Source organism: Vulpes lagopus, chromosome 17 (genome assembly GCF_018345385.1).
Source record: "Vulpes lagopus strain Blue_001 chromosome 17, ASM1834538v1, whole genome shotgun sequence".
Classification (NCBI taxonomy): Eukaryota; Metazoa; Chordata; class Mammalia; order Carnivora; family Canidae; genus Vulpes; species Vulpes lagopus.
In genome coordinates this window covers 22800177-22872265 of record NC_054840.1, presented here as the reverse complement: position 1 = coordinate 22872265, position 72089 = coordinate 22800177, and the positions used below count along the sequence as shown (strand labels likewise).

Genomic DNA, 72089 nt, shown 5'->3' with positions numbered 1-72089 from the left:
TCTTCATAATATAAGATTTGTGTTCATGAGTCATCTATACATACTTATGATCATAAATTATTACATGAGGTGTTATAACGCATGAGATGCTTTTCTTCCCCTCAAGGAACAACTAAGTAGAGATTGTGTTGGCTCAGATGCAATAATAAAGGATTTTATTTTATTGTAATTGCAATTTTCATCAGCAATATGATGCCTTCACACACACAAAAAAATTGATCATAGGGCACTATAAAACAGACAGATTTTCTCAGTGGTTTGTGATAGTCCTGCTTCTATCTAAATAAATCCAGTTATATTTGGAACACAGCATGGTGTTCCATTCCTTGGACCACTCTGTAAGAAGGAAAAGAAGTCAAATAGGGTTTCTTTCAAAGAATGTGGCCAAGATAGGCAGGGCACCTTGAAACCATCTGAAACATACCTGGTGGGAAATGTTGATTGACACAATGTGTTATAGCACAATTGGGTAAAATGAGTCAAAAGGCTTTTTCCTCCTTATTTACTTATACTAACAACTTTATTACGATATAATTTACACATCATAAAATTCACCCTTTAAGGTATATTCACAGAGTTGTGCCACTATCACTACGATCTAATATTAAAATATTTTCATCATCCCATAAAGAAACCCCATATCCATTAGCAACTGTTTCCTTTACCCCTTACCCAAGCCCCTGGAGATTGCTTGGCTACTTGTTATCTCTATGACTTAGTCTTTTTCTGAACATTTTGTATAATGGAATCATGTTGCGTATGACCTTTTGTGTCTGCTTTTTCTGCTTAACATAATGTTTTCAAGGTTTATCTGTGTTGTAGCATGTATCAGCACTTCATCCCTTTTAATGGCCAAATAACATTTCATTGCATGGATGCACCATGTACTGTTTATTCATTCATTAGTCTATGGATATTTGGGTTGCTTCCCCATTTGAGCTGTTATAAGTAATGGTGCTATGAGCATTTGTATACAAGTTTTCACGCATACTATGTTTTGTTTCTCCTGAGTATGTAGTTTGAAGTGGGATTGCTGGGTCACACTTTATGTTTCACCTTTTGACTAACTGCTGAACTGTTTTCCAAGGTGACTGCACCAGTTTCACAATCCCATCTGCAATGTAATGAGGGATTCAATTTCTCCATATATTTGCTCATACTAATCATTACCTGTCTTTTTTATTGTAGCTATCTTACTGAGTATGAAGTGATATCTTATTTTGGTTGTTACTTGCATTTTCCTCATGGCTAATAATATTAAGCATCTTTTAATGTACTTATTGGCCATTATTATATATATGTTCCTTGGACACTTCCCCAATTTAAAATTGGATTCTTTATTTTCTTACTGATGAATTATAAGAGTTTTTTACATATTCTAGATACAATCCCTTTATCACATACATGATTTCAAATATTTTCACTCATTCTCTGGGTTGTCTATTCATTTTTTTAAAGATTTTATTTATTTATTCACAAGAGACACAGAGAGAGGCAGAGACATAGGCAGAGGGAGAAGCAGGTTCCCTGCGGGGAGCCCAACGTCGGACTTGATCCCAGGACCCCGGGATCATGCCTGAGCCAAAGGCACTCAACCACTGAGACACCCAGGTGTCCTGGTTTTCTTTACTTTTCTTTTCTTTTTTTTTTTTTCTTTTGTGTGTGTGTGTGTGTGTGTGTGTGTGTGTGTGTGTGTGTGTGTCCTGGTTTTCTTGATGATATTCTTTGAAGTGCAAAAGTTTTTAATTTCCATGGAGTCCTATTTATTTATTTTTTTGTCATTGAACGTTCTTTTGGAGTCATCTTTAAGAAATCATTGCCTGATCCAAGATCACTAAAATTTATTCCTATGCATTTTTCAAAAATTCTTGTAGTTTTAGTTCTGATGTATAGGTTTGTGACCCATATTAAGTTAATTTTTGTCTATTACGTGAGGTAGGTGATTCAACTTCATTCTTTTGCATGCGAAAGTCCATTTGTCCTAGAATTTTTGTTGAATAGACAATCATTTCCTCCCATTTAAGTGTCTTGGCATACTTCTTGAAAATCACTTGGCCATCAATGTCAAGGTTTATTTCTGCACTCTCAATTTTATTCTATGGATCTATATAGCAATCCTTATACCAGTGCCTCACTATCTTGAATACGATAGCTTTGTAGCGAATTTTGAAATTGGGAAGTGTGAGTCCTCCTATTTTGTTCTTCTTATTCAAGATTACTTGGGTATTCCAGATCCCTTGCATTTTCATATAAATTTTAGGATCTGCTTGTCATTTTCTATTTTAAAAAGGCATTAGAAATGTGATAAGAATTGCCCTGAATCTGTAGACCAATATAGGACATACTGTCATCTTAACAATATTAAGTCTTTCAAGCCGTGAATATGGATTGTCCTTACTTTTGTTTAGGACCCATTTGATTTCCGTCAACAGTGTTTTATAGTTTTCAATGTTTGATACTCACTTATTTGTATATCTAAATATTTTATTCTCGTTGATGCTAACATAATGTACTTGTTTCTTTAATTTTGTTTTTGAATTGTTTACTGCAAGTAAATAGAAATACAATTGATTTGGGTATACTGACCTTGTATTCTGTAACCTTGCTGGATTCATTTAGTAGTTTAATAGTGATGTAGTAGATTCGTTAGGATTTTCTACATGCAAGATCATGTCATTTGCACTTAGAGATAGCTTTACTTCTTTCTTTCCAATGTGCATGCTTTTTAATTCTTTTTCTTACCTAATTTCTCTGGCTAGAACTTCCAGTACAAGTCAGACAGAAATGGGAAGAGTAGACATTCTTATCTTATTCCTGTGGAAAGTATTCAGTATTTTATCATTGAATATGATGTTAACTCTAGTTTTTTCATGCATGCTCCCTATTAAATTGAAAAAGTTCTATTCCTAACTTCTAAATATTTTTTCCTAATAAAAAAAAGCAGTATTAGAGTTTATTAAATGTTTTTTTCTGAGTTAATGAGATAATCATGAGGTTTTTTTTCTCCTTTAATCTATCATTATTGTATGTAACAATGACTATTGTATGTTAAAACAATTTTACACTCAAGGGATGAATTCCAATTGATCATGATCTTTAATCCTTTTTATGTTTTGCTAAATACAGTTTGCAAGTAATTTTTTTACAAGATTTTCCACTTATAAGCATAAGAGTATTAATCTCTAGTTTCCTTGGATTGTCTCTGCCTGATTTTCATGGGTTTAACATTAGCCTCACAGAACGAGTTGGGAAAAACTCCATCTTCTATTTTATTTTGAAAGAGTTTGTTAAGGATTGGTGTTCAGTCTTCTTTAAATGTTTGGTAGAATTCACCAGTGGGCCTGAGCATTTCTTTGTGAGAAGTTTGGGGCTTTTTTTCTTTACTATTATTAATAATTCAACCTCTTTACTTGTTAGAGGTCTATTCAGATTTTCTATTTCTTCTTGAGTAACTTTTGGTAGTTTGTGTCTTCCTAGGAATCTGTGTATTTCATCCAAGTTAACCTAATTTCTCAGCACATAGGAAGAAAATGTTCATAGTATTCCCTTATTTCTCAAAGATTGGAAGTAATGTTCCCTCTTTAATTCCAGAGTTAGTAATATGAGTTATTTTTCTTGGTCAGTCTACCTGAAGTTTTATCAATTTTGTTGATCTTTTCAAATAATCAACCTTCAGTTTTATTTTTCTGGGTTTTTTAAATCATCTAGTTCATTTATTTTCTCTCTGTTCTTTATTATGGCCTTCTTTTTGATTGCTTTGGGATGAGTTCTTTTTTTCCCCTAGGTTATGTAAACAATTTGCTATCCTTTTTTTTTTCTTTTAAAGGTTTTATTTATTTGAGAGAGAGTGTGTGTGAGTGAGAGAGAGCACAAGCAGGGGGAGGGGAAGGAGGAGAAGGAGAAGCAGACTCCCCACTGCAGGGAGCCCCAATTTGGAGCTCGATCCCAGAATCCTGGGATCACTACCTGAGCCAAAAGCAGATGCTTAACTGACTGAGTCACCTAGGTGCCCCCCCCCTCTTTTTCTCCTTTAACAATAGTATTTACATCTACAGATTTCCTTCTAAGCAATGTTTTAGCTGCATCTCATAAGTTGTGCATGTTTTGTTTTGGTTTCCATTCATCTCAAAATATTTTCTAATTTTCTTTGTGATTTTTTTCTTTGACCAATTGGTTATATAGGCATATGTCATCTAATATTTGCATCTAATATTCCCCATTTTTTTCCCTTATCCATTTCTAATTTCATTCTATTGTGATTGGACAATATGTTCCATATTATCTCAATTCTTTTAAATTTATTGAAGTTTGTTTTATAATTTAACATAATGTTCTATGCACACTTGAGAAGATTGTGTATTCTACTGTCTTTAGGTGAAGTGTTCTGTAATGATTCATTTATAGTGTTAAGTCTTGTATTTCCTTGATGTTCTGCATAGTCGTTCTAACCATTACTGAAAGTGAGGCTTCCATCTATTATTGTTGACTTGTCTTTATTTTCCTCAAATTCTGTCAGTTTTGCTTATGTTCTTTGGGGCTCTGTTGTTAAGTACATATATATTTATAGTTGTTGTGTCTTCCTAATAAATTGAACTTTTTATCATTATAAAGTGTTTTCCTTGTTTCTACTAACAATTTTGTCTTAAAGACAACTTTGTTTCATATCTGTTTCATTGCAGCTCTCTTTTGGTTATGTGTATATAAATGTATATATAAATATATAATATTTTTACTTTTAGCCTCTGTGTGTCTTTGGATCTAAAGTGTGTGTCTCAAAAACCTTGTATAATTAGTCAAGTGAATTTTCTCAAGGAATAATTGGGAAAACATTTTCATCCTATTCTGTAGGATCACTCCTCACTTCTCAATAACATCTTGGGCAGATCCATAGCTTTCTGGTCATTTTCAATAATAAGCTCAACTTCACTTAGGTAATTAAGATTCACTTGCAGGTCTGAAAAAATTATACTCAATCAATTCTGAAACAACACTTCTATCTTATATCCAATGCAAAGCTTTTCTTTCTCTCTGTAGCTTCAGCCTGACTCAGAGCTTAGGACCTGCTGTGAGAAAGGAAGTCAAGGTCTATTCTTTCATTTTTTTTCTCCCCCTTCTGTAATTTTTTGTTTAATTCTGGCTCTTCCAAGTTCCAAGAAGAATGAGAGAGGGGAAGAGTGAACAGTACAAAGTCTTTTTTATATAACTGCAGTTGTAGTTTTCTCTTGGTCTACACTAGCCCTCCATAAGACAGGTTCCAGTACTGGTTCTCTAGAGTAATACCGGTGTGGATTCATCCAGAGATCCTTTCCTGGCAGTATGATGTATTCTCTAGTTGACTCCTTGGAGCCACTCCTCCTCAGATTCAGCCCTCACAGATTTTTACTATCATATGCCCCTTGTCTGGAAGATTGTCCCTTCAGTAGATACTTTCAAAAAAGACCTACCAATGGCATTTGCTTCTCCCATGGAATTCACACATTTTTACTCTTCCAAACTGTTGAAACAGTCTTCCCTTTCCTGCCCTTTCTCCTTACCCTACCATAGTAGGCTGCTTTAGCCAAGATCCTGTTTTCAGAATGCTCTGAAAGAAAAGCTAATATCAATCTTCATAGCCCATATGTCCTCACACTTCACATGTTAAGCATGAACACAAACTCCCTCTTTGTGGTTCACTCTAGATTCATCAGGAACTAGAGTAGCTCAGCAAATCCTACTCAGATAGGAGTAGACAGGCTCTACTTGGTACAGGTAACTGCAGTGTCTCCAGAAGGTTCTCTTAAAGAGTGTCTCCTGTATGATTTGGTGATGAATTGGAGAAGGAAAGAGGCTAAAGCACAATTCTCCAAGGACTTTCTACATTAATGAATTTTCCCATCCTAAGGAATTTCTAACCTTCTCTTTCTATGGTCTGGACATGGGTGGTCAAGTAATATTCAGGCAATCCATTTAGACACATTTTAGTAAATTCCATGTGAATATTCTTAAGAGTTCTTCTTTAGAAATTGAGGAAACATTTTATTACAACATTCTATTTGTACTTGAATATACGTATACTCTATGACTCTAAAATTCCTCTTCTAGGAATTTACTCTGAGAAAGTAACTAAGAACTTATTAAATAATGCAGAGGAATATTAGCTAATGATTATAAAGAAGATCACAGAAAACTATTTAATGCCATTAAAGGATTTTCACAATATATTATTAAGTGACAAGAGAGAGTTATAAAATAATATATGTAACAACCCTATTTATCTAGAAGAAAAATATATATGCATAGGAAAAAGGGTTACAGGAAAAGAAATCAAATCATTGTGGGAAACAGGTATCTTTCATGCAGTTACAGGTCTTTTTGTTTATTCATATTCTAAATAAGTATTTCTTTTTGTTTTATTTCTTTTTGTTTATTCATATTCTAAATAAGTATTTATTATATTTATATTAAGAAAAAAATTACTTTATGTCTAAATAAAGAGATATTGATGGAGCTGAGAAGGATTTTGTCTAAGGAAACACAGGTGGAATATACATAAAAGGCACTACTATGTGAGAGATGAGAACAGGTTTTCAAAATGACCCAAGGATAGAAGTAAGGCCAAGAGGTAGATGTTCTGTAGAGACAGATTTCTGCTCAATACAAAGAATTTTCTAACGGTTTGTCCTCAAGAAATCCTGGGTTTAGAAACACCTGGGTGGCTCAGTCGGTTAAGCATCTTACTCTTGATCTCAGCTCAGATCTTGATCTCAGGGTCATGAGTCGAAGCCTCTCATGCTTAGTATGGAGCCTACTTTTTACAAAAAGGAAAGGGGGGCGGTGCCTGAGTGGCTGAGCTGGTTAAGCACCCAACTCTTGATCTCAGCTCAGGTCTTGATTTCATAGTCATCAGTGGAGCCTACTTAAAAAAAATAAAATAAATTTTAAAAATAATTCCTGAGTTTCACATCATTGGAGGATATTTAGCCTAGTTTGGGTGATTATTTGGTAAAAATGATCTAGAGAGAATTGACTCAGAGCCTGCCCATAACATGGTAAGAACATAAAAATGTCGATTGGCTGTGTGTCTACAAAAGCAGAAAGCAAGTTGATTTCTATATATAATCATTGATAATCATTAATACTCACAGGACACTGTGTTTTCTCTTTCTTTAGCCTGTTGGTATTTGCAAAGGTTCTCTGGGTCAAAGAGGATTAGAAAAGTTTGTCTCCGTGACTTGTCACTTCTTTGAACCACAGGTATTTTTCAATCTAATTGTTTGTCTTCTTGTGAAGAAGAGAACACATAAGCTAAATTCTAACTGCCCCCACCCCACCCTCTCCTTTTTATTTCCTAAAATCCATGATCATCACTTTATTCAGCCTGGCCCAAGGTCATACCCACATCATGGCAGGTTAAAGACCAGTCAGTCATACTTTGTTTACTATGAGGCAGAGAACTATAGTTGAGAGGGTGATTGAGACAGGCCACCCTGTCCCAGTGTGACTCTGGGAACATTCTTCCCTCTCTGAGTCTTGGTTGCCTTGTCTGTAGAATGGGATTGCAACATCCACCTGGTTCAGATCCCTGTGGGAAACAAAGAGAGGAACTGGATGAAGGGCCCTGTATTGGGCCTGGCAATGAATAAGCAATCAATAAAAGTAGCTGTGGCTGCACTACTGCAAACAGGGTGACAGTTCCCCGGGGGACTTGAAAGAAGCCATTTAACCTCTCCAAACCACTGTTCAGCTCTGAATTTGTAAGACTTGCAGTCAAGCTTCTGTTGTCTGGTTTTGCTTCTTAACCCTTTAACCAGAGGTTCATCCCTCTAGTTGGTCTCCCTTTGAAACATTCCTTCGGAAAGTCCCAGAACAGCTTAGCTTGGTAGTTGCCATGGCAGGCAGAAGTTTTTCCTGGGAATGTTCCCTTATTTGAAAATGTTCATATTTCAGGTTCCTGCACCTGGAGAGGAAAATGCTTCTGCTAGCCGGGGACCTGTGGACCTCCCTGGGGTGGGAGAGTCCCAGCAGAAAAACACAGCTCCTACCAACTCACCCTCCAAAGCTGTGCCTAAGGGATCTGTCCAATATCTCCCTGACTTGGATGATGAGAAGAAGCCTGAGGGTGCTCAGGAAAACAGCCCTGTCGAGGCCTTCCCTGTGAAGCTAGATCTCACCACAGATCCTCAGGGAGAAAGCCTGGATGTTTCCTTCCTTTTCCTGGGACCTATGGAGCAGAAGCTGGTTGTCCTGCCTTTCCCCAACAAAGAACAACGCTCTGCTGAGTGCCCAGGACCAGCGCAGCAGGGCAACCTTCTTATTCTCCCACCATGAGAACCACATAGAGGATTCCATGGGGGTACGGTGCCTTGTGGGAGAAGGGAGGTGCTGGAGAATGGGGACAGGGAGACAGAGAACTCAAATGTAGAAAGTGACTAATAATAAAGTGTATCATTTGACTCTTTGTGGTCTCATCATGTTATCTGGAAGTGTAAATAATGAGAGTACACCGTCAACTTATACACACGGCTGCATCTCTTCTGAACCATCCAAGGCCTCACACACCATGGACAGATGTCTCTCTGCCTCTCCTGTCTTCAGCCTCTCCCTCTGTAATCTTACTGCCTGTTAGCTAAGTCTCTGACATAGGGCCTGCCATATTCAGAAATGTCCTCTTCTTTCTGGGCAAAAGCACATTGTGAGTCTTTTGATCAAAATGAGATGAAAATGGAAGGATATCAAGAAACTGGGGAGACACCTGGGTGGTTCAGCGGTTGAGCGTCTGCCTTTGGCTCAGGGCATTATCCTGGATTCCTGGGTTCAAGTCCCACATTAGGTTCCTTACATGGAACCTGCTTCTCCTTCTCTCTGTGTCTCTGCTTCTCTTTCTCTGTCTCTCATGAATAAACAAAATCTTAAAAAAAAAAAGAAAGAAACTAGGATTCATTGGAGTGTCATTCTATGTATATTCCATAATTATTTCAACAGCAAGTATTGGTCAAATATTATTTGCACAGCCTTCAACCTAAAGGTGGAATTTTGTTTTTTTTATGACCTGTATGAATAGTCTCCGAGCCCCAGAACTTGATAAACTCATCTGTCAATAGGAGTAGTTGGAAGCGACAGGTGCCTGTGGCCTGCGATTGAGCCTGGGGAGAACCAAACAATGCTCCAAGTTGGAGAGCTTTTTGACACCTATAATAGTTTTGTTTAGAATAGAAATTAAGGTTCTGGTGACATTCATTCCCAATGTTTTCACTTAATAATATATATGTATACAATACAGTTATATTATGTGTGTATATATTTATCCAAATATACATATATACACATATCTTTGGAAATCTGACAAGTGTTAGGGGTTGAATTGTTTCCCCAAAATTCATATACTGAAGTCCTAACCCCCAGTACCTCAGAATCTGGTTGCATTTGCATATAGGTCTTTAAAAATGTAATTAAGTTAGAATGAGATCATTAGCGTGGGCCCTAATCCAACATGACTGGCATCCTTATAGGAAGAGATCAGGACACAGATTAGCACAGAAGCAAGGCCATGTGGGGACACAGAGAAAAGGTAGCCAAGGAAAGAGGCCTCAGAAGAAACTCACCTGCCAACACCTTAATCTTGGACTTCTAGCCACCAGGATTGTAGGCAATCACTTTCTGCCATTTCAACCACTCAGTTTATGGTACTTTTTTATGGCAGCCCTAACAAGCTAATAGTACAACAGGGAAATCACAGGTATAACAATTGTCCTCCAACCTAGTAGCTGTTTCTTAAAAGAAGCACATAGGCCTTGATAGCATTTGTTTAAAAGCAGTAAACAATAGCCATGCTAACTCTTAGCTGCTTCCTTTAGGAAGGAAAAATGATGAAGTAGGGGCATCATGCAGAGTCTTGGGGCCTGTCGCAATCCAGGTCTAGCAAGAAACACAATGCATCCCTAGGACTGTATTGGCCTTGAGGGTTCAGTGAAGGAAGGAGAGGAGAATGCATGAGCACATCCAAATCTCAGCCAAACTGTAGGAAAAGGTTATCCTCATCCTGGGAGCCTTTCCATCCCCTGCCTTTCCCTCCACCAGCCTTTAGCTCCCTCAAAGACACTCTGTATTGGGTGTGGCCAGTAGAGCAAGAATAGAAGGCATAATTAAGGAGCTCAGCTCATCAAAACATAGTAAGTTTTCATGTTCATCTATAGCTTTCTCCCTGCCTCACCTCAGGTTAGAGCCCATTAGTGACATCTTGGCCAGATTCATACATACTACTCCTGTCATTCTAAATTTCATTGAAGAGGTCCAGTTTCGTTAAGCAAAAGCTAGTGTCATTAACACTACAGGTTCAATATCGAGCATAATTCAAAACATGTGTCTTCCATGTTTAGCACTTGCTAAGCCAGCCTGTGACTCTGGGAAGTGGGGCCTGCTTTTCATATACCCTCCCCTTTCCCTCTCTCTTCCGACAATGTCCCTCCCTTCAGGGTCTGTTTAGAGTCCAGTGGTTCTCAACTATGAATGTACATTGGAATCACCTGTAGGTTTTCAAAGTACCAAGACCTAGGTCCACCCTCAGAGATCCTTATTGCTCTGGGGAGAGGCCTAGACAAGGATTTTTAGAAGTTCCTCAGGTGATTCTAGAATGAGAACCACTCAGACACTCACTGCAGAGAGAACAGGAAGTGGGGATCTGCTATTTAAGGGACCTGTCAGGGTCCCAGGAGGGAACCTGGGCATATTCCTTCAGGAAAAATACAGGCAGATAGGTTGTTTCTCTAGAAGGGTGGGGGTGGGGTATCAGCCTAATGCCAGGCCTGCCACCCAGGTATAGTGTTCCTAACCCCTTCTCTGGGATGGGCATCAAATTGTTTGATTCCTACCCTCACCACCATTCTCGTCCATATAAACCAGTTCTCTTTAGTACGCTTTAGGGGCCACAGAGAACCAGATAAGAGGTGCCAACTTCTTCTCAGAAACATTAGTGATAATAATGATAACAAAAATACATCGCATCATTTACTCAATACCCGAATCTGTGCCAAGAATTATACTAGTTACTTTATATGTCTCCAATTTAAGTATCACACAATCCTACCAAGAGGTATGAATCTCCATTTTATAAATGAGAAAATTAAGAATCAGAGAAGTTTAATGGCTTACCCGGCATCACACTGTAAGAGAACAGGGCAGGTTTGAAATTCGGATCTGACTCCCAAGTAACAGCTTTTTAATCCTTCTCTTTAACTCAGAACTCAGTTCCTTTTATGGTGTTAACCATTTAACGTGTTACCTTCCTTAAATAATGCAATTACTTTTCTTTTTTGTTCTTTGTTCTTTGTTGTTGTTTCTTTTGTTCTTTTTTTTTTTTTAAGATTTTATTTATTTATTCATGAGACACACAGAGAGAGGCAGAGACACAGGCAGAGGGAGAAGCAGGCTCCCCACGGGGAACCAGATGTGGGATTCAGTCCCAGGACCCCGGGATCACACCCCGAGCCGAAGGCAGACGCTCAACCACTGAGCCTCCCAGGCGTCCCTGTAGTGCAGCTACCTTCTGCTGAGGATGTTGAGTGCCATAATCCAGAGCAGGGAGTGATGGTAGAGCTTTCTGGCAGAAACAGGGAGGCAGATGGAGGGAAACTGCTTCACTTCTAACCCCACCCCACACACCAATATGGGCAGTGCTTGTGGTCAAAAACATACACTGGATCTGCTACTACTAGAAAAATCCAGATTTTGTGCAGATCACGGGTCTACCACTCACCAGCGGCATGCCTTGACTTTCTGTCCCCAGGACCCACTAATCATTTACAGCATGTTGATAGATATTTTAACCAGGGGTCAAGGTGACTCTCCCCGGTTACACAACAGAAATGTATAAAGACTGTGTTTAATCAATTATGCATGTGTGTATGTGTGTGTGTGTGTGTGTGTGTGTGTGTGTTTTAGAAAGTCTTTATAAAATTCCCTGGTGTGATGTACTATAGCAAGGGTTGGTTTTCCCATTTTCACAAAATGAGAGCCTTCCCTGCAGCACTGCTTCTCCTCCCTTTAGTCGCGCTGCTGAGCTCCTGTGCTGTGATTCCCACAGACTGCGATGCTACTGAATCCTTTGCTGAGAAAGCCCTAGACCTGATCAATAAGGGACGGCGGCATGGTTACCTTTTCCAGTTGCTGCGGGTCGCTGATGCGCATGTGGACGAATCGGTGAGGAATCAGCAGCGCTAGAGCTGAGCTGGGCAATGTGGTTCCGGCCTGTAGGCTTACTGCTTTGCACGATGCAATGGCTTAGGCTAGGGTTTCCAGTTTAGATTCTGCTGCAGCTCTACACTGTTCTTTTTTCCTTTAGACTAACATTTGCTATTCAGAGCGCTTAATTATGAATCAATCTCTAAGTACTTATAAGCGTGTATGCTGAGCCAAGTCCAATAGTGAGCACTGTCAGAGAAGAATTAGAATCAGCCGTAGGCAGGGACCTCAAGGAAATAATCATTGGCTCACATACAGGCACAGGCACACTGTGTAAGCTGGGACACATTCTTGGAGCCAAGTGAGCAGTATAGACGCTGAAGCAACCCCAGGAAAGGGAATCTATTAAAATTGGATGGGAGAAGGATGTGAGTAGGGAATCAGGAAGGAGGGTATCAAGGAGTAATTTAACATAAGCAGAGGGGTGGGGGTGGGGGTTCCAGAAGTTTTATGTGGGCTTTGGAGCAGCTATCAGGTTGGAAGAGAAACTGTAGGCTTATCTTGAAGCAGGGAGAGCCTACCGCTTTCATTTAATGATAAGATTATATGCTTGTTTGGCGTGGATTTGAGGGCTTGATAGAGATTATGGAAGGAAGCCTCCCTCCTCGCCCCACTCCCCAAATAACCTACCCTTTGGTGGAACCGCTGAAATCAAGGAGGCCAGACCATGGAGCACCACAGAAGACAAACAGAGAAATTCCTACTTGTTACAAGTATTAGAGACAGAGGCACTGCAGGTTGCAGAAAGCAAGAGGGATTGCAGGAATTTGGGATTCGGCCAGCAATTTAGTGATCGTTAGTGTCATTCCTGGCTGTTGGCCACATGTGTAGGGCACAGTGCTACCTCTGAGTGGTGACAAGAGAGTATGTGGGTGGGTGAGGCAGGGGCACAGGGTGTCTGGGGAGATGGAGGCAGGTGAGGTGAACTAGGAAGCTATTTCCTGCATTCAAGAGGGAGGAAATGAGGACCAGCCCCAGGCAGTGGGGATTAGAGCAGGGAGGATGAGGAACAGACACGAGACATTTCAAAGGAAGACCATGGCAAGCCTGGCTTCTGGATAGTAAAAGCAAAGGAAAGAAACCACAGTTGACCTTCTGATTCTAAGCCGGAGACTAAGACAACAAATAATTAATGATGCCTCCCACAAAAGACAAGGGAGGTTGAGAGAGAGCTGGTTTGTAAGAGAAGAAAGCGGTTTCAGCTTTGGGCCAGTTGAAATCAAGGCAAGCAATCCAAGTTCAGGAATAGAGCTGGATGAGAGGACACAACTGCACGTACAGATTGGAGGCTGTCATCACTCATAATTCTGGGCTTGCACCTCCGACACCTCCGCCCAAACCCGCGCTGCTATTCAATGCTTGCTTTTTAAAGCTTGTGGGCGGAAGCAACATCATGACCGGTTAAAAAGAACATTTGGAAGTAACTCTTTGAAGCTATTTATTCAAAATAAGTAGATCAAATGACACAAAGGTAGGACATCTGTGATGCTTTGGAGAGGAGCAGGAATTCTGTTTCAGAAATAAAGAGCCTGCTTTTACTGAAAAAGCACTAGGCTCCCACAAGCTATTCACCTGTTGCTCTTTTGGCATTCCTCAGGAGTCTGCGGCTGTCTATTATTTAGTCTTGGATGTGAAAGAATCGGACTGTTCAGTCCTATCCAGGAAACACTGGAATGACTGCAAGCCAGCTCTTTCTGCACGTTTATCCGATATAGTAAGTAAGCAGGGTACCATCCTCTTCCTTTTATCGGCCTTGACCTCTGTTTACTCTGCATACTCAGGGTGGCTGCCTGCCTGTGCTCATGCAGTGAAAAAGGAAGAGCAGATTTTGCCTCTTGATTCCTGAAGACTATGTGGACCTTGAGTAATAGTCTCTTGAGAGCCATACCTGGGATCCCAGTTCAAGATGAGTCCATGGGGATTGCAGTCCCATGGGATAACATGCCCAGCTGTGAGACCTTGGGCAAATTACCTAAGTTGCTAGACTTTTCCTCCTCAACTGTAAAATAACAGAAGGGGTTTGGGGTAGCTGGACTCTAAGATCCACTCAGGCCCTGACAGTCTATGGGCCTAAGAACCTATGAATTTGTGACTGTGTCCTACAAAGACTGGCCCCATTGGCAGGAATAGCCAAAGGGATTAATGCAGTTACCTTGAGAACTAGGGTCTTGTTCTACATTGCATGTGGGCACTCAGATGGCAGACCCTCCACCACAGGAAAAGAACACAAAGGTCAATAAGCACATATATAAGATTTCAGTTCTAGAGAATAAGACATTTACATACCTAGGAGTCTTAGCACTTTTTTCCCTCAAAAATGTTTGGGATATGGTCATGATCTGTTTAAACCATTTCTCCCCGGCTCTCATGAGGCTTTTGGATGCCTATAGTACCCAGCTCACGGGAACAGACTAAGAAAATACAGGTTTTGAGAGAGGACTGGGTGAGAAAAAACAAAAATGAATTCTCAATGGATAGTAGGAGTATGTGACATCACTTTTTGTCCCCTCCCCACATTCAACCCGAGGAAAGCAGTATGCAATGACATGAACCCTTTTCTCTTACAGGTGATCGGACAGTGTAAGGTAATAGCTACAAAGTGTTTGAATGAATCTCAGTATCTTAGAGTGAATGACTTTAACTGCACCACAAGTTCTGGTAAGGTCATCTGTTAAAATGCTAATTAATTCTAGATTAATGTAGAATTCAGTCATACTCTGGTATCCATCATTTGATGCTAAGATATACATATCAGAAATGGTCCCTGCCTTCATGGATTCAATTATTTGATCTCTTCAGAAGAAAAGGGGGAGATTTTCCTTCTGTTACAGATATACCTTCCTTTAAAGGAATTCAAGATACAAGAATAGAAATCTATGAGAGGCAGTGCAGCATAATTGTAGAGAATGTAGGCTCGGAGGTCAGATAAGTGATGAATTACAACTTCATCACTTATTAGTTGTATAGTCTTGAGGGCAACTTACTTAACCTCTTTAAACTTTCCTCCTTTGTAAAAGAAGGATAATCATAGTATTAGCCTTCTGGATCCTTCTTAGAATTAAGACGCTCTATGTAGCACACTTTGCAGAGTGTACTACTCAGCCCTCAATTATTGATTTCAACATCTAACTGTTAGCTATAACTGTATAGTTCACAAAGCGGTTACACAGATGTTATCCCATTTCATCTTACAAGACTACGTGAGGTAAAGATTATGATACTTTCTATTTTAGAGATAAATAACTGAAGCTCAAAGAGGTTCAATGACTTGGCCTTGGGAACACAGCCAAAATGTAATAAAGACATGATCCTATCACACCAGTGTTGACTCTAAATGCCATGCTCTTTTTATTTCTTTTTTCAAAAAGAATTACCAAAAAATTCCTTTTAAAAATGTCCATTTCAACATGATTCAATATATAAAAATTCAGCAACCAAGCAACTCCTTCAAGAAGTCACCTTGAAAAAAGGTTGACCTGTATCTTCTCTCTCTGGGCAAAACTGTATTAATGATGCCTCTCCCTCCTTGGAGAGACAGGAGGAGTTTAGTGAAATAGTAACACTTTGTGAGTGACAGGAGGAGGGGTGTCTAAATGGGGTTATAGCAGAAACATAAGCATTGGAAGGATCTGGGTTTAAGTTTAGCTCTGCTGCTGACTGGCTGATTTGATCTCAGACAAATTATTTAACTCCTCCAACCCTCAATTTGAAAAATGGAAGCTATCATTACTCTTGCCACCATGCTTATGTATATTAAGTCCCAACAAGGACAATGCTGTTTCCAACCTGGTACTACAAAGATGCCATCTTCTTTCTCCAGTCTCTTCAGCACTGGCCAATACTAAAGACAGTCCCATCCTATTTGACTTCTTCGAAGATACTCAGCCTTACAGAACACAAGCTGACAAAGCCCTTGAGAAGTACAAACAGGAGAATGGAGATTTTGCCTCTTTCAAAGTGGACCGGTTGGAGAGAGTTGTCAGAGCGGTGAGTCACTACTCACATCAGCTAGTGTCTGAGGGCCCAGCTCCAACCTGGCAGGTGCAGAACCCATGGCACTGGCCCTCTCCACTGGCCTCACACGTCCAGCTCCTTTCAAACTGAGGGCCCTATTGCAGCCTCAATAGAATAAGGCTGCTTTACTGCAGTTTTCTAATTTTTGGAGTTGTGGGGAGTATAAATATCCACTGAAGAAGAGGGAAAACCCAAAAAGAAAAGAGGGAAAGACAGAAGAGCATATTAGGGTTATGTGAGTCATTAAAAATCATCTAGTCCTAATCTCCTTGTATTATGATAGGAAACAGAGGCACCAGAGAAACCGTCTTGGCACACCCAGTCTTGTGGCTGAGGCCTGACAGTGCCCCTGCCTTCCAATCCAGGGGCCCAAGTGCCTCCCCTGCTGGAGTAGTCTTGCGAAGCAGCTCTTGGATGTCTGTCTTGCATTTTGCAAATGCCAAGTTAAATAAATTATGGTGTGTACAACTCATGGAATGAACATAGCAAAATCACTAAAGAGAATGTTTTGGGAGAGATTCCTAGGGGGAAAAGCAGGTTAGTAAACAATACTTAGACTCTGAGCCCATTTATGTTAATTATATATACGTGTATATGGGCAATATATTTAGGAAAAGGCCAGGAGAAACAATCAAATAGGTGGTAGTGATACATCTGGGACAAAGAGATTGGGTGCAGGAAGGGTGATTTTTCACACTGTGCTGGCTTAGGTCTATATTATTTGACATTTTCAGTGAAATAGTATTTACCTTATCGCTTATGTGATAAATTTTTAAAAGGCAGTGGCCATAAGAAAAAGGGCACATATTGGTGATTTTGAATCCCTGTGTTGCTTTACAGCATATTGGATAGTAGGTATCTACTGCCATTTTTTTTTTTTACTCTTTATGTTCCTGAAACTGCTTTGATCCAATTTGTTCTAGAGAGGAGGGGAAAGAACCAATTACTATGTGGACTTCTCTGTAAGGAACTGCTCCGTCACCCACCATTTTCACAGGCACCATAATGTGAGTATAATAAACATCTATGAAGAACTAGGCAACATTTAGAGATCACCCACCATGTGTCAGGCACCCTTCCAAGTGCTTTACCATATGTTATTAACCCCACCACCTACAAGGTAGATATTATTATTCTCTCTCTTATGGATGGAGAAACTGAGGCACAGAGATGTTAAATGAATCATAAGAGTACGATTTTAGAATAAGCACAGTAACTACCTAAACTTAAGCCTGAGGTCTTTTCTAACCCACTAGGATTAAAGACTTAGCTAAAACTAATAACTGGCTTGTGTTAAGAGCCTTCGTTCACTTCATCTCATTTACTCCTCACAGTGACCCTGTGTGACAATAACAGAGGATCCGTAAAGTAAGGACCTAGCCCAATGCTCATAACCAAGCTGAGATTAGAATCCAATTCTCTTGATGCTCAGTCCCGTGGGATTTGCCCCCTAATCATTTATAAGTGGATACTCATGTACCTGCAGAAAGATTGTATTAACAATATTCAACATTTGTAGGGTGACTTACAGTAACAAAACACCTCCATGTGTATTATTGCCTCATTGTATCCCTCTGACAACTGTGCTGAGAAGCAAATGTCTGCCCCATTTCCCTGAGACAGAAGGGCCTGGAAGAAGTTTAACCAGTTGCCTAAGGGCAGTTAGCTAGAAAGTGTTAAGGCATAGGATCTTCACAGTGGCCTTCTGATTTCAAGTCCAGGATAATGGTGAGGTTTAACAATACATTCTCCAGGGCCAGAAGAAAGGAAGCATTCATTAGTTCCTTTTCTGGCTGGTCAGTGTTCCCACCTGAAGCAGTTCTACAATCCTGCTTAGTGGCCGCTAGAAGAGATATCTCCCTCTCCTACTCCCTTCTTCAACAAATCCTTCACCACCTTGGTGTGGGTAATGCAAACCCAGTGTAGAAACATGGCAGCTGGAGAATAGGGGTCTCAGTGCTAAGTGTTTTTGTAGCATTATCTCATTTGATTAAGCCCTCCTGTGACCTGAAGGTCGTTAGGAATTTTATGTAACTTGCCTAAACTCACACAACCAGTAAATGGTGAAGCCAGAATTCACATACTTCTGTCTGACTCCAAAACTGATCTCAGAACCTCAGTGCTTAACTGTCTCTTTTAGGAAAGCATTTTCTTCTTGTCCTAGTCTAACTTTGACTGCCAGGTTTAGGAGCCTTTGGGACATCGGAATGCCAGCCAGTAGTAGCCTCTGTACTTAGGGTAGGGCCAGCAGATGGTCACTTTCACAGGGTCCAACAAATCCATCTTCATACTGGTTCCCTCCTTTCCAACACTTTCCTTCAAGAAACTGAGTAAAACACCATTTGCTTCAACGTGGACGGAACTGGAGGGTATTGTGCTGAGTGAAATAAGTCAATCAGAGGACAGGCATTGTATGGTCTCATTCATTTGGGGAATATGAAAAATAGTGAAAGGGAATAAAGGGGAAAAGAGAGAAAATGAGTGGGAAATATCAGAAAGGGAGACAGCACATGAGAGACTCCTAACTCTGGGAAACGAACAAGGGGTGGTGGAAAGCGAGGTGGGTGGGGGGTGGGGGTGACTGGGTGGCGGGCACTAAGGGGAACACTTGATGGGATGAGCACTGGGTGTTATGCTATATGCTGGCAAATTGAACTCCAATAAAAAAAAGAAAAAATTTCATTTAAAATTATAAAAAATAAAAGGGGGGGCTGGGTAAAGTTGTACAAATCCCACTGCTACACCACTCTTCATTCTCACTAGGCACAGGGAACTTGGGTCTTCATTGCAGAAGGCTTGGCCTAAAGACAAGGCATCAATGACGTGGTGCTCCTCACGACTTCCAGTGGGGAAGCCCAGTGCTAGTGAGCACTCATGGAAGGGAAGCACAGCAACTTAGGGTGAACTACTTTGGAACTTGCACTTTCTCCAAGTATTGACTAGGAAAGATTGCTAAATAACTAGCGGAGATATTTGATAATATCACCCTGGTTTTTCTAAAGCTCATCTTCTTTCCCAAATGTCTAAAAGTTTACAAGTCTAGCTGTGCACCTTCATACCACCTGCACACACACACACAAATACATGCATACACACACTAATGGGCTTTTCTTTCTTTATAGGCCTTTGGATTCTGCAGAGCAGATTTGTCCTATGATATAGAAGTCTCTGACTTAGAAAGTCCAAAAGACATTGCCATAAACTGTGAAGTCTTCAACTTTGCGGTGGGTTGCTTAAGTAGTCTTTGTGATGAGCAGTGCCAGACTAAGAAATATTTTCACACACATTGTGTGTTTTGTTCCTATGGCTCTGGGGGGTGGTGGGAGACAGAGGCAGAGAGATGAGAAGGGACTGAGAAGAAATACAGAGAGAATAGGCCCCTGGAGAAAGGGGTGCAATTGCTGATATGACACAAAAAGCATAAAAAAATTCCAATTGGGAAAATATCCAAATTGGGTAAGATTTGTAAAGTAAAATCATAACCGATTCAATCAACCTTTAATGAATTTGAAAATGGCCCTTGTGGGAATCCCTGGGTGGCTCAGCGGTTTAGCACCTGCCTTCGGCCCAGGGCACAATCCTGGGGTCCCGGGATCGAGTCCCACATCGGGCTCCCAGCATGGGACTTCTCCCTCCTCCTGTGTCTTTGCCTCTCTCTCTCTCTATGTCTATCATAAATAAGTAAATAAATAAATCTTAAAAAAAAAAAAGGAAAAGAAAATGGCCCTTGTAGTGAAGGTTCCAGTGCCGAGACTCAGTTCCTAGCTTTTATTATTAAGCAGCTTTTATTATTAAGTTCTAACCTAAGGTGAATGAATTAACCTCAAACATATTATATAAAGGTACATAAAATAAGGCACAAAGCAATATTTCACATCTGTATCAGAAAGCTTTTCTGTACCAAGACATTCGTCACAGTATTTTTCACATCAGCAAAAACTGAAAATAATCCAAATGTCCATGTGCCAAACTATAAAACAAAGTGGGGAGGGGCAAGGCAGGTTTGTCACCATGAACCTGGCTCCACAGATTTTTTTTTCAACTAAAATCCGAACAAGAAGGAGGGTGAAGAGGTAAAATGTTTATCCTTTAAAGAGATGCTTATACCATAAGGCCTCAGAACTCTGTTAAAGATGTACATTATAAGGCACTAGTTTTCCAAATGTTGGTCTACAGAAAAGCACCATTCTTTAATATAATTTCACCATTTTATGTTGAAATGGGAAAAATAAGAGTAATATGTATTTCATAATACAACATTTGTTCCATATAAAGAACCACCCTTTACTCTAAGGCATTTTTCTGACTCTTGTGTTATCAAAATATTATTCCAATTATGAAATAATGATGGTGGTAGATGCTAGTTTTTGTTTGTATTTTTTAAAGATTTACTTATTTATTTTAAAGAGAGAGGGCTCAAGTGGGGGGAGAGGCAGAGGGAGAGAAAGAATCCTAAGCAGATTCCATGCTGAATGCAGAACCTAACGCAGGGCTTGATCTCACAATCCTGAGATTACAACCTGAGCTGAAACCAAGACTCAGACACTTAGCTGGCTGAGCCACCCAGATGCCCCATTGTTTGCATTTTAAATGTCCATTTGTCTGGGTAAGAGTTTGAGAACACGTTTTTGCTATCCCATTTTTATAATTGATTTGTGAAATCCAAAAGTCTGGGAGCCATTGATCTAAATTGAGTTGCACACCTAACTTCTCCTTTTGTGTAATGGAATAATCACTTTTCTGTATCCTTTACCAGGAACATAGAAATTTCAGTGGTAAACACCACCATTTTGGCCATCCCCATGGACCTCCTCCTCATGGACCTCCTCCTCATGGACCTCCTCCTCATGGGCATCATCCCCATGGACCCTGTCCCCATGGACCCCCTCCCTTTGGGCCCCCTCCCCATGGACACCCTCCCCATGGACACCATCCCCATGGACACCCTCCTCATGGGCACCATCCCCATGGACACCCTCCCCATAAACACCATCCCCATGGACACCCTCCTCATGGACCCCCTCCCCATGGACCCCCTCCCCATGAACACCATCCCCATGGACACCCTCCTCATGGACCCCCTCCCCATGGACCCCCTCCCCATGAACACCATCCCCATGGACACCATCCCCATAAGCATCATCCCCATCACCACGATTTCCTTGACCATGGGCCTTGTGACCTACCACCCCATAGCCAGAGTCCCCAAGATCACCATCGCCAGGGCCAGGGCCCACCACCTCAGCACTCAGAAGAAAGAGGTCCAGGTAAAAGGCACTTTCCCTTCCACCGGAGACAAATCGGATATGTTTACCGACTCCCTCCACTAAAGAAAGATGAAGTTCTTCCTCTTCCTGAAGCCAATTTTCCCAGCTTCTCATTGCCAGACCACAGCCATCCTCTAAAGCCAGAGATCCAGCCCTTTCCTGAATCAGTTTCTGAATCATGTCCAGGGATATTTAAGAATGACTTTTCAAACATCTCGAAATTTTTTGCATACTCACTTCCAAAATAAAATTTGATTTTCTCGATGGGGAAAAATTAATGTTCTGACTTAGAGCCATAAATAAAATACAACCAATAATGAATCCAAAATTCAAGTATTTTTACCTTATTTTTATATTCAGAGTAAGGAAAACGTGGGTGGGGGAGGAGATGGCATGAGAAGAGAGAGACGAATGGAGAGGAAATATGTCAGTGCTGCAAGTCAGTGATGGATCACTAAATCCTTGCCGCAGATCTCTGACCCTCTTTCTTTCATGGATTTAACTCTAATTCTAGAGTCTTTCCTCACTGAGTACTTTCATTGTAGCTGGGCATACCAAGAAGGCATGTTTTAGCAGTCAAAGGACTATTCTTCTAACACAAAATTCAAATTCTCGGGATCCCTGGGTGGCTCAGTGGTTGAGTGCCTGCCTTTGGCTCAGGGTGTGATCCTAGAGTCCCCGGATCAAGTCCCACGTTGGGCTCCCTGCATGGAGCCTGCTTCTCCCTCTGCCTGTGTCTCTGTCTCTGTCTCTCTCTGTCTCTCATGAATAAATAAATAAATAAAATCTTTTAAAAAAATATTCAAATTCTCTCTTATTATTTCTAGGTCTCTAAATTTCCTTTTGAAAAAAAATAAGTTCCAAATTCAATTATGAGGCAATAAAGGCTTGGGCTATGAATTGCAAAGAATACCACAGGTATGAATCGTGACCATAATTTCAGGTGCACAATAAATATCACTCTATTTTCAGAAAAAAATTAGTTTCCATTTCAGGTTGCCATACTAGTAGGTTAATAGGAGACTTAACCTCAGTCCTTGGAGCTCCCTCACCTGCTACTCCCCGTGCAAAGTTGTGCCACCATTCTAGAATTTCATGTCATGCCAAGTGTTTGGGTGGTGGGCATGAAGGGGAGGTCTGACTCTTCATCACTGGTCCACTAGCTCTCTCCTGCTGGGAGATGCTTACAACCCCATGCACATCCTTCTTTGGGTCTAGCTTATCAGCTACTCCTGAGTCATAGTGAAGCTATCAGAGTCTCTGCAAGGCCACTAATGAACATGTTTGCCCTGGGCTATTCACTCCGTGAGATCTTGCTGCCTTCCTGGCTACTGGCCAGAAAGCAGGGTAGAGGTGTTCTCTGCTTGAGACCTCCCAGAGACCTCTGCTCTTCTCAGATCTTCCCTCCAGGCTAAGGGCACTCTAGTCTCCGGTAACTTCTCTTTATTCAGTTTTTGTGCCAAATGACTTTTTCCACCATTAAATGCTCTTTCTTTCCCTTTTTCTTTTTTTATTTATTTATGATAGTCACACAGAGAGAGAGAGAGAGAGGCAGAGACACAGGCAGAGGGAGAAGCAGGCTCCATGCACCGGGAGCCCGACGTGGGATTCGATCCCGGGTCTCCAGGATCGCGCCCTGGGCCAAAGGCAGGCACCAAACTGCTGCGCCACCCAGGGATCCCTCTTTTCCCTTTTTCCCAAATCAGGGCTCAAGCATTTAGACAAGGGCTAATAAGACTTTGGGCTCACTACCTGACTTACCGAAGCAGTTGCAGGTACATAGTGATGGCAGAAAGTAGAAGTGTGTGTTTTTGTGTGTGTGTGTGTGTGTGTGTGTGTTTGTGTGTGTGTGTATCCGGGCCAGGGGATGGGGGCAGTAGATAGGGGAAAAAAACAAAGGCCAAGAGAGATATGGGTAAATTGTTAGGCTGGGGGAAAAGAGGGGCCCCCAAAGAGACAGAAGCTAAAGCTGGGAGAGAAGGAAATGTGTAGCAGTGTGCAGTACAGGAGGAGCTAGAATCAGAACTTGGGTTTTATCAGAAAGGCTCCTTAGGCTTGGTGAGTAGACACCCAAATCCATCACATCAGAAACAAGAAGCAAGGATGGGGGACACTGGGCTTCACTCAAATCATCTCTTCTTATGCTTCTCTCTCCCTGGGGAGCATTTTCTTTTCTAAAATCAATACAATTGAGTGGAGAGAGGCTGACTTGACCAGAGACCAGATAGGATGCCCATATTTTAACTTGAGTTGCACCAGTGTCCTGGTGTGGGACTCCTACCATGCACCATGTCCCTGTGCGTGGGCTCCACAGGCATGCCATGCAATTGGTAGCAGCCCGTTTTTTCTGCAGCTAGATATCTTGCAAAGAAATGATTGAAAGGTATCTGTACGTTGTACTCATCGTTGTCCCATGTAGTGACCTTCATAAAGGGCTTTGGGAAAGTCACTTGGGAAAGGGAATAACAGGTGATTGCTGGTTTTTCCTCCTCCTTTATTAGTTTCTGTTCTGATTTGTTATACAGCATTGTGCAATCACCTGGAAATGTGCCCTGTGCTCCCACGTGCTTCTTGAATGCAAACAAGCAGGTCAACAACCTTGGTGTTGTAATGTCTCCACCTGAAATCTGCTTGGATAACCCAACAGAGCCTTTGGAAATAGGGCAAATAGTGTATGGCAGCAGGAACCCACCAGGATCCGGAGCGCTGAGGCAGAGAGACAAGAGTACAGAGGAGATAAAGGGCTGGAAATTGCTAAAATCAGCATCCAAGTTGGCACCAGATTCTTGGTGAAACCCTTCCTCAGCTCCTGGAAGGAGACCGCTAAACCATGAAACTACTTGCTATGCTTTTTCTTTGCTCCAGGCTGCTACCAAGTTTAACCCAGGAGTCCCTCTCAGAAGAAATCGACTGCAATGATGAGGATCTATTTAAGGCTGTGGACACTGCACTAAAGAAATATAACAGTAGAAACCAAAGTGGCAACCAGTTTGTGTTGTACCGTGTAACAGAAGGCACCAGGACGGTGAGTGAGCTGTGTTTTACCCTGAGACCATTTGAGATACGTGCTGTCACGCGGAGCCCAGTCCCCCTCACCCCCTTCAGCAATCACCAAAGAACTGAGAGGCAAAGGTAGAAGCTTATAGCGCATAGAAAAGATCAACACCACTCTTTGCCCCCGGGGTGCCGGGCAGGGTATGATTAGACCTTGGGCAACCAAGCTCGGCTTCCTGGGTGATCAGAAAAGCAGGGTACGGTGAAACAAAGGTAGATGGGGTCATTTGAAAGAAATTATGCAGAGTAGGAGAATCAAGGAACTCAACTGGACCGCAGCAAAAGGACTTACTGGGTGACCAGCGGTAGACCACAATATGAAGACCTCTAGACTTCAGGGGGGAGGGGCTGCTCACGTTGAAGAAAAACTATATGATCATGTTTATATATGGAATCTAAAAAAGCCTAACTCACCCAAGCAGAAAGTAGAATGGTGGTTGCCACGGGCTCAGGCTGGGGGAAATGGAGGACGCTGGTCAAAGTATACAAACTTCTAGTTATAAGATGAGTAGGTCCTGGGGATCTAATTTATGGCATGGTGACTAGAGTTAATTATACTGTCTGTGTGGCTGAATGCATCAAGAGTAACAGCGATGTTCTAGATGGCTTTTAATATTTTTTATAACTAATTGATGCACTCACGTTGGAGACAAATCCTGACAGTGTGTGTGATTTCAAAAAATACAAATCTTACAGTAGTTTAAATGAATTTCACTCTAAAATTCTGTGCCTATGATAGTTGGTAGCTGTTACTTTGGCAGAGGAGAAATGTCCAGTCATTTGATATGATCAGGGTAAAGGAAAAAGCCCAGTGAACATAATTTTTTTTCCTGAAAGTAAAATTGAGCCATTCTGTTTCACAAACTAGCGCAATGATGTAGACATTTGGTCCTGGTCCTTTCAAGTAATAGTTGATTGATGGCCTCTTCATTGGCTGACATCCATGACAAATGTAGTTTTTTGTTCTAAAACATCCATAGAATTACGCTTTACCTTTGCTTTGCCATACGGGCACCATCTATACCTCCACTGTCTAGTTCTTGAACAAAATCTGAGACCTGGAAGAAACGTGGGAGATTATCTTGATGGTCATCCCAGATATAAATAATGTGATGCAAGTAGGCTCTGAGAGTCAGGAGACTTGGGATACGGGGTCAGCTCTGCCTTTCCAAAATGCGGGGGCTGCCTCAGCCCTGCCCATCTACTCGGGGCCTCCTTTCTCTCACCTACAAAGTGAAGGAAGGGCTAGACATCTTCACCTCTCTCGTCCCTTGCTGTTTGACATGTCAGGATTTTACATCTGGAAGGCTCACCTAACTTACCACCTTTGCACTTTTTTTTTTTTTTTTTTTGGAAAAAAGTATAGTTGTAGTTGACACAGAGTATTACAGGTTATAGTTCAGGTATACAACACAGAAATTTGACAAGTCTATATATTATGCTGTGCTCACAAGTGTAGCTACCATCTGTCACCATACAACACTACTACAGTTATCATTGACTCTATTCCCTGTGCTATGCCTCTCAATCCCATGACTTGCTCATTCCATACCTGGAGGCCTGTATCTCCCAAGCCCCTTCACCCATTTTACTCATCCCCCCACCCTCCTCTGTGCTGGCAACTGTAGTTTTTTCTCTGTATTTAGGAGTCTGTTTCTGCTTTTTGTTTGTTTATTTATCTCATTTTTTTAGATTCCACATATAAGTGAAATGATATTGTATTTGTCTTTCCCTGTATGGTTTATTTTCCTTAGCATAATACCCTCTAAGTCCATCCATGTTGTCATAAATGGCAAGATCCCATTCTTTTGTATGGCTAAATAATATCCCATTATACATACCATATGTGTGTGTGTGTGTGTGTGTGTGTGTATAGATAGATATAGATATAGATAGATATAGATATAGATATAGATATAGATATAGATATAGATATGTGTGTGTGTGTGTGGATATATATATGTGTATGTGTGTATGGATATATATATATGTGTGTGTGGATATATATATATATGTGTGTGTGTGTGTGTAGATATATATATGTGTGTGTGTGTGTGTGTGTGTGTGTGTATATATGTATAACCCTGGCTATATCAAACTGCACAAGATCCGGGCAGCCCAGAACATCTCTAAGACAATCGCTACATCGCAGAACTGTATCTATCTCACTGCTGACAACCTCATCTTGAACCTACAGGATGAAAGTTATATATACATACATATAAATGTACACACACACACATATATAATATATATATCTTCTTTATCCATCCATCTATTGATGGATGTTGGAGTTGCTTCCATATCTTGGCTATTGTAAATAATGCTGCAATAGACATATGGATGCATATATCTTTTCACATTACGTTTTTGTTCTCTTTGGGCAAATACCCAATAGTAGATTGCTGGATCATATGGTATTTCTATTTTTAATTTTTAAAAGATTTTATCTATTTACTCCACAGAGAGAGAGAGAGGGCACAAGCAGGGGAAGCTCCAGAGGGAGAGGGAGAAGCAGGCTCTCCATTGAGCAAGGAGCCCCGACATGGGGCTCAATCCCAGGATCCCTGGACCATGATCCAAGCCATCGGCAGACACTTAACCTACTGAGCCACCCAGGCACCCCTATTTTTAATTTTTTAAGGAAACTTCATACTGGTTTTTTATGGTGGCTGAACCAATTTATACTCCCACTCACAGAGCAAGAGGGTTCCTTTTCCTCCATGTCCTCACCAACATTTCTTATTTCTTGTCTTTTTGATTCTAGTCATTCTGATAGGTGTTAGGTGGTATCTCATTGTAGTCTTTAATTGCATTTCCCTGATTATTAGTGATATTGAGCATCTTTTCAAGTGTCTATTGGCCATCTATATGTCATCTTTAGAAAAATGTCTATTCGGGTCCTCTGCTTATTTTTTAATTGGATTGTTTGTTTTATTTGACATTGAGTTATATACGTTCTTTATATATTTTGGATGCTAACCCTTTATCAGATATATAATTTGCAAGTATCTTCTCCAATTCAGTAGGTTGCCTTTTCATTTTATTGATGGTTTTCTTTGCTGTGCAAAAGCTTTTTATTTTAGTGTGGTCCTAATAATTTATTTTTGCTTTTGTTCCCCTTGCCTGAGACTACATATCTTGAAAGATGTTGCCAAGGTCAATGTCAGAGAAATTACTATGTTTTCTCCTAGGAGTTTTATATTTTCATATCTCACAAGTCTTTAAAGTGCCTTTGCACTTTAAAAGTTTTATTTATTATCTCATTCATGCTAGAAAAAATAGAAAAACTAAGGCAAATAAAAATACTAAAGTTACCAAAAATTGATCCACCATCCAGAGATAAATGCTAACATTTTTTAATGAAAAGTGGCCTCCTGTGTTTTCTTACTGTAAAAGAAATATATTTTATTTTTTAAAAAGACAACTCACAAACATTTGTTTGAAGAAGTGAGACAGCCATACTCCCACCACCGAAAGACATTTTAATAGCTTTGCTTCATAACTTTCCAGACTTTTAAAAGTCACATATGTACCAAAAATTGGTTTCTATAAAAATGGGCTAATACTATGGATACCACTTTGTAACTTACAAATATCTAGGTGTAAATATATTATGAACATTCTTCCAAGTAAATATTTATAACTTTCAGTATTTTTAATAAATATTTTGCTCTCTTTGAATTAAGTCAAGATCAAACATTCATACCTGCATTGGAGCCCACTCAAATTATTTGCTGTTGGGTCAGTGATGTGTCTTTGGTTGCTTTTTTTCAGGATGACCCTGACCCTTTTTATTCCTTCAAGTACCAGATCAGGGAAGGAAATTGTTCTGTTCAAAGTGGCAAAACCTGGCAGGATTGTGACTACAAAGAATCTACACAAGCTGTAAGTGGGTTGACGGTTCCTGAGCCCCCGGTGTTCTCTGTTGAGACTGGCAGTTTTTTTTTGTTTTTTTTTGTTTTTTTGTTTTGTTTTGTTTTTTTACTAGAGCTGAAGATGCTTAGTATAGTTAGGCTCTTTGTAAAGGATGCATATAAACCCTCAAATGTGTAGAAAAGGCAAGTGTTTGTTGTCTGTGTTCTCCAGCTCTGTGTCAGAGCACAAAGCCCAGCAGTTAAATATAGAGAAAGTCCTCCCATGAGAAGGGGACTCTGCAGTTAAATGTAGAGAAAGTCCTCCCATGAGAAGGGGACTCTATCGACCAACTGGGGCAGTAGACCAGGCCCCAGAGAGACAACAGATCAACATTTGGGCCAAGATCCAGGGCTGGTGAAGGGACAGCATGGGTGCTTTATTTGCATGGGCTCTGCCTCCAACTAGCAGACCCCCGGGGAACCTGTGTGCTGCCTCCTGAAGGGGAGCTAACAACGGCCTCATCGGATTGTTGGAGGATGAAATGAGACACAGTATGCCAAGAAGCTTCTTTTGATAACAATGGCTATCAACGTGCCTGGCACAGCGCAGCTGGTTGTTTTGCCTTAATGTGGGGGGCGTGGGGACAGTGTCTGCCTAGAAGCAGGGGGCTCTTTCCACAGTCCGGGGTCCGCCCCCAGCATGTCACAGCGCTGGCCTCCTGCACGTGGTTTCAACACCGAAATGGGAGGTCAATCAAGAGGAGAGTTTAAAGGGCCGGCTCTAAGGCGCTGCATCATTTTGGTGAAAAGGAAACTTGCTTTAAAACCTCACCTTTTGGGCAGCCCTGGTGGCTCAGCGGTTTAGCGCTGCCTTCAGCCCAGGGCGTGACCCTGGAGACCTGGGATCGAGTCCCATGTCGGGCTCCCTGCATGGAGCCTGCTTCTGTCTCTCATGCATAAGTAAATAAAATCTTTAAGATAAGTAAAACCTCGCCTTTTGTACCGTTTCCCCTCCAACGTCTCGTGGAGGTCAGTGGCTTGTAAGAATGAATAATCCTTAGGCTACAAAAACTCATTCTTGGGCCTCAAAACTGTTTAAAAAAAAGAAATCTTGGCAAGTTTAAAAGAAAGGCGAAGCTATATTGAGCCACAGTACGAGGTGGATTTCCCACCTGAAAGGTGGAGATAAAAGGCCTCTCTCTCTCTTTTTTCTTTGCAGGCCACGGGAGAATGCTCCGCGACCGTGGGGAAGAGAGGGAAAACGAAATTCTCCGTGGCTACGCAGACCTGCCAAATCACTCCCGGTGGGTCTTTCGGGTAGCAGAGCTGCAGGAGGCCGGCGCTGGGGTCCTGCACACTCGGGGAGAGCCCCCCAGGAGGCGCCCGGACTCCCCACGGCTTCCCCTCCCTGCGCCTGAGCTTCTGCTCACCCGTGGGTTAGGGCTCGGGGCCAGGAACCTTCCTTGGTGACTTCAGCCAGACGCATCCTCGCCAAACACTTGACGTCGGCTTCTTGCCCCTTCGGCGCCCCCGCCCCCGGTCTACAGCAGGCCGCCTTCTGGCCTTCAGACGGCCCAATGCGCGGAAATAACAGGGAGGGCGCTCAGATGCGTCTTCCCGGGGGAGCCCGGGCCCTGGCCTCCAAGCGGCTAGAGACCCGCAGCACAGGTCTCTACTGACCGCACGCACCCGGCCACCCCTCCCTGCCTCCTGCTCTAACTCGGGCAAAACGGACATATCCCGTGTTCCATACCACTGTCCCTGCCTCAGCCTGCTTTCTCCGACGACCCCTGGCCCCTCCTCCCACCTCCTGGCTCCCCATCATGCCTCCTGGCTCCTCCTCACATCTCCTGGCTCCTCCTCCCGCCTCCTGGCTCCTCCTCCCGCCTCCTGGCTCCTCCTCCCGCCTCCTGGCTCCTCCTCACATCTTCTAGCTCCTCCTCCCACCTCCTGGCTCCTTCTCCCACCTCCTATCTCCTCCTCCCTCCTCCTGGCTCCTCCTCACATCTCCAGGCTTCTCCTCCCACCTCCTATCTCCTCCTCCCTCCTCCTGGCTCCTCCTCACAGCTCCTGGCTCCTCCTCCAGCATCCTAGCTCCTCCTCACGCCTCATAGCTCTTGTCGCCTGGTTGACCTTGACCACTGTTCACCCTTCTTAGCTCAGGTCTGTTCTCCTCAGGAAAGTTTTCCCTGAGCTCGCTCTGGGCTCCTGATTTTCCAAGCTCCTGCCGAATTATACTGAGATGATCCGTCTGCAGTTCTGTCTCTCTCACTTGACTTTACTCAACTGCTTCACACCAGTGACCATCACTAGCGAATTAATGTACCCGCAGCCTAGCTCAGCACCTGGCTCATTACAGCAGTTGCAAAACATGTTTGTTGGATCGAAGTGATACAGAATGCTATGCCCTGAACTGGGCTTCAAGGAGCTTTAATTAATGCTAAAAATAATAAATAATAATGTATCTGTTATGTTTTATTTTTCTAAAAAAAAAAAACATTTATTTTAGAGAGGGTGCAAGAGTGCAGGGGTGGAGGGGTGGGGCGTGGAGGGACAGAAGGAGAGAGATTCTCAAACTCCCCACTGAGCATGAAGCCCCACATGACAGGGGGCACCGTCTTACGATGGATCCTGAAATCATGACCTGAGCGGATATCAAGAGTAGAACACTTAATGGATTGAGCCACCCAGGTGCCCCAGTGTTTTGCTTTTTATAAGAGGATAAACCCATGTTGCTTCTATAATTTAAAATTACTTTTAAGTAAGATTTTAAAACATTTTATTTATTCATGAGAGTCACAGAGACATAGGCAGAGGGAGAAGCAGACTCCCTGTGGGGTGCCTGACGTGGGCCTCGATTCCAGGACCCCAGGATCACGACCTGGGCAGAAGGCAGAGGCTCAACCCCTGAGCCACCCAGGCATCCCACTTTTAAATAATTTTAAAATAACTGTGCACAAAATTATGCATGTAAGGTGTTCCTAAGCAAATGAGAGGTTTATTGTGCTGACTAGAAAGCAATCTTGCATCCTCTTTTTTTTTTTTTTTCCACATAGTAGGATTTAATGGAAAGTTTATGAGGGCCTTCTAAGTTATCTTACGTATTTAGGACAACGTATCTAAATGCAGGTTTCACTCATTAATGCTGCCCCTTTGCCTGCTCTTTGTCAAGCCGAGGGTCCTGTGGTGACAGCCCAGTATGACTGCCTTGGCTGTGTGCACCCCATCTCAATTGCAAGCCCTGAGCTGGAACCCGTCCTAAGACACGCCATCGAACATTTTAACAACAACACGGATCGCTCCCACCTCTTTGCTCTTAGAGAAGTGAAAAAGGCCCACAGACAGGTTTGTTCTTTAACTTCATTTCGCACAGGCGTCAGTATTACATGTTCTTTGTAGAAACAGCGAAATGGAAAAAGTTACTCTGTCCTTCGGGTTTCAAGAAAACTGTATCATCACCCAGCTGTCATAAGTCAAACATGGCTCTAAAAATTAAATTTTACCTAAAAAGTTGGCGCAGCTTTCTGGATATCCTCTAAATTCTAGGTTCACTGGGGGGATAAAAAAGTAAATACTTGTAAATCTGGTCTTTTCATTGCCTCAGTTCACTGAGCCTTTACTGATAGTTGACTGGGCCCCTTGTATTTCAGCCTCCAATTACAAAGGACTCACTTGGGTCGGTAACATACCCTGCTTTTTTTTTTTTCTTTCTTTCTTTTTTTTTTTTTTTAACATACCCTGCTTTTAATAGACCTTCCAGCTCGTTTTCATGCGACACCTGGGCTCTGCCCAGTTATGTCCCTATCCAGCCGTGTCAGGGTGCAACTAACCCAGGATGAACCAGGAGAAATCTTATTGCCTGGCAGTCTGGGAACCTGAGGTCCTACCAGTAAAGGCCACCCAAACTCTAAAGTTTTCTTTAGCCATCTAGAATAGCACTATTAATATTTCACAGATTCAATGGAAGCTTTTCTTCCTGCTGCCTAGAGAAGAAACACTGCTAGGTCTTCCTTAGGGAAATGGAATGACTCCACATGTATATTGTGTTCCATTGTTAGATGTGTAGGAGTGTGTGTGTGGGGGGAGGGTGCTGTGTGGAGGGAGTGAGACTCATAAAGAGTTTGCTAGTTCCTGAGAAAGGACTTCTGCCTAGAAGGATCATCGTTCATATTCTTGAGTACGTATGATAAGCCATGCAGCATTCTCTGTTCCTCATGATGCTGTCAATGGTTTAAGCTGCCTTTTAAATATTTGATCCAAAATTGTTTCAGGTGGTGACCGGATGGAACTATGAAATTACTTACTCAATTGAGCAAACGAATTGTTCCAAGGAGAATTATCTATTCTTAACTCCAGACTGCAAGTCCCTTCTGAATGGTGTAAGTAGGCAACAATCTAATTATAAAGTTCTTAGTATTTTGTGTCTGGTCTTTCCAGGTGTGGGAACCCTCAGCTATGTAGAAAGTCTCGGTCGCTAAAATGTTAGATGGTATTTACTGATTCACATTCCCTTGGGAACTCCGAAGCTCTCGTACTGATCAAGCTGCCTTACCCACCTAGTCAAAGAGTCTGCACACCCTAGCAGAGCACTTACAGATGTCAGCAGGGACTAGGAGACCCTGAAACAAAAAGATGCCATGATCAAGTTGTCTTCTCATGCCTTCCCTTTCCTGTCTCCGTTTCTTCTCCATGTGCCCGATGTCCTTACTCCCAAGCTCTACTCAGAACAGTCCCTCACCTCCAACTTGTCTCTGCTTGCTTTCTTACCTTTCCTCCCCTGCCTTTATCCCTAATAAACACATCCCAAGTCTCTATCCCTCAGTGACCCTTTCTGGGATGCTATCCTGTTGTCTGAACCAAAATTATGTTCAAAGAGAGGATCTCAAAGTAATGGTCATTAGTGCATATTAAGATGGCTAAGGCCTGATGACTTCCCCAGAAATATTGGTTTATTAGCAGAAGACACTGTTTAAGCAATGGATTGGTGCAAGCCCTTTAACTTAGAAATTTGAATTCTAGAATTATATGTGAAGAAAATGAGAAATCCTGGGGCACCTGGGTGGCTCAATCAGTTAAATACCTGCCTTCAGCTCGGGTCATGATCTCAGGGTCCTGGGATCGAGCCCCACATCAGGCTCCCTGCTCAGTGGGAAGTCTGCTTCTTTCCCTCTGCCCCTCCCCCTGCTCATGCTCTCTCTCAAATAAATACAAATCTTTAAAAAAAGAAAGAAAATGAGAAATCCAGACAGCAATAATTTCAGCATTATTATTAATAGAGAAACATTGGAAGTGGCTTATATCTTCAACGGTAGGGAATGAATGGTTAAGTAAATTGCAGTATATCTGTAGAGTAGGATATATGCAGCCATTAAAATTACATTTCTAGTTTTTAGTGACGGTAAAATGGTCATAATCTGTTAAGTAAAAAACAAAAAAGCAGGGTACAAAAGTATACATACACAATCATTCAAATATATAAAGTAAATGTAAGTATAAGTGGTGAGAAACTAATATGCCAAAACATAAAATATAGTTAACTTTCAGTTGGAAATACAGGTGCTTTTTCTAATTCTTCATACTTTTTGGAACTCTTCAATACTTTTCAGTGTCTCTGGTGAAGTATACATTTATTTCATAATTGGGGGGAAAGTTAAAAGGGTTAAAAGACTAAAAAGACAACCCACAGAGTGGGAGACAATATTTGCAAATCCCTTCTTTGGTAAGGGTTTAGTATGAAGAACATATTTAAAAACCCCTATACTGCAACAACAAAAAGACAACCCAATTTTAAAATGGGCAATGGAAAAATAAATAAATAAATAAATAAATAAATAAATAGATAGATAGATAGATAGATAAATAAATAAATAAATAAATAATTCAAGCCACAGGATGGTTTTAAGTTTTAGAGTTGGAAAATAATAGGTGTTGGGGAGGATGTGGAGAAATTGGAACTTTTGTATATTGCTGGTGGGAATGTAAAAATGATGCAGCCGCTGTGGAAAACAGTTTGGCAGCTCCTCTAAAAGATAACACAGAATTACCATACAACCCAACAAATGCATGCCTAGGTGTATGTACCCAAACAAATTGAAAACAGATACTTGTATGCCAACATTCATTGCAGCATTATTCACAATAGCCCAAAAGTGGAAACAACCCAAAGTCTCTTCAACAGATGAATGAGTACACAAAATGGGATATATGTATAAAACAATGGAAATTTCTTTAGCCAAAGAAAGAAATACTGACACATGCTACAACATGGCTAAAACTTGAAAACATTACACTAAATGAAAGAAGCCAGACACGAAAGGATGAATGTTGCATGATTCCAGTTACACGAAAAATCGAAAATATGCAAATTCATAGAGACAAAAAGTAGATTAGAGTTTATCAGGGGCTGGAGGAGGGAGAATGGGGATTTATTGTTTAATGAGTACAGAATTTGCATTTGGGGTGATGAACACTTGGAAATTGATAGTGGTGATGGCAGCACACCACTGGGAATGTAACTAATGCCACTGAATTATGCATTTTTTAATGGTTAAAATAGCAAATTTTACATTGTATGTATTTTACCATAATAAAAAATAGGAAAAAGAGAGAGGAATTCTCCAGAAACATATGTTCTCACTACTATTTCACTTTGTCAGTTTCATTCAAGTCTGGTCATTGAAGCATCTGGCTATTCACAATAGCCAAGATTTTGAAGAGACGAAAGTGTCCATCGATAGATAAGTGTATAAATAAATCTTGGTGAATATTACTCAGCCATGAAAAATGAAATCTTGCCATTTGCCACAACATGGATGGAACTAGAGGATATTATGCTAAGTGAAATAAGTCAGAGAAAGACACCACTGTATGATTTTACTTATGTGGATTCTAAAAAACAAAAGAAGGGTGCCTGGGTGGCTCAGTGGTTGAGCATCTGCCTTTGGCTCAGGGCGTGATTCCAGGGTCCTTGGATAGAGTCCTGCACTGGGCTCTCCGCATGGAGCCTGCTTCTCCCTCTGCCTATGTCTCTGCCTCTCTCTCTATGTCTCTCGTGAATAAATAAATAAAATCTTAAAAATTAAAAAAATTAAAAACAAAACAAATAACAGAAACAGACATATAGATACAGGAAACAAGCTATTGATTACCAGAAGGGAGAGGGTTTGGGCAGCAGGTGAAATAGATGAAGAAGGGGGGTAAAAAGTACAAACCTCCAGTTATAAAACAATTAAGTCATGGGGCTGCATGTAGTGTACAGAATACAGAAGATTAATAATATTGTAATAACTTTGTATGGCAACAGATGGTAACTAGACTTATGGGGATCGTTTTGTAACGTATAAAATTGTTGAATCAGGGGCGCCCGGGCGGCTCAGTTAAGCATCTGGCTCTTGGTTTCAGCTCAGGTTGTGACCTCAGGCTCCTGAGATCAAGCCCTCTGTGGAGAGTGGGCTTTCCCTCTCCCTCTTCTGCCCCTTCCCCCTGCTTGAGCTCTCCCTCTCTCTCTCAAATAAATAAATAAATCTTTTTAAAAATATTTAATCACTGTGATGTACACCTGAAACTAATATCAATTATAATTCAGGTTTTTTTCAAAAAGTTCTTAAAACTCTTTATATAGGTTAACTGTATGCTGAATGTATCAGTTTCTATTCTATCAGCAATGCATACCCCAGATAGAATTCAGTATTAAAAAAAAAAAAAAAAAAACTCTTAGGGGCACCTGGCTGGCTCAGTTGGCAGAGCATGCAACTCTGATCCTGGGGTCATGAGTTCAAGCCACACCTTAAGGATAGAGTTTACTTTTTAAAAAATGAATTAGAAAGCCATGAAGATTTAAAAAAAAAAAAACTTAGCTAATTTCACAGACAAAAATCTTTCTGGTTTTCATTTTATCAGTCAACAGTGTTGTTAATATGCACTTATTTAACCACTATATTTTCATATATTTGTTAGAAATTTATGAGTTGAATTTATAAATTGTCTTCTGTATTCCTTGACCATTTCTTTTTTGGAATAAATCTTAAAGATTTGGAAAACGGTATTTCTATAGTAAAGGTATTAGTGCTTTGTCATAGTTTCTGTTGTTTACGTTTTAGTTTTCATTATGGTATTTCTGGACTTACAAATAGTTTTTGTTTATAGGTTGCAAAATTTACCAATATTTTCGTTTTGAATTTTTCTACCATTTGCTCAGCAGTCACCTCATTTTTGTTTCTCCTAGTTTGTCTACAGTCAGTATTTTATCATGTAAGTTTTGATCCTATCTGGAATTAATTTTAATGTATCTTGTAATTTTTTCAATTTTTTAAAGAGAATAACCAGATATCTCAACAATCTTCCCTTCTACATAAATTCGTGACGATCTTTATTCCATAATAGTCTCTTTCAAAAAAATCTCTTTTCTGTTTCTGTACCAATACCACCACCCGTAGCTTCACAGAAAGTTTAAATATGTGATTTATTATCTAGTGTTTATATCTTCAAAAGCAACCTTAGAATAAGTTTGTGAGAAAAACTTACATTGCCACATAGATTGGAATTGGATTACATGCCTAAATTAATTTGAGGAGAACTGGCATATATGCTCTTTAATCTTTTTAGTCAAGAATTTGGTATACATCTCTGTTTAGACAAGATTCATTTTATAATTCTAAGGTGGTGGGATTTTTAAAATATATATATCTAGAATATTGCTCACTAATGATATTTCTAGGTTTTGTTTTCTTTTGTTTGTTTTTGGTTATTGTCATCAGAAATTAAACCCTTTTGTTTTTATTTTCTTCTATTATTGGAAACAAATGTATACATTTTTATGCATTTTTCTTACATCCAGCAACTTCACTGAATTCTTATTAGCTCTAACAGCTTTTCATTGATTCTTTGATTGTTGTATGTATACAATAATATCTTATGCAAAATATGTTTTTCTTTTCTGAAACTCATTTTTTTGTTCCATGTCTTAATGAATTGACCCAAATAGACAGATATAATTTCTTAAATACCAGTGATCACACACCATCATGTTTTATTCCTGATTTTATTGGGAAAGCCTCTAGAATTTTGTCATTATGTATAATACTTGCTGTGGGTTCCAGGTAGACGTTCTTTATCATGTTAAGGAAGCCTCCTAACATTCCTGTTCTTTAAAGAATTTTGTTCTATTTGTTTCCTTCTTAAATAAGGAATTGATACTGAATTCAGCAAATGGTTTAGAATAGACTTTAAAATATCATACTATGTTTTCCTAATTTAATCTGTTAGGTTATTTTAACAACTTTCCTAAAGTAATCTTTAGGTCCCTAAATTAAATTCTGTTTGTTTGGTGTTAATTATTCTTTAGATATGCATTTGGATTCTATTTCTAGCTTAGGAATTCTACATCTATATTTATAAGTGAAAAGAGTTTAGCAGTTTTCTGGGTGTGTGTTTGTATATGCATTCTATTTTTTCAAGTTTTGATGTCAGGGTTATAATTTTACAGAATGAAAATAGTTTGCCATTATTTTAATTTCCTAAGTTAATTTTTTAGTCATCTCTACACTCAACGTGGCTCAAACCAACAACCCTGAGATCAAGTCACATGCTCTATCTAGTAAGCCAACCATGCACCTCCACCACTCTTTTCTATGTTCAGAAACAGTTTATACAACATGGAAATATATATACTTCTTTAATTTTTAAAAGCATTCATCCATAAAACATCTACATTGTTTGGAGGTGAGAAGTGGAATGTAAGTTTAGAGTAGGAGTAGCAGTCTTTTCTTTTCTAATCATTGGTCCATTCAGGTTTTCTTCTTGTTTTTAAGTCAGTTGGTTATTTATAGGGTTCCAGAAAATTATCTATTTCTTTGGAAATATCATACACTTAAATTATCATACACTTGTTCATGATATTCTCTAGTATTTTTATACTTCCCTGTATACTTTGCTATGTTGCCTTTTTTATGTGCTTGATTTTTTCCTACCCCAAGAGTGATCTTTTGAATTTATTATTTAATGCTAGTGCTTTCTGTTTTCAAACTTCTCAGTCTTTCCTTTACCTTCATTGTTTTCTCATTTTCCCAAAGCCTGGTCATTATTCTTTTTCTTTAACTTTTGATATAAACACCTAGACTTTGGACTGTTTTGTTTTGTTTCTTGCCTCTCCCCTTAAATTATGAAAGAACATAAAACCACGAGTTAATGCTAAATGGTGCTCTGGCAACATGATGTGGAATTTGTTTTGTCTTTTATTTTTTCCTTATCCAAGGAATCCTAACTATTTAAGTAAATGTGTCTATATTTCCAAGCAGCTAGTCTTTATTTGTTTATTTGTTTAAACTTACATTATTAATTTTCAGGGAGTTTTCTTTTTCTTTTTGGTGCTGAAGCCAAAGAACATGGCCATGTTATTTCTGATTTGCTAAATTTATTGAGCCTTTTTTGTGAACTAGTGTGGAAGTGATTAAAAATTTTGTACCACACTTATGAAAGAGTCATTTTAAATCCTGTGCATCATATGAAAGTATGATTGAAATATATCTTTATTATGTTATTCAAGCCTTCTATGACCTTATTTATTTTTTTAATCCATCTGGCCTGTCTTAGATTTATGGTGTACATTAATTTTTCCCACCACAACGATTTTTATCCATTTCTATTCCTATATGTTTTCTGCTTTATTTATCCTGATTCTGGGCTTCTATACTACATGTTTTATAAAAATAAAATAATCAGGACGCCTGGGTGGCTCAGCGGTTGAGTGTCTGCCTTTTACTCAGGGCGTGATCCCAGAGTCCTGGGATCGAGTCCCGCATCGGGCTCTCTGCATGGAGCCTGCCTCTCCCTCTGTGTTTCTCATAAATAAATAAAATCTTTAAAAGAAATAAAATAAAATAGTCTTTCTTGCTATCTTTGTGAGTTTTTCATTATCTTGAATTTTACTTTTTCCAGTATTAATGATACTTTAGCTCTTATTTTGTCATATTTGCCTCCTATAGCTTTGCTCGTCCAATATATTTAAATTTGATCTTTTTTATTATAAGATATTATACTTGAAGATGTAATACATTAATTTTGTTTTTAGCTTAATCTAAAAGTCTTGCCTTTTTAAAAGGCATATCTGTTCACTTATATGGTTATTATTTCTCTACTAGGTATTCTTGTCATCTTGATTCACGTTCCTATGGGCTTGCCACTATGTGTTTGTTGTTGATACTGTTAACTAATTGTTTTTTATTTTCACTTTGCAATCAGACTATATTTTGTTTTCATTTTCTATGTGATGATTTGTAAGGCCAACATCCTATTTTGAGTTATACAAGTTGTTTATGCTAAAGGTTCTTAAAAATGTTTTTTTACTTTTTGTATTTATATGTATTTTTAAAACCAGGATACCGGTGAATGTACAGATCATGCACACATGGATCTTCAGCTAAGAATTGCTTCTTTCTCGCAGAAGTGTGAACTCTTTCCAGGTATGAGGTAATACATATTAATGCTCTACTACTGCCTGTTGGTCACTGACAGGTGGCAAGGTCTTTCCCCAGGAGTTGTGCTTTGGTTTCCATGTCGTGCCACGAAGTCTAGCTGATTGGCAGACCTTTCCAAGAACACCTGACCCCATCTCTGCCCACCTGTGCTGCAGCAGGATGCAGCTGACACTGCTCTGCAAGTAGCCAGGAGGGAATATGGTAACCACAAGGCGAAATGGCCGGCCGCTGGGTACAACACCAGCTGATCTTCCTTGTGTGCAACATGTCCCTATGTCAGGTGCTGTAAATTGGGAAAGCTGCATCTCATTTTTAACCACTTAGAGTAAAATATTTTCAATGAAAGATTTTCTTTTAACCTATATGTTTTAATGGAGGGAAAGGGAAATACTGCAAGATTATATAAGGTCAAGTCCTCATTTCTTATACCAAGAGTTGGCTTTTCTCATTCCTGAGAGATAGTTGGATGCATTCCATGATGAGAAGCACTACTGAAGCTGCCTCCTCACCAGAATCATAGGACTTAAAATTTTCCCACTAAAGAGTCATTCCTTTAAGTAAGATTTGCTCTTTACAAGTTCTATCAAAAATACAAAAACTTAGGAAAAGTACAGTGTATTGAATGAGCCACTAACATCTACTGATTAAATGTTTCCCTAAACACACTTGGCTCTGAGAAGAGGGAAAGAGGAGAGGCCATAAGGTAAAAGTCAGACAGACAGCCTCTACACATTCACTACTGAGCCTTGGGCTGTCCCATGACCCTCTATAAATGAATGTCAGATCACGTGCAGGGGAGCTACTGGGCTAGACTTTTCCTTCCCCTGCACATGCTAACTTAAAACCTGTTTCTTTCAGGGGAAGATTTTGTACAACCACCTTCCAGGATTTGCCTTGGCTGCCCCAAAAAAATACCTGTTGACAGCCCAGAGCTGGAGGTGCCTCTGAATCATTCCATTGCAAAGCTTAACTCAGAGAATAATGGAACTTTCTATTTCAAGATTGACAGTGTGCAAAGTGCAACAGTACAGGTCTGTAAACTATGCTACAAAAGTAGTGATGTTATAGCCTATGTGCAAATTGCTGACTCGTTTTGCCATTGTCCTTGGCTCTGCACAGAGAACCAGCATACCTGGGGAATAGGTTTTGGGAGATTTGAATTTCAAGTGCCAGCCTCGCTGCATTCTTTGTGTGTGATCTCCGGAAAGTCACTTCAAACATGTTATTCCATTTTCTATCTGTAAACGATAGGGGTGAGGATCAAATAAGAACATATAATGTAAAAAAAAAAAGAACATATAATGCCGATCATTTTTCAAACTCCAAAGTGCTCTGTAATTACTAGCCACTATTATATAATTAACAAAATTCAGTGCTAGGAGAAGCAAGACTTACTCTACCTTTCTAGACTCATTCTCGTAGTAGTATTGCTTAGTGCCTTGGGCGTGGCCTCATTGGTCTGTCATTGTCCAGACTCTTCACATTCTCACCTGCATGTCATTTCTACCCTGCCTTGAGTGCCCTTCCCTCCTACAGATGTACCCTCTGGGAATTCATCTCTCTCTCTCCATGTCCTGTCAACAGAGGCTAAAGAGTGTCCTATTCCGGGGGTCAGGAGACCCAGCTCTACCAAAACACCACCACCATCCTGAGTGACCTTGGAGCCACTCGGACTCACTCAACTCTTGTGGTCCGATCTGAAAAATGAGTGGCTGGATTACTAGACCCAAATTCATTCCACTCCAGCAGCCTATAACCAATGTTTTTATGGACAAAGTCCCATGATAGATCTCACAACTGGCTTCCCTAAATACCAGCTAAAGAAAAGTAATCAAAATAGAACCACACTTTTACACCAAAATAACATGATCTTTATAAACTGGTGAAAGAAGTATCACTAAAAAAAAAATCATGCTTTTGGCTCAATATTGAATTTGTAGAAATATAAACTAGAAGGAGTCCTGGGCTGTCTGGGTGGCTCAGTGCTTGAGAGTCTCTGCCTTTGGCTCAGGTTGTGATCTCGGGGTCCTGGGATCAGGTCCCGCATCAGGCTCACAGCAAGGAGCCTGCTTCTCCCTCTGCCTATGTCTCTGCCTCTCTCACTGTCTCTCATAAATAAATAAATAAAATCTTTAAATAAATAAACTAGGAGTCCTTATATACAGTGATATTCATTGCAGCTTTAACTATAACCCCCCCAAAAAAGGCAAAATATCAAAATGATCAATAATCTAGAAATGATGAGCTCTATCTGGCATATCCTTACAAAGGAGTATTAAGCAGCAATTTGAAAGCATCTTTGTGAGGCTCTTGGTGTGGTCAGTGACTTGTGTTAAAATATGCAGTGAAAAACAAGAGGCCATAAAGCTGAGCATGTCTTCTGTCCTCAGCTGTGTCATTAAAAAGCTCAGAGGACAATACTGAAAAGAAACAAATGCCTTAGACTATTCACAGTGCTGGTTTTTAGGTGATGGCACAATGGGCTCTTTATGTTCCTCCTTCTAGTTTCCTGTTTTAGTTTTATAACTGGAAGAAGCCCTCTAAACAAACAGTATCCAAGGAAATCAAACCTGACACTGTGTCTCCTACTCGGGCCCTTACTCCTGTCCCAGATGCCAGCACCCTCTCCCTGGTCTCCTGGCATGTGACCCACGTCGGGTTCCCTCAAGGAGGCTACTAATCCGTGCTCCTCCTGTCTGTCCACTCTTCTTCTCACTTTACCTCTCTGCTTTCCTGTGCCTTATTCTTCACGATGCAGGAGTATGTGGTCCTCTGTCATTTAGTGCAGGTCAGAGATCTGCCATCAGGAAGAGAACCTCTCATGCCCAAGCATGCATATCTAGTCATCTTGCTGGTTCGAGCTCTGTGAATTAGCTAATCAACACTCTCGTGTGTGTGTGTGTGTGTGTGTGTGTGTGTGTGTACACGTTAGTGTGCGTGAAGGATGCCAAGGAACAGTAGTAGGTAATGCTGTGAATTGAAGGGAACTTACATCCCTTCTGTTGCCAGATTATCCTGAAATCTTGTGAAAATTTCAAACTTACTCTCAAGAGGTGAATCGGTCTTCACTATGTTTGCATTTAAAGAGAGCAACTTGACTGCTCGGACATAGATATTCAAGGCAGCCTTGGTAGAAGCAGCCCATTTACTAAAAACTCAATGCATCAGGAGATGATTCGCTAAGAGCCAAGCTCTGAGTGACCAATCTGCCAAATGGTGGCTAAAGATTTGTTTTACAATCATAGATACATATAGTTGAGCACCATTTTAAGAAATATGGCATCATCAAAATAATTGAGGGCAGAGAGGATAATATTGTTTGGAAACTGTTGCAGAAAATTTTCTGAATATGAAGAAGTTTTAGAAATACCTTAACATTTTGTTTTGCTTTTGTTTTTCCTTTTATATATATATATCCAAGTATGATATTTGATTTACATCTAAATAAGTATAAAAGAGCTTTTGAAAGATTAAAAGAACGCATTGTGTCATAGTTCAAAGTCTTTTTCTTTTTTGCTCTCTTTTCTTGGTGATTTTTAAATAATGCTATGTTTTAGAACTGACAGGGTCTTAAATTACATGAAATGCCATATAGTTTCCTTCCTGGAAAATTTATTGCACAGTAAAACAGTGCAAACATATTTTGTTTTTACATGTAAAATGATGTTAAATTCGAGGCTCAGATAAATAAATATAAGTGGCTTTCCCTCTCTGGAGTGGGACAATTTTGTTGTTGTTGAGGACTTACTGTCGGTATATAGCATTCCTGACACTACCTAATAAAAGCCAATAACATTCTTTTTAATAACAAACAAAAAAAAGATTTGTTTTACAGTTTTAGTTTTGCCTTGGCCTTGCATGTTTAGTCCTGTGTGAATGCATATCTATTTCAAGCTAGTTTTGCATTTCAGAAACCAAGAACATCTTAAATCCTCCATGTCTCACACACATGAAAGGTTCTGATTTCTATCACAGGCGCTTGTCTTGCTTGCCCCTCCCCCACTGCTGCTGTCCCCTCCCCACCCCCACCCCCATCTGTCAGTGTTCCTCCCTGCCTCTGCTCAGATGAATAAGCTTCAAGGATCTGTGTGTGCAGGCTGAGGAGCTTCTCCTTTGACAAAGCCCTAGAAATGTCCAGGAATATGTATGTGTCTAAGACTTGATGCAAATGGCCAAATTACAAAGTTCTTTGCAATTATGCCGAAATACGTTCACACCAACTGGGTATAAGACACTGACTGAGGATCATGAATTATATTCCTACCAGCAGTGATCGAGGCTGCATGCTCCCCATACCTGGCCAACAGCAGGCATCATCACTGGCTTCCATCTTTGCCAACATGGAAGATTAAACACAATGTTGCATTGCCTTTTGAACGTGCATATCCTTGGTTATTAATGAAGTAAACATTTTTTTCCAGGATATATGATCATTTTAACTTCTTTTCTGAAATGCCTATTCATGCCCTTGGCACATTTGCTTTGGCATTTTGGCTTTTTATTGATCCTACATCATATTTTTCCCAAAGTGCCTTGCTACTTTGCCTGGTGTGATTTTTGAGAATCAGTTTTCATTTTTGTCTAGTCAAATTTAGATATTTTCCCCTTCCTTTAGGTTTCCATCCTCTGCTCTTCACCTAAGAAAAGCCTTCCTCATCCTGGGATCTGATGAATAGTTATTTGTATCTGTCTGGCTCATTAATTTAAATTTGTAAATGCCTTTGGAACTTATATTGCTATATAGCGTTCTCCATTTTAAAAACAAAACTTGAGGGAGATTCCTGGGTGGCTCCATGGTTTGGCACCTGCCTTCAGCCCAGGGTGTGATCCTGGAGTCCCTGGATCGAGTCCTGTGTCGGGCTCCCTACAGGGAGCCCGCTTCTCCCTCTGCCTGTGTCTCTGCCTCTCTCTGTGTGTGTCTCTCATGAATAAATAAATAAAATCTTTAAAAATAAAAACAAAACTTGAACAGGATGGATTTAAGCAGGGAAGACTTAACACCTGATGATGATGGTGATGTGGATGTGACCTTCGAGGCCCTCAAATGGAAGATGGTATTAGGTCTCTTTCATTCCTCTCCTCCGGACCCTGAATACAACCGAGTCTACAGCTGTGGTTCGCATTATATGTTGTCAGCTTTCTTAGGCAATATCATATTGATCAGTTAACTCTCAGGCCAAAAAATTTGATGAAAGTATACCCTGAAATGAGCAAGAAAACTTTGATGACCAAAGTATAGACTCTAAAACCCTCTTAGAAACTTCCTTCCTACTTACATGTACACTTGGAGTTTTAAAAGTTAATGATCATATTTCTTTAAAATTTTAACCATGCTTACCCAGCAAGACAATACCAAGAATGAGAGAAGAGGAGCTTAGTTCTTCCTATAACTCTGCTTTCCTTGCCAGCCTTCCATCATGCTTTCCCCATGTTTTTCCAAAGTATAAAGATATAAGGAAGACTGCTAAGGTTTGTTTTTATAAAAATGGGATTGTAGTATCATCCTGTAACTTCATTTTTTTCAATAATGGTCATCCTTCTAGGTCAACAGATATACTTGATGTATTTTCTTGACAACTACATAATCTCTCTCTCTCTCTCTCTCTCCTTACACACACACACCACACACACACAGAGTTTGTTTAGACTACGATAGCAAAATATCAAAGATTGGGTGATTTAAACAAAAGGAGTTTATTTCTCACAGTGCAAGAGGCTTAGAAGTCTAAAAGCCAGCCAATTAGGGCCCCTGGTGAGGGCTCTCTTCCTGGCTTGCAGATGGCCACCTTCTTGCTGTGTCTTCAACTTGAGAGAGAGAAAGAAGCTTCTTATAAGGATACTAACTCCATTATGAGGGCCCTACCCACATGACTCATCTAAGTCTAATTGTCTCCCAAAGGCTCCATCTTCCAATACCATCACACTGGAGGTTAGGGCTTCAATATATGAATTTGGTGGGAGACACAGTCAGTCCATGACACACACACACACACACACACACACACACACACACGTATATACACACACATAATTAAATACCAAATAACTTGGTCTAGAAACCACATCAAGTTTTTAACAATTAATTTTAAAATATTTTTGTCAAGTGTCTTTCTCAGGGTATAAGGAATATAAGATATGGCATTTTATTTTATTTTTAAAAAACATTTTATTTATTTATTCATGAGAGACACAGAGAGAGAGAGGCAGAGATACAGGCAGAGGGAGAAGCAGGCTTTATGCAGGGCACCTGATGTGGGACCCGATCCTGGGACTCCATGATCACGCCCTGGGCCAAAGGCGGCGCTAAACCACTGAGCCACCCAGGGGTCCCCCAAGATATGGCATTTTAAAATGACTTAAAAAATCATACTTGGGATTTTGTTGAAGTCAGTGTAGTTTAAAAACACAAATTTCATTTTTTAAATAAATAAATAGGATGTGCCTCTTCTAGACAAAAAAAAGGGGGGGCTATAAATTGCTTAATGGAAAACAGCACTGTATAATGATTAAAGCTGGATATTAAAACATATTATTTTTAAAGAATTTTTATTATTTATTTACTTGAGAGAACAAGAGAGTGAGCATGAGCAGGAGGAGGGGCAGAAGGAGAAGGAGAAGCAGACTCCTGAGCTGAAGCAGAATCAGCTGAGCAGGGAGCTGGATTTGGGGCTTGATCCCAGGATCCCAGGACCTTAACCTCAGCAGAAGGCAGACACTGAACCAACTGAGCCACCCAGGTGCCCCTAAAACATTCTTAATATAAAAAAGAAAGAAAAGAAAATTCGAAAATCCAAATAATTTGTCTAATCACTTAATTTCTATAGTGGTACTAACTCAGCATTTCTCTGATTTAAGACTTGGCAGGATGACAAGGCATTTCAAAGAAAATATTTAAGTTTTTCTTCCTACTTTTCTTAGATTCTATTACAACGTGAGTCCTTGAATTATTCGTGAATTTTGCAGCTGTTAAACAATAAAACTCCAGAAACCATTAAAAAAAAATTATAGCTTGCTTCCTCCCCCATTTAGAAAAGGAAATGAGACCAGCCATTAGCCAAATATTTTTCACGTGCATACAAGTTGAAGGTTTTGTTGTCAAACATTTGTACTTTTCTGTGTAACTCTCATTTGTTCAGTATACAATTAAAATGTCAATATTCTCCCCCCAAAGTTCAAGTATTATTAAGCTCCTACTTTGTGCTAATTAATTATCCAGATGGTGGCTGGAGAGAAATTTTTTATCCAGTTTTTAGCCAAGGAAACCATGTGTTCCAAGGAAAGGAATGAAGAACTGGCGGAAAGTTGCCAGATCAATAAATACGGAGTGAGTAGTAACACAACTGTGTACTTGTTTTCTGGAAAACTTTTTGATGTTTTATACTTGTTTAAGCATCTCATGAATAACACTGTTCTCTCTTTTGGCTTCTGTCTTCCTGAATAGGAACAGCTAAAATGTGAAGCCGAAGTGTATGTGATCCGTTGGGAGAAGAAAATTTACCCTACTGTCAACTGTCAGTCACTGGGAAAGGTATGATTCTAATTACTGTCAGCCCAGGACAATTTTGTTCATTCTGAAAAGTCATGTTTGGGATTGAAAAAGAACCATTATTTAAATGAATTAGGAAACTATCTTTTTAAAATGAGGGAGAACTTCCACATTTCTGTGCTGACCTCTTTATGGCTAGACATGGGAGCAGCAGTCCTCATAATTTTTGTCACATCTTGTCAGCGTGCCATGGTCAGGGGGCCCTCTCCTGGTGAAGTGCAGGCCCTGCCGTGGAGGGCTGATGCTAACTGTACCCACAAGGTATGCCTGCGGTAGGGCACAGCTCTCCCATGCCCACCGCTCAGGGCCAAGGACCTCTGGAGAAATGCCGATCTCAGCCCCCACTCTGCATTTATTGACTCAAAATCTGCATTTTAACATGATCGCTAGGAACTCATACCCATGTTCAAGTCTGGGAAGCATTAGTTTGCATCATTTTTTTTTTTTAATTTTTAAAAGGTCCCTGGGAGGTAAAACTTTCCCCATTGTCAAGGATGACATAGTAAATATTACAAAGATGCTGAGGTCTAGGGTGAATAATAACATTACCAAGTGCATTCTCTGTCCCAGGCACTGTACTGAGAGCTTCATACGTATTTCATTCCTGACACTTCTATGAGGCAGATGCTGTTATTACCCTCTTTACAGATGAGAAAAGTGAAGCCATGATGCTCAGATTCAAATCAGAGCCCACCCTATTTGCTATGATGCTGATTATTAGTAGGGTCTGACTGGCTTGACTCCCCAAGCCAAGCTCTTTGTACCACCAAATACTGCCTCTGAACATCACATTCTCACAGGCAGTGAAAGCGTAGGTGGAAATAACCCACAAGTCCATATCTTCAGTGCAATTTGCCTCTTCTTACTTTTTTCTTATTTTTTCTTACTTTTTTGCCATGTGTTGATGTGTATATTGTCTAACAAACATTAAATAAAGACTGCGTTTCAAGCTGGTGAACATGTCCTAATGTGTTTCAATCCAACAAAGTAGTTGTGGATACATGCTCCTTGGATATTCAGCTCATAAAGCCACTTAGGGCCTTTTAGGACAAAAACAGTTAATTATGCTAATAGAAATAGTATCAATGAATAAATAATATGTTGTGACTTTTATATAATCATAGATGTGGAAGGTACCCTAGAGATTATGTAGTACCACCACCCAATTTTTCCAAACGAAGGAAAAACTCCCCAGCTTAGAGTATTAAGAACAATAATCAAAGGGCTGTGGAAGGGGAGGTGGGTGTGGGTAACTTGGTGATGGGCACTAAGGAGGGCACTGATGGGATGAGCACTGGGTGTTATAGGATATGATGGCAAATTGAATTTAAATAAAAAATAAATAAAACTAAAAGAAACCCCAATACCTACAAATTATAAAATCAATAAAAAACACTTTCATCTCCTCTGGAATATTAATATAATATTTTTTAAGATTCTATTTTTTTATTCACGAGAAACACAGAGAGAGAGGCAGAGACACAGGTAGAGGGAGAAGCAGGCTCCTTGTAGGGAGCCCAACATGGGACTTGATCCTGGGACTCCAGGATCACATCCTGGGTCAAAGGCTGGCGCTAAACTGCTGAGCCACCCAGGTATCCCCTAATATAGTATTTAAAATCTGATAGCTTTGCCCTATTATAAACCAAGATAGCATTGCCAGGACTCAGTCCCTCCTTTCTTCATTGATAGTATGGTTTTCACAGATGAATGCATTCATCTTAATATTCCCTGTTTAGGTCATAATGATGAGAAGACCTCCAGGTTTTTCACCTTTCCGATCCTCATTCATGGAGAAAACAGAAAAAGGAACAACTGTAAGTTCACCCCACAATTCCATGGCACCTGTACAAGATGAAGAGTGGGATTCAGGAAAAGAACAAGGACCCACTCATGGGCATGGCAGGGGCCATGAAAAGCAAATAAAACATGGCCATAAACATAAGCATGACCAAGGCTATGGCCACAACAGGGGACATGGCCTTGGCCATGGACATCAAAAGCAACATGGCCTTGGTCATGGAGGTCAACGGGAACTTAACTATGATCTTGAACACCAAAGGAGACATGACCTTGGCCATGGACATCAAAGGGGACATGGCTTAGCCCATGGACATAAATATGAGCATGGTCATGGCCATGAAAAATATAAAAATAAAAGAAAAGACAATGGGAAGAACAATGGTTGGAAAACAGAGAATTTGGCAGGTTCTCCTGAAGATAGTACTACCTCTTCTGCACAGACACAAGAGAAGACACAAGGGCCAACAACCCTCCCTTCCCTAGCCCAGCCAGGTATAGCAGTTACCATTCCTGACTTTCAGGACTCAGATCTCTTTGCAGCTGTGATGCCTAACATACCACCAACTGCCACAGAGAGTGATGATGATTGGATCCCTGACATCCAGATAAAGCCAAACAGCCTTTCATTTAACCTGATATCTGACTTTCCAGAACAAACCTCCCCCAAATGTCCTGGACGCCCCTGGAAGCCAGTTCATGGAATGAATCCAACTGTGGAAGTGAAAGAATTTCATGATTTCGATCTCTCTGATGCTTTGTATTAATTTATGCAGCCACGATTCTTTCTTTAACACTTCATTGTTCCTTCTCCCCATTGTCTAAATGTCCTAATATAACACACCAAAAGCCATCAAGCTTCAAAACAGCCTAGAGAGAAGGGGTGAGACCCCCAATGGGGACACCATCAATCGCAATGGATGACATAAAACTGTGCGCAGTATTCTAAATCCCCTCTGGGTCTTCCTCACAAGTTTTCTTAACTAGCACAGAAAATGGACAAACTCATTTGCCTTATGGCCTACTGCAATTTGCTTTTCTGATAACAAATATGTACCTCAAGATGTATGTCATCAACTTTCATACAAAGATTCTTGACATTCTGAATAAACTATGGCATGTGGTCCCTGAACACATGTAAAAATAAGGGAAGTCAAGAGACTGAATGATGAATCTCTTGCTGGGAAAAAAATAATAATGGAACCTCCAGAGTTTAAGGAGGGACAACAAGGAAGCAAGACAGAGCAGCCTAAGAGAGGACAGGAGGAAGTAAATTAATTGACTTTCGGTTTCCAGAATGACTAGTATACCAAATAGTTACTCCCACTGGACAAAGCTGTCCTGATAATTATCTTTCTGGGTGAGAGGGTTTCTTATGCGTCAATAATTTACATTTACTCAGTGAGTGCCCTTTGCAGCAAGACTTCCAAATAGGAGTTTTCTGCTTGTTCGTTCTTGCCCAGGCTGCATTGAGTGATCCTTAGCTTAACACTGACTTTAGTGATAAGGATGGAAAGCCAAGAAAGTAATGTAGAAACAGTCTTGCCAAGGAAAACATTCTTTAAATAATTGACAAGGGAATATCATGAGATGTGATACAAATTTCATTCAAAAATTTTATGAGGAAATTCCTCTCTAGCCTCACTTTATGATCATATCATCTTTTTGCAATAACGTTGAACAGCACTGATTTTTTTTTTTTTGCAGAAGAAAATAATACGATTATCTTTAATTGCCTTATAAAATGAGGGAAGGATATATTTTACAACCCTTGCTGTCATTTTGCCTAGGGAAACAAGATAGAGCTTTAAACAGCTACATTTACCTGTGGATGAATGCATCACTGCTACTTCAATTTCTGGGATGTATTTGAACCTCTGAGTTTTTATTTAATTTCAAATATTATCTGTACTTTTAAATAAAGAACAAATGATGTAGGAAAAAAGTCTCATCTTGTCAAATGGTTGCTTCACTCTTCTTTTATTGAATGATCACAACAGATTAACAGAGTTTTGCTGTACTTACAGAGGCGCCTAAGGCTCTGCGAGTACAAGGGCCGACCTCAGGAGGCAGGGGCAGAGCCAGAGCCAGCACCTGAGAGTGAGGTCTCTTGACCAGTGGGCAGAATCGTCACGCCTGACACAATAGCTCCAACAACCTCTATCATCAGCCCCGCATGGAAGGACAAGAAGATGGGATAAAATTTAAAGAGAAAAATGCCACCTACTATTCTGTTGCTGGGTGAAATAAAGTTCAGTCTTGATGCTCGCATTCCTGGTGAATTTATGATGGTCTTCTTTGGGCCACACCTATCCTACAGCAAAGCCCAATAGATCAGAGAGCCAGTATCATGGCTCTATCATGAAAACTCCTAGCCCAACTCTAGAGTGCTCTCGCTAGCCAAGGCAGGAGTCCCTTAGGTGAGGCTACCTTACCACCAAGACCTCATCATGGGTGCTAAGTTTAGGGTTAGTGAGTCATGTTTCTACTAGAAACCTAAGGACTCTCTACCTTCCCTTCTTCCTCCTCTCAATTGTCCCACTAAACTTAAGGCTAATTTGTCTTATTATAGTTTTTTTATGATCCAGATGATTACCAACAAGAAAAAAAAGCTTTTGTTAATGTGATGTCTACCAACTTCTCGTTATTAGAAAACATCTAACTACAAAAAAAAAACATTTTTAAAAATGTTTTAAATGATCTTTCTGAACTGGGTAAAGAAGAAAATAGAAATCCAGTAGAAGAAAAAGTATAGAGATTTTAAATTTTCTGTAGTAAAACACATGTATTGAATGCCTATGATAGCCATTTACTATGCTAGACAATTTCCTTTTGGGGTGTAACTTAATCCTCACAACCACTCAGAGGTCCCCATTATCATTTTTTTTTTACAAGGAGGAAAGTGTAGATCTCAGTACCCTGCCCGGGGTCATACAGTTAATATGTGACAGAGCTGGCCTTCAAACCCAGACCTTTTGAACTACGCTATGCTATGTTATAATGAGGCTTTCTTATCAACATTGTCATCACAGAAAACACATCAGGATAATTTCTGATTCCAAGATGATCATTATCTCAATCCAAAAACCCTTATTAAGTAGCTCATTGAGGCTGGTGCTGTCCTGGGTACTACTCAGGATATCCTATAATTGAGTCAGGTAACAGGTATCAATTTAGTTAGCACAAGGTCTTGAGAAGAAGAGGAATTTTTTAAAGACATAAATCCTTTCCCTCAAGAAACTCGCAACCACATCAGGCAATGTGACTAAAGCACGTAGAACAGACATTTAATCCAAGCCACGGTCACTTGTGGAGCAGTGAGCAAGCCTGACTAATGCGATAGGAAGATGTGAAGAGGTGGAGGGAAAATAAAGCCCAATTGGGAATTCAGATCAGAGTAAACCATGGAGTACCTTTTACATTTCTTGAGCTAAGATGTACTGAAAGGGTGTTTAAGGTCCATTATTCAAAAGATTCTGGGGAGCACAGGTCAGAGTGAGACCAACTAGACTCGAAGCAGTATCCCAGGCATCTCTCATCCAGCGCATCCTAACAGAAGAATGATCACTTGGGGCTGCATGTAGAGCCTCCAGTTCTCACTTAACTCAATAACTTGAAGCATTTCCACTTCAGACCTTTTTAAGGTAAAATAATGACAAGTTTCCTGTGACCCAGCACCCTTCTTGACTTTTTATCCCATCTTCCATTTCCTGCCTCTCAGCCTGGTTCCAAAGGACTTGAGGCTTGCTGGTCTCATCTGGGTACATCTTGCACCCAGTGCTGCTCTCTGCTGCTGCCCTGTGCACTGGCCTTGTGGGAGAGGCCAGACCTCCCCAAATCCCCTGTGAGAAAACACCAGAGTGTCCAGCGGACTTGATACCAACCCACCCTTTGGGGAGTCTCAGTGTCTTTCCCTATAATAAGTCCATCAGAAAGCAAAATATTCTATCAACACTGTGCACAAATGCTTCTGTTAAATTACTTTCCTTCAGCCTTTTACAAGAACCTCCGCTTGAACACCATTCTGTCTTTTGCACAACTTTAACTGGAGATATTGCCTAGTGTATTCACATCAGAGACAGTACAGGAAGTGGTCAAGGATCAGGTTCTACAGTTAGTCCAAAAGCTGCAATTTATTTTCTCAGGACCTCAGTTTCCTCATCTGAAATATTAGGATGGTAATACACTCACATCATAGGTGTGTTGTGAGACTTAAAACAGCTAATTCCTTCAAATGGCATAATGCTTAGCACTTGGCAAACAGTCAGTAATGGGTAGCCATCAGGATCACCTGGCTGTCTCAGTCGATAGAGACTATAACTCTTCATCTCAGAGTTATGAGTTCAAGCCCCACATTGGGTATAGACATTACTATAAAAAATAAATGGTAGCTATTATTGCATTATTACAACATACACAATAATTAGTTTTAGAGTTTAGCTCTAGGGAAAAATGTTTTGGGGGCCCATGAGAGGTGTTGAACACAGCATGCATCCCTGTTGAACACAGCCATACTCAGGATTAAAAAGTTGTAATCAGCTCATAGCAAGTGGCTGGTAATATCTACTCTTACACATCCAATTCCACAGGTTCTGAACCTTGGCCACACATTAGAATCACCTAGGGAGCTCTAAACAATATGAATCCGAGTCTGCCAAGTATCACTATTTATCATAAGTCCTCCATTATTTGTAACACATCCAACAGTAATAACAATTGATTTAGACCCTCTCTGTTTCTTTTTAATCTTAATTATCCAGTTTTGTGTTGTTCTGCTTTATTAGCTTTTATTTTTTAAAAGATTTTATTTATTTATTCATGAGAGAGAGAGAGAGAGAGAGAGAGGCAGAGACACAGGCAGAGGGAGAAGCAGGTTCCATGCAGGGAGCCTGACGTGGGACTCGATTCCGGGTCTCCAGGATCAGGCCCTGGGCTGAATGTGGCGCTAAACTGCCGAGCCACCCGGGCTGCCCTATTAACTCTTAAATCTTTTTGCCAACAGGATGGTTACGAATCTCGCAAGGGATGGATAGATGGATGGACAGGTGACTAAGTTTTTTATGTGCTAGGATTGTCACAATAAGAATGGAGAGTACAAGATGGGTATAAATGGCATTTCAAAGACTTATAAACAAATTACTACATTTGAAGGATGAAGGACAGGAACAGGTCAAAAATGACAAAAAGTTTTCCAGTCTAGAGTGCCTAAAGGGATGAGTTGACACAAGCAAGGAAATGGGGACCTAGTCTGTGATTTACAGTGACTCACAAAGAGACAAACTGACCCAAAATGCACATAATTGAAGATGTTTCAATAGCTAAATGAACATATTAAATCAATGTGCAAGTGGAGTATAGAACCCTCCTACGTCCCACCTCAGATTATTTCATTTATTCTGATATCTGTGGCCCCTGCCATGTACACAGGGGAGTATCATTAGCTACTCCTGGAATAAACTTGAGGAAACTGTCATCACAGGACTCCTAGCAAAAGGAACAGAAAGGAAAGAAACTTTTCTCTGAAAGTAATCTGAACTTCTATTTCTACTAGTGAACCAGAAGCCCAAATCTAGCAAGAGATCTTTGTTACAAAAGCTTTCCTGTCTTTTGTCTTCTTTATCTGGCATGTGGAGATGGTATCATATTGAGTGTGTGGAAATCACACTATCTTATCATGGGTATTAAAAATAATGAAATAGGGGCAGCTGGGTGGCTCAGTCAGTCAAATGTCTGACTCTTGGTTTCAGCTCAGGTCATGATCTCAGGGTCTTTTTTTTTTTTTTTTTTTTTTTTTTTTGATCTCATGGTCTTAAGATCCAGCCCTACATTGGGCTCTGTGCTCAACAGAGAGTCTGCTTGAGAATTCTATCATCTATCTATCATCTATCTATCATCTCTCCCCCCTCCTCTCTCTCTCCCTCTCTTTCTGTCCCTCCCCCTGTTCACTTCATCTCTCAAATAAGTGAATTAATTAAAAAAATAGATGAAATAAGTGCACCTATCATGATAAGCACTGAGTAATGTACAGAATTGTTGAGTCATTCCATTGCACACGTGAAACTAATAAAACATTATATGTTAACTATACTGGAGTTAAAATTTAAAAACTTAATAAAAAAATAAAATTAAATACCAAGATCCTGCCACTCCCACACTTACAGCTTTGTGGCAGTTTTAGTTCACTGAAAATGATACTAAAACCCTGTATAGTGGCCTACAAAAACCCCTGTAACAACCTTTTACCCATGTCTCCATCCTTGGCCCCAGCCACTCCTTTCTTTATTCACAGCGCTCTAGTCACAAAGATCTTTCGACAATTCTCAAGTATGACAAGCTCTTTCACACTGTAGGTCCTTTAAACTCCCTGTCCCTTCTCACTGAATGTGTGTCCCCTGGCTTTAAGCAAGGCGCCTTCCCTCCCATTCTTGAAGTCTTAGTTATAATATCAGAGAGATTTTTCTCTGACCATCCTATTCACCACCCCCACAGTTATTTTGTTTTTAAACACAACACCCCACACTATTTTTTCCTTCACAGCACTTACAGCTATTTATTATTTTGCTTCTTTATTCCGTATAACTGTTAGTATTTGATTGATTGATTGATTTCATTTTTCAAAAATTTTGAATGCCTACCACGTTATTTTGTTCTAGGTTCTAAGAGGATAGCAACACATGGCCTCATGAATCTTATTTTCTAGCAGGAAAGATGGGAAATACAGCAGAGTAAAAGAATGTACAGTTGGGAGAAGGTTTGGGCAACTAGGATGGGATTTTCTGAAGAAGAGATACTTAAACTTAGACTTGAATGACATAAAGAAAAAATTTGCGAGCTATGAAGGAAAAGAACCCCATGCCACAGATTAAGAGTTTGGGTCCTGTACGTATAATATGCCTATAAATAGGCATATTTATGCCTTTTTAATTTATTTATGCCATATAAATATATTTATTTATATTTATATGCCGAGTGGAAACATGAATAGGTAGCTGAGTGTACACGTCATGCCTACTAGGAGATATACAGGAGTGGTAGGTAATTGAGTACAGAAGCAGCATAGTCACAGAAACTGAGTGTAACTTGCCCAAAGATAATGCTCTAGTATGACGTAGGATTTTCAGCAGAGATGTAGATAAGGTTTTCTTGTTTGTTTATTGCAGAAAGGTTAGAGAACAACTGGCAAGTACTTTTTGTATTAATCAATAACTTCTTTTTTTTTTAATTTTTTATTTATTTACTTATGATAGTCATAGAGAGAGAGATAGAGAGGCAGAGACATAGGCAGAGGGAGAAGCAGGCTCCATGCACCGGGAGCCCGACGTGGGATTCGATCCTGGGTCTCCAGGATCGCGCCCTGGGCCAAAGGCAGGCGCTAAACCGCTGCGCCACCCAGGGATCCCAATCAATAACTTCTTTTGTGTTTTGACTTCAAGTCTCTGGCTCTTATGGTTCTCACTAAACGGAACCCTACAGTTCATTACCAAAACTGCCAAGGATAGATATCAAGAAATTGTTATTCAAGTATTTTTCGCTTTGTTTTCCTTCCAGAATGATCATCTTCTTGCTTTCATTCTTACATTTGTAAGACACTACAACCTCCGATTGTGCTCTGCTTTATGCCAATCCCATGGTTTTTCCTTAAGAAAGTTGCCAGGCATTTAACATGGATCACCTTGGAAGGCACATATATGAACAGTCTTGAAAATCATTACTATTCTAAGTAGGTGACAACTATTAGCTGATATTTTATAGCTAAGGTGTTGGGGAGATGGAGGTGAATAATATTATTAAAATCGAGTGTTGAGGGGGGAAATGGATGAAATAGAAGTTCGTGGGGGGAAAAAATGTAAGTTGCAGCTTTTTAGGTAAGTACCATTTACCACCTGGGTGATTTAGTACCTTAGTACCATGTCAACTTGGCTAAGCAGGAATTTTGTTTCAAGAAGCCCCTTCCTGGGCACCCGGGTGGCTCAGTGGCTGAGCATCTGCCTTTGGCTCAGGTGGTGATTCCGGGTCCTGGGATTGAGTCCCACATTGGGCTCCCCACGGGGACCCTGCTTCTCCCTCTGCCTATGTCTCTGCCTCTGTGTGTGTGTGTGTGTGTGTGTGTGTGTGCCTCATGAATAAATAAATAAAATCTTTTAAAAAAAAAGCCTCTTCCTTATATGGTTCTAGGTTAGAGTTGCTCAAAAGAGAAATTCATGTGTGATGAAGAAGATGGAGGGAGGCAGAGCCACTGCTCTCTGATGCCATCAGGTAAGATGCATGAGTGAGTACACAGGGGTGCTGAGGGGCTCCAGCTTGTCCTCCTCCTCCCCTGCTTTGCACGCAGCTCCCTTCCCACTGCTGACAGGTTGACCTACAGCCTTATGAGGCCACCAGAACAACAGCCTTCTGTGGATTTTTCACTAACTCCCCTTCACAGGCCCTCTGAGGCTGGATATGCTCTTCTAGATTTCTCTAAGAGCTCTGATTTGTCCAACAGCACAATACTTGAGGAAGCCTGGAACTTTTTTCTGATCCTCCAACTTCTTTTCCCTAAATCTTACTTCCCTAGCCCGTCCCACAACAGTGTAAAGTCTAATCCTTAAGATAAAACCAATATACCATAATACTCACGATGGTTCTGCTTCCCTGATCAAACCTTGACAGACAAACCGACCTTTATTTTCCTATCATTTTGCACTAGGGGAACACATTCCGTTGCTTTTGAATGGCGACCCAGGCCCAGCAATGCAACTGCTTTTGAGCATCTCCTAAGACAATGAGTAAAGGCTGCTCCTGCCCTAAGGAGATCAGTTTAGTGGGGGACACAGATGTATAAAAATATATATCAATCAGTATAAAGATTACAATGGTTAGAGATCTGCTTAAGAGACAGTGAGAACCAGAGAGAAGAGTCAAGTCTGAGACTTTAGTAAGCAAGCTGTAGGGCAAGGACCTGTCTTGTACAGCATCATATTCCCAGAGCCACGGTGCAACACTCAATGAACAGAAAATTGGTGCTCAATGAACAGTTCCTAAATTGAATTGAACTAAACTGAACTGAATTTGTGTGTAGCACTGAAGAAGACAAACACAGCTCATGCCTTTAACTTACAGTCTAATGTAGTGATTCCCAAATGTTAGTGTGCACCTGAATCTCCCAGAGAGCTTGTTAAAACTCAGATTTCTGGGGTTCATTTCCAGTTTCTTGTTCCATAGTCTGTGATGGGGACCTGGAGTTTCTAACAGGTTCCCAGGTGATATTCAGAACTGCTATTCTCAACCTGGCTCCACATCAGAATCACTTGGACAAGCTTTAAAAATACCTTGCTAAGAATATCATCTCAGACCTATTAAATCATGTTCTAAGAGCTCTGCAGGTGATTTTAACATGTAGGTCAGGATTGAAACCACTGATGTCACAAATAGTAGTAGTTTCCATTTATAACCTGTTTGCTGTGTGCTAACATTTGAAGATCTCATATACATTCTCACATCTATGAGCCCATTTTACAAGTAAGAAAACAGGTTTAGAGGAGAGATAAGCTGGCTGAGACCACAAACCAAGTGTCAGAAGGAGAGGCAGGATTGAACCCAGATCTCTCTGACCACAGAGTCCACGCTCATAGCCACCAATGACTGTGAAAGAAACAGGGCACCTGACTTGAATATTGAATGATGAGTGGAAGTTCTGGGGCAGACAAAAGGGAAGAGCATTTCAGGCAGAAGCAATGACGTAGAGACTGGAGGTCAGAGGTATTCAGGGAAAAGACGACAGCTGTAACCCATCCTCCTCCAAGAGTCTAGAATTATGTGATAAGGCAAATCTAGAACCTTGTGGACCAAGAGGAGGAGAAAGATATGGGCAATAATTTGCTCAGAGCTGCCCTAAAAAAATATCTAGCAGATGCCTGTTTAGTCTATTCAATCTATTTTGAACATCTACTGCTGCTCAGTTCTGAAGACTTATCCACCCCAAAACAACTTTATGCTCCATATACGTGCAAGATAAATATTTAATAAGTAAAAGCCAAGATATATGACAGGAAAATATAGGGCTAAGATTGAGACTATTTATATTTAAATATTTACTTAAATGTTGAAATTCCCTATTAATGTTTCTCTCAGTTTCTTAGTATGTGCATTTTCTTTTTTTTTAAGAAGCACTTTTTAAAAAAAGATTTATTTTTTTAAGATTTATTTATTTATTCATGAGAGACACAGAGAGAGGCAGAGACATAGACAGAGGGAGAAGCAGGCTCCCTGTGGGGAGCCCGATGCAGGACTTCATCCCAGATCCCAGGATCATGCCCTGAGCCAAAGGCAGATGCTCAACCAGCCAAGCCACCCAAGCGTCCCACATTTTATTTTATTTTTATAGAGAGGGAAAGAGAATTTCATGCAGGCTCTGCACCCAGTGCAGAGCCTGACATGGGGCTCAATCTCACCACCCTGAGATCATGACTTAAGCTGAAATCAAGAGTCAGATGCTCAACCAACTGAGCCATCTAGGCACCCCAAGATTTATCTACTTATCTGAGGGGGCAGGGGCAGAAGGAGAGGGAGAGAGAGAATCTCAAGCAGACTCCCTGCTGAGCGCAGAGACAGACACTTCTATCCCACAACCTTGAGGCCATGACCTGAGCTGAAATTAAGAGTCAGACACTCAACCAACTGAGACACTCAACCAACTGAGACATCCAGGCATCCCTGTGTTCTTTCTTTTTATATGTATTTATAATACAAAATACTTTAATGTTTTGTTTGGGAAATTTAGAAATTACAGAATAATGTAAAGCAGAAACTAAAAGCTATTGTAATCTCACTAGCCAAATGAAACTACTGTGGACATTTTGGCTGTAACTTTCTAGAAATGTTTTCTCCAAATGTCTGTAGGTGTGTGTATGCCAAAAAGGGAATCATGCTGTATATGTAGTATATAATCTCTATTTTTTCCTCAACAAAAATCATGACCATTTTTTATGTCCTTAGATTTGATTCCCATAATTATAATAAATACATGAATACCTTTTCAAGATTTTTTTTATTTTTAAGTAATCTCTACACTCAGCGTGGGGTTCGAATGCACAATCCCAAGATCAAAAGTCACATGCCCCACCCACTGAGCCAGCCAGACATCCCAAATATATGAATACCCTTTTTGTTTGTTTTTTGTTTTTGAAGAGGTCTCCACACCCAGCATGGAGCCTAATGTGGGGCTCAAACGCAGGATCTTAAGATCTGAGCTGAAATCAAGAGTCAGAGGCTTAACCCATTCAGCCACCCACTTGCCCCCATGGGGCAATGTATTAAAAATACATTGTAAATGTATTAAAAATACATTTTAATTGTGATACACTGCTAAAAAAATTGCAGTTGGTAAGAAAATTCAGTGAGTATGATATTTGTTGTTGCTGTTACTGTACTGTCCTGTGGCTGATAACACAAAAGGTGAATTCATAAAATGGGTGGAGATCCATCTACTAGTAGCTGACTCAGAAGCAGAATCAACAGTCTTTAATTTTTGAATACATGTTTCTACACTTGAGAGGTGATTCAGCTTCAATCTTATTCCAGTGAGTGAGGATTCTTTGTGAGATTCCAACCCCGATAGGAAGCAAGCTTTCCCTCACTAAAATGAGAAATGGAATGAATAAGGGCAAGAGGCCAAGCTCCTTTTCCAAGGTTATCTCTGCTCCTTTACAGGCAACTGCTGCCCCCCTGAGGATAAATGCATAGGTGAAGGTCTAAGGAAACAAGGCGACTAGGAGAAAATGATTTCTTTCTTTTTTTTTTTTTTTTTTTTTTAAGATTTATTTATTTATGAGAGAAAGAGCGTGTGCGCACATGCACACTGGGGGTGGCGAGGGGAGGGGGCAGAGGCAGAGAATCTTCAAGCAGACTCCCCACTGAGTGCAGAACCCCAAAGCGAGGCTCTATCTCACCACCCATAAGATCACCACCCATGAGATCACAACCTGAGCCTAAACCAGGAATCCACTGGCCAACCAACCAAACCACCCAGGCACTTCACTTTCTCTTCTTAATGAATTCATTTCCATCCTTTTTTCCCCTTGTTCTTATGGAGTCACTATACAATTTCTATTTGCCTGAGGGTTTACTAATTCCCTTTGTTATCTGGCTGTGGTTTTTTTTTTTTCCCATGTGAAAGTCCTTACGTACCCAGGATGATGTGGGACTCACAAAGGAACACTTTCTGAAAGCCTTTGGCAGGAAAAGCTTTCTGTTCCTGGAGGATTAGTGTGGAGCTGCCACAAACACCAGAGAACAAGAGCCTCCCTTGGCACAAGCCTTTGAATTATATAGGATAACTTGGCCATGGAGGAAATTAAAAAATAAAGTCCAGTAAACTATCTCAAATTTAATGGGGCTCCTACAGCTGGCTTCAAAAGACCACTAAGGCTTTATATGAATCTAAGAGAAGGGACCATAAAGTTTCTCAAGAAAAGTGAGACATTAAACTTGAAGACAAATTAATGAAGGAGAGCTGTTTCATTTGTAAGATGACACAGCTTCCTATTGAAGAGACTCTGAGAAACCCTTTTAGTGGCATCTGGGTAGGTTGAGCATCAGACTCTTGGTTTTGACTCAGTTTGGATCCCAGGGTCCTGAGACTGAGCCCGTGTTGGGCTCTGAGCTCAGTGAGGAATCTGCTTAAGATTCCGTCCCCCTCTCTCTATGCCCCTCCTCCCCACTAAAATAAATAAATAAATATTTTTTTAAAAAGAAATCTTTTAATCACGATTTATAGGGTTTTCATATTGCTTTTAAAATATACGAATAAAAAGTAAATTTAAGCCAAGTTTATGTAATACTGCTCAAATACTTTGATAAATCATTTTATATATTCTGGCTGTGAAAGATCGCTATATGTTTTGTTCTAGTTTTGCCATTTAAGAAATAAAAATTCAAAGACATAAGATATAATTTCTCAATTTCATGTGAGAAATTTAGCATTTCACAGAAATTATATGCAAGCTTCAAGATTCTAAATACTTGGGTTATAAAGCATTATTACTTATACTAATATTTTAAAATATATAAACGTGAATGTGGGCATATGACTGGATTTAGATTTACTTGAATAACAGGTGTCATTGGAAACCAGTTTCATAAACCTCAGACAACAATGCAACGTACAAGAACCTCCAGAGTCCTTCCATTTACCAGGTGTGTAAACTTAGAAGAGGTAAGATCCCTGTGAAAAAACAGTGAAAAACAGTATGATACTGTATTTCACTGCAATATTTTTTTAATCCACGACTGTCATTGGAACTTTGAACTAATAGATTATTGAGAAACTTAGTTAATAATCAACATTTGCTTGGGGACTTTTAAAAATGTTAAAGTTTAGAGTGGCAGGAACTGTGAATAATTTCACATTTTACTCTAGTTTCGAGCTAACAAGTTAGCCCCCCGCCCCCCCGCCCCAGTTTCATAATCCTGGCAGACGATACAAGACACCTGAGTCTGAGACATTCCACATGGCAATCCTGGCGTTTCACAGGGTGACACAGGAGGGGTCAGCTGATACCAACATCACACACAGAGTGGGTTGCATAGCAGGAGAGGAACCCCAAGTTTTAAGAAAACAAATATTTTATAATAAGCAGTAAGCCTGCCTGACCTTTGTGCTATAAGGAGATATTATCTTTATTATAATGGACAGTAAATAAAATTGCCCTTTGGTCAGGAAGCAGACACAATTCTAGTCCCAGGGCTGTTCATTGTACAAATATCCTTGAAAGATAGTCCAGAATAGGGCACCTGGGTGGCTCAGTGGTTGAACTTCTGCGTTTGGCTCAAGTCGTGATCTCAGGTCCCTGGGATCAAGTCCTTCATTGGGATCCCCACAGGGAGCCTGCTTCTTTCTCTGCCTGTGTCTCTGCCTCTCTCTCTCTCTCTCATGAATAAATAAATAAAATGTCTAGAAAGAAAGAGAGAGAGAGGGAAAAAGGGAAAGAAGAAAGAGAAAGAAAGAAAGAAAGAAAAAAAGAAAGAAAGAAAAAGAAAGAAAAGCAAAGAAAGAAAAAAAAGAAAATCCAGAATAAAGTTAGCTATTGCCTCTGCTCTTAAGATGTGCAGAATTATGAGAAACTCATGGAGGCTTATCTCCCAACACATAAAGAGAAATAAAAAATAAAATATATAGCTCCTACACAACACCTAAGCACGTTTTCATATATTTCATACTCTTATTTATGCATGAATACTTTTTTCCTTCAGAATACTCAATTAAGACAAAATAAATATAAACATAAAATTATGATATACTTGATAAAGCTGTTTTAAAACTTAGAGTTTTAGGGACGCCTCAGTGGCTCAGCGGCTGAGCATCTGCCTCCAGCTCAGGGCATGATCCCAGGGTCTGGGATCAAGTCCCACATCAGGCTCCTTGCATGGAGCCTGCTTCTCCCTCTGCCTGTGTCTCTGCCTTTCTCTCTCTCTCTCTCTCTCTCTCTCTCCCTCTCTGTTTCTCATGAATAAACAAATAAAATCTTAAAAAATAATAAAACAAAACTTAGAGTTTTAAAGCTTTAAGTATAATGATAAGAATCCCATCATTTAATTTTATATGACTATATAAGTGTATATACGCACATGTACATTTCAAAGCTATATCAAGGTTAATGAATTTTTTAATATGTATATATAACAGAGGATAGATGATTTGCAATTTGGGAAAAGAGAAATTGGTCTCTGCATATGTCATCTGTTGCCAACATGAAGCAGGTAAAAGTTATTTGCCTAAATTATGTTCTGACATGGTAGCAATGATTGTCATAGCTCTGGATGTATACTCTCACTTTTCACGAGTGCACCAACATTCATCTTGATCCTGTGATGGTTTTGAGAAGTTCATGATTGTACACAAGTGTAAAAACAGTACAAGTCCTTATTGCTAAAATAACTTTTTTCCACTGTTAACCTCTGTGAGGCTGTTATATCCATTTAAAATTTTCAGTCACTGTTTCTATTATTTTTATCAATTGTGCAGTCTCTTAGGGCTACTTTTTCATATATTATCCATTTCTACAATTTGACCCCAAATCCAGAAGCTTTGGGCACTGACAGGACATCCCAATAGCCAAGAATCTTGGGAAAAAATGGATTAAAATGGCCAAAAATATGGCCCATAGCAAAGAAGCAAGTAGCAGTGATTACCTTACCTCTGAGGAGAGGAGCTGGAAGGGAAAGGGGTATGAGAAAGACTTCTTTGTAACCACTTGCCCTTTTCTTTTACATTTTGTACAGTGTGTATTACTCCATATCCAAAAGTACATATAATAAAATAACCCCCTTCTAAATTACAATTTCACTTCCTGACCCTTGAATTGCACGTCTTATGGATATCTGAACATGTGCAAATGATGATGGTGCAAAGCTGTTCGGGGCAGTGTTGTGTAATAGCAAAAGAGGAGAACTGTCAAAATATCCATTGAAGGGGATCAGTGAAATGAACTGTGTCACCATTCAGTAGAATGCAATGCAGACCTCAGGAAGGATCAAGATTATGTACTCACATGGAAATGAAATCTCCAAATATATTAAGCAAAAGAGAGAGAGAGGGAAGGACAGAGAGAGGTGCAGAAAAGTTAAGTATCTTTCATTTTCTGTAAATTGGATATGATTTCCTTGCTTATGCATTAACATATATATGCATATGTATATATATATATATATTTGAAGGATACAGAATGAACTAATATCATTGGTTGTTCTGAAGAGAATAATTAGGCTGGCAGTGAAGACAAGATAGAGTGACTCTTCACTGCATATACTTTTGTACCTTTTAAACTTTAATCTTTTCTTTAACGCTTTTATTTATTTATTCAGAGAGAGAGAGAGCATGAGAGTGAGAAGAGGAGCAGAGAGAGAGAGAGAGAATTCCAAGCAGATTCCACTCTGTGTGTGGAACCCAAGGCAGGGCAACCCTGAGATCATGACCCAAGCTGAAATCAAGAGTTAGATGCTTAACCCACTGGGCCACCCAGGCACCCGTAAACTTTAAATCTTATAAATGTTATCTATTCACAAAATAAAAACAAAAATTTTTAGAAGAGGAAGATAACAGTGAAATGTAACGGATTTCAAAAAACCTCATCAGTATGCATTTTCTACACCTCCACCGAAGTTCAGTTGGCATCCCAATGAAGTCCATTCAGACTGTCCCAAAAAGCATCCTGAGATTAGGTGAAGTAGAAAAAACGTGGCAGGGATGCCTGGCTGGCTCAGCAGTTGAGTGTCTGCCTTCGGCTCAAGGCCTGGTACAGGTCCGGGGATTGAGTCCCACATGGGGCTCCCTGTGAGGAGCTGGCTTCTCCCTCTATGTCTCTGCCTCTCTCTGTGTGTCTCTCATGAATAAATAAATAAAATCTTGAAAGAAAGAAAGAAAGAAAGAAAGAAAGAAAGAAAGAAAGAAAGAAAGAAGAAAGAAAGAAAGAAAAGAAAGAAAGAAAGAAAGAAAGAAAGAAAGAAAGAAAGAAAGAAGAAGAAGAAGAAGAAGAAGAAGAAGAAGAAGAAGAAGAGAAAGAAAGAAAGAAAGAAAGAAAGAAAGAAAGAAAGAAAGAAAAAGAAAGAAAGGCAACTAACTACTCTTTAAAGACAAATGAGGAAACAAAAAGACAAATGAGGAAACTCATGTAGCTTTTCATAGATACAAACTTTTTTTAATGTATAAGTACCCATTCATCAGAGTGCTCTTCTTCCAATGAGATTTCCAAACTTTTAAAATTGTGACATGATTTTAGACTGACAAGAATTGTAAAAATAGTGATAGTTCTTGTATACCACCTTTCACTTGGCTTCCCTAATGTCAACATCTTACATAATAACACTACAATTATCAAAACAAAGAAGTTAACATTGTACAGTAAAACACAATAGTAGACATAATATGCTATAATGCAATATAACACATAGTGCAATACTATTGTTGCAGGATTCCAGGGTTCTTATCTCACAGAGTGGAAGAATGAATGAATCTGATGGACACAAAAGAGTGAAGTGAAGTGAAAGTTTATGAAGTGAAGGTAAGAACAGAAAAGGAAAGCACTCCAGAACAAGAGGGTCCAGAATTGGTTGCCAATGAGGGCTTTTTTTTTTTTTTTTTTAAATCATTTTTTTTATTTTTATTTATTTTTTTTAATTTTTATTTATTTATTTATGATAGTCATACAGAGAGAGAGAGAGAGAGGCAGAGACACAGGCAGAGGGAGAAGCAGGCTCCATGCACTGGGAGCCTGATGTGGGATTCGATCCCGGGTCTCCAGGATCGCGCCCTGGGCCAAAGGCGGGCGCCAAACCGCTGCGCCACCCAGGGATCCCCCAATGAGGGCTTTTTATGGTTGGTTTTTATAGGAAACTGATCCAGAAACTTGGTAAATTTCTTGTCAGTACCATGGAAGATTTGTGAATATCTCTCTCTCTCTCTCTCTCTCTATATATATATATGTCTATATTTAGAACAAACACGATGGACTTGTAACTATCATGAGAGCAAACAAGGTGTTCTTGGAAATATCATATTTATTTCTCCACATCTGGAATTTCTAGAAACCTGGTTACATAGGCCCCTGCCTCACTCTCTTCTCCTCTTGTGGCCCCATACTGTCTCTTCCTACCTAACCTCCCCTGTACCTTACTCACTATTAACTACACTATAACATTATTCTGATTTCCTGTAGGCTTTTAAATGAAGTTTCAAAACCTACTTGATTCTAAAAGCAAGCCATTAGTAGGAACATGAACATATTGTTTCTGTTCACAGCAAAAATTTGGTCCCCCTTTTTTTTTTTTTTTTTTTGTCTTCAGGTCTTAACTTTTTGTCACATATCTTTTTGCATAGTATTCTGAAGATTTTAAAATTTTTCATATGTATGTACAGGAACGCACATTTATATTTGTAATGGAAAAAGTGGGATGTTATATATAGAATTGTGGATCTGCCTTAAGGGACTGCCTAAATTCTGGGCTGAGGGAGCTGTTTATCTGTTTCATCACTTGATCACAATGTTTTACTAGTCAAGAACTTTAAGTATCCAGTTAATTAAAACAATTTCAATTCCATTCCTGAGTCTACCATCAAAAGGAGTGGTTCTGGGGCACCTGGGTGGCTCAGTGGTTGAGTGTTTGCCTTCGGCTCAGGGTGTGATCCTGGGGTCCTGGGATTAAGTCCGGTGTGGGGCTCCTACAGGGAGCCTGCTTCTCCCCTTGCCTATGTCTCTGCCTCTCTCTGTGTGTCTCTCATGAATAAATAAATAAACTCTTTAAAAAAAAAAAAAACTTCTATATTGATAACCTCTTCTACCAGAAACCAATTTGATCATTTTCTGGACACAAAATGAGTCCCGGCAATGCTTATTTGGCATGGTTCTGATACATACAAATCTCAGGGACAGCAGTCTAGTTACATGAAGACCAGTCCCCCAACAATGCAGTGCCAATTTCTGTTACCACAGTATATTACTTGTGAGTAAGTATAGTACAAATCTCACAGTCCTGGAAACACTAGGGAAATAACAGATTTACATCCTGATTAGGGGCCAATCACATCGATTCCTTCGAAGTCTGTTGATGAGTCAGCGCTGTGCATCTGTTATTCAGATCCCCCAACCTGCCAGGTATGTAGTTGCTACAGAGTCTGCTTTTAGCCAACCACCTTGAGCAATGGAAACCTGAGTAAGGTAGAAGGGCCCAGAGTGACTCCCAGTCCCCCCCAACCCCGACGGAGTACAAACAGGCCCATTAGGTGAGCCACCTCAAAATATCCATAAGCCCTAGCTGACCAATGGGTTGCTTACACCCAGACCAAAATTCCATATGTTCCCAAACTGTCTCACCTTCCTCACTGAACTACCTCACTCCCCCACCCCCACCCCCACCTTGCCGCAGACAGTCTTTCCTTTTCTGTCCTGCCCTGGGCTCCTCTGCAGTGGATTCAGTGCATTCCTATCTCCTTTGTTCTGCCTTGGGTGAATCAGTTCACTGCCCACACTTCTAGCTTCCACCCCATTGGGGCTCCCCACATTTGGTGGCCCCCATCTAGTCTGGAGACACCACAGTTGACACTCTGTCTCCCCGTAATAAACCCACATGACATTTGGAAATGGATGATGGAAAATGGATGATGGAAAGAGAATTGTCCAGCAAAGATGAAAGTGCCCCAAAGAAAGGAAAAGTAACACCGCTGGAAGAGAAATGGGATGTGATGAGAAGCTCCTAACCGGGAACGTTGATAAAGCTGCCAATCTCTAGACTCCAGGTGTACAGCCAGAGGAATTTCGTGAAGGTGAGCTCACTGACATAAACACAGAGCTCAATGTGACACAGGAATGAAGACGTCCCAGGGGAAGTGAGCCTTGCAAGCCCTTTGCAGCAGAGCCCCCTTCGAGGTGTTTCATAACGTGGAAAGCACGAAGGCTTGGATCTTGTAAGCAAAAGGAAGTTGTCAAATCCCATACTCCCTGAGAGCTGGGGCCTGTAAAATTGCACTGGCCGACTTGGGGAATTAAGGGCTGGAAAACTGTATAACGAATTGGAAACACAGCAGCTCAGAGACTATTGCTGTGTCTCGTTTAAGTTCCTTTTAGCCTCTAACCTTTGGTTTCTCACTGGCTGTCATTCTTAGCAAGGTACTGGTCTGATAATAATTAAATATTGTCCCTCTTTTTCTGAAAGATACACATACTTGTGAATATTCCTTGTTAAGCTCCAGTAGAATTTTTGGCTCCTGTCCCTCCTTTATGGTGGTTACAAGAAGGAAGGAGGGGAGGAGGCAAGAAGGGGAGACAAGAGCAATGGCTGGAGAAAGGAGGAGGAGCTCTGTTCTCCACCCACCCAGCCCCTTCTGAAATTGTTCTCCCTCCTCCGCTGTCTCATTCTTTTCTCAGGGATTCAAGTCTTGTAGGTCTTAGTCATTTTAAATTGTTCTTATTTCAGGTTGTCTTTCAGATAGCCTTTCTATCATCTGAAGTTCACAGCCACTGAATCCTACTGTTTGTTGTAAGTACTGAATCTCTTGCGTGGTGCCTTGTTTCCATGTGTCCATATTTTTTTCTAAGATTTTATTTATTCATTCATAACAGACGCAGAGAGAGAGGCAGAGACACAGGCAGAGGGAGAAGCAGGCTCCATGCAGGGAGCCCGATGCAGGAATCGATCCCGGGACCCCAGGATGATGCCCCTGGGCTGAAGGCGGCGCTAAACTGATGAGCCACCTGGGCTGCCCACTCAGACACATTCTTATTTTAAGTTGTCACTTTGGGGTTTGGAGGACTTTATTAGTAAAAGAAATTCAAACTCCAAACCTCTCTGGGGAGCTGGACTCCCAAGATGTTAAGCATGAGGGAAACTGGGTGAGGGGTACGTACAGGAACCCTGTGTACTATCTTTGCAACTTCTCAGCAAATCCCAAATTATTCCAAAATAAGAAGGTAATGTTTTAAAAATAAAGCCCCTGGGTTACTGAACTAGTTAAACCCATAGGTAGCTGTGGAGTCAGCTTGTATGTTTACTGGTCTCATTTTCACCTCCTTCTTCCTCATGGCCATCTGCAATACCCCTTCTTCCTTGCAAGTTCAGCTATGAATTTATTTTTTTTTAATTTTACTTATTTATTCATGAGAGATACAGAGAGAGAGAGAGAGACAGAGAGGGAAGCAGGCTCCATGCAGGGAGCCTGATGTGGGACTCGATCCCAGGACTTCAGTATTACGCTGTGGGCTGAAGGCAGGTGCGCAGGCGCTAAACTGCTGATCCACCCAGGGATCCCCTCAGCTATGAATTTAAAATAGCTATTTTGAATTTGAAGAATTATAACATTCTTTGTTATAATTTATGTAGCATTTCTGGGAGTTATTGTAGATAGATTTTGAGATCCTACCAACCTCACTACTTATGGAATCTTAACTCCTCACTTTCTCTTTAATCCACACAAATCAAGCTTCTATCCTCACGGCTGAGACTGCTCTGGTCAACCTCACCAGTAGCACTCATCGTGCAAACCAGTGGTTGATGCTTAATAGTAGACTTGATCTTTCATTAGCGTTTGAACAGTTGCACATGGCTTCCTTGAAACCCTGTATTACCTTGGTTTGTCACTTATTTCACTGGCCTCTCCTCAGACTTCTTGGTGGACTCTGGGTCCTTTGCTGAACTATCAATGTTTGTTTTTTTTTTCTAAAGATTTTTATTTATTTATTCATGAGAGACACACACACACACACACAGAGAGAGAGAGAGAGAGGGAGAGATACAGGCAGAGGGAAAAGCAGGTTCCATGCAGGGAGCCTGAGGTGGGACTCAATCCCAGGACTCCGGAATCACACCCTGGGCCAAAGGCAGGCACTAAACCACTGAGCCACCCAGGCGTCCCATCCAACCTTTCAATTTTGAGTACCTCAGGACTCAATCTGCCACCCGGTCTCATATAATTTTACATCCCTCCCTAACTGATTCTGTTCAGTCAAATGATTGAAATGTCATATGTATGCCAATGACTCTCAAATTGAGGTCTTATGACCTGATTTCTTCTGTGCCCACCCCTGGCTCCCCAGACTCATGTATACCATATAACTGCCTAGTCAACATCCCTACCTGAATATTAAACTTAATATGACCCAAACTGAACTCTGGATTTGGTTCTAACAGTAACAGAATAGGTTGTCCACCATATGCCTGTGGTAGGCCTGGGCCAGGCCTGGTGATGCGGCAGCAAAGAGAACAGAAAAATAAATCCCTAGGGCAATGCAAAGTCTTCTCTGTGGGGTAGCAAGTAGACCTTTCAGTGTCAGCTTGGCCCTACCCCAAGTCTAACAGATGAGACCATAAAACCAGAGTTCTCTGTATTAACCACCAAATTTCTGGCATACCTTCATGAAGACCCTCAATCCAGAAACCTACTACTTCACTATGTTTGGAGAATAAACCTCTAGAGGAGCCAGCATGAAGGAGGGAAAGTTGCCTACCTATTTGGATCAGGGGAAGAATTCCTGACATCTTTTTCTTTCTTTCTCTTGTCTTCATTTAATGTCATTTTTTTTCTCATCGCATTGGGCCGGGAAAGGAAAGAATCCTGAACCATTATCTTCCAGACAGAAATGGAATCCAGGTTCTGATTTTCTTTAATTTCAGGATCTGAATCAGAGTCAGAGGAGGCTGATCCCTGTTGGGACCTGGGGGCTGCTAAGAGAAAGGTAGGAAACAGGAAATGAATGTACTTGATTTTGGAGGTTGCGTGTCCCGGGGCTCCCATTCAGGTACCTGAGGACCCTCCGGGTAGATCACATGTGAATACGGATGGTGCAGGCCTGAGGCTGGTCAAAGGAGGTGCGAAGTCAGCCGCATGTGCAGAGGAAGGACCTGAGAAGCCACTGTCCCCTCACCTGTACCCCAGGATCCTGAGAAGGGCTTCTTGATAAGGACAGGACCAGGTTTGCTCCTCGGCCTCTGGTTGGCCTCATAAATAGTAGAGAGTAAATCCTGCAAATGTATGAGCATCTGGAGACGTGGCTGCCATTTTTCTTCACGCCCCTGTGCCTGAGACCCTGGCCAGTTGCTTTTGACCATATATGATTCTTCCTCACTTCTTCACATTCAAGGAGTTCTCATTCTTGTGGGACACTCTGGATTTCCTAGTCACTCTAATTAACAGGCCTATGGGCTTTTTCTGATCCCTGGGTTTCTTTTTCCTCCTTTACTTCCTGGAGGTTTCTAGCAATTTCAGCCTGATGTTCACTTGGTCTGTTTTTACTCCTGTGTTTTCTTCTTTTTTTCTTTTCTTTTTTTTTCTTTTCTTTTCTTTTTTCTTCTTTTCTTTCTTTTCTTTCCTTTAAGACTTTATTTATTTATGAGA

The 72089-nt window shown here is 40.4% G+C and overlaps 3 protein-coding genes across 3 annotated transcripts in view; all 3 read left to right on the top strand.

The window, feature by feature from the left end:
• The window catches only part of FETUB (fetuin B), a 13482-nt gene extending 5050 nt beyond the window's left edge, over window positions 1-8432 (top strand). Inside the window, exons 6-7 of the mRNA XM_041732040.1 lie at window positions 7150-7233; window positions 7927-8432. Of these exons, the coding sequence (XP_041587974.1) occupies window positions 7150-7233; window positions 7927-8307 (465 nt within the window). The 3' untranslated portion in view covers window positions 8308-8432. The remainder of the gene's footprint in view (window positions 1-7149; window positions 7234-7926) is intronic.
• A 3450-nt stretch (window positions 8433-11882) lies between these two features.
• HRG (histidine rich glycoprotein) lies at window positions 11883-21825 on the top strand. Its single transcript, XM_041732008.1, has 7 exons — window positions 11883-12174; window positions 13814-13930; window positions 14784-14874; window positions 16037-16203; window positions 17154-17237; window positions 19353-19454; window positions 20987-21825. The coding sequence occupies exons 1-7, from the start codon at window positions 11944-11946 to the stop codon at window positions 21743-21745; spliced, it is 1551 nt and encodes a 516-aa protein (XP_041587942.1). The 5' UTR covers window positions 11883-11943; the 3' UTR covers window positions 21746-21825.
• A 2309-nt stretch (window positions 21826-24134) lies between these two features.
• KNG1 (kininogen 1) lies at window positions 24135-51499 on the top strand. The gene is made up of 11 exons (XM_041731879.1): window positions 24135-24522; window positions 28329-28439; window positions 29628-29712; window positions 31581-31753; window positions 32680-32787; window positions 39783-39867; window positions 40741-40913; window positions 47099-47206; window positions 47324-47410; window positions 49168-49245; window positions 51256-51499. Exons 1-11 carry the CDS (start codon window positions 24328-24330, stop codon window positions 51340-51342), a joined length of 1290 nt encoding a protein of 429 aa, XP_041587813.1. The 5' UTR covers window positions 24135-24327; the 3' UTR covers window positions 51343-51499.
• Window positions 51500-72089: the final 20590 nt, after the last annotated feature.

Excerpts from the sequence above, each read along its gene's own strand:
- HRG (XM_041732008.1), top strand. The coding sequence starts at position 11,944 with ATGTACTATAGCAAGGGTTGGTTTTCCCATTTTCACAAAATGAGAGCC. Across the intron at positions 14,875-16,036 it reads TAACTGCACCACAAGTTCTG|TCTCTTCAGCACTGGCCAAT; the intron begins GTAAGGTCATCT and ends TTCTTTCTCCAG. Across the intron at positions 16,204-17,153 it reads TGGAGAGAGTTGTCAGAGCG|AGAGGAGGGGAAAGAACCAA; the intron begins GTGAGTCACTAC and ends AATTTGTTCTAG.
- KNG1 (XM_041731879.1), top strand. The coding sequence starts at position 24,328 with ATGAAACTACTTGCTATGCTTTTTCTTTGCTCCAGGCTGCTACCAAGT. Across the intron at positions 28,440-29,627 it reads ACAAAGAATCTACACAAGCT|GCCACGGGAGAATGCTCCGC; the intron begins GTAAGTGGGTTG and ends TTTTCTTTGCAG. Across the intron at positions 47,411-49,167 it reads ACTGTCAGTCACTGGGAAAG|GTCATAATGATGAGAAGACC; the intron begins GTATGATTCTAA and ends TTCCCTGTTTAG.